The sequence below is a fragment of the Vulpes lagopus genome, chromosome 17 (assembly GCF_018345385.1).
Source record: "Vulpes lagopus strain Blue_001 chromosome 17, ASM1834538v1, whole genome shotgun sequence".
Taxonomy (NCBI): Eukaryota; Metazoa; Chordata; class Mammalia; order Carnivora; family Canidae; genus Vulpes; species Vulpes lagopus.
In genome coordinates, this window is record NC_054840.1 from 36,428,143 (window position 1) to 36,500,231 (window position 72,089).

Genomic DNA, 72,089 nt, shown 5'->3' on the forward strand with positions numbered 1-72,089 from the left:
ATTAGCATTAGTTTACAGCAATGATTCCTAACCCAGGGTAATTTGCTTCCCCGGGGGGCACTTTTCAATGTCTGAAGATATTTCTGTTTGCATTAACTGATGTGTGGAGGGAATGCCTCTAGTATCTGGTACACTGTGGCCATGGATTCTGCTGAACACTCAGGATGGCCCCCACCATGAGGAATTATCTGGTCACAAATAGCCATAGGATTGACATCAAGAAACCCTGATCAACAGGAGAAAATATTTTCCTAATGACAGGTGCAGGCAAACAGTCCAAGCCCAAGAATGTGTGCAACTTAAAGGTCACCCCACCTTGGCTTAAAATGTATATACAGCCTCACAGCCTCAAAAAAATGTCTGTTGTAAACTCTATTTTGCATTTCTGTTATTTCTATGATAAAATTTACTTTATTGGGTCATTGCTGACTTATCTTTCTCCTTTATAAAACTAAATTTACTATTGTTCCTCAAATACAAATCTATATGCATCGTTGTACCTTCATTAGTGCTCTTAAAACATCTAATAATTATTTGTTGACCATTAATCACATAATCAACACACTGGGAGGCAGTAGGGTCAACCTGGCCTCAGCCACCTCTCTAGGGGTCCAGGGTCCAGGCTGGGAAGCTCTGCCTCTCTTTCTATGGTGGGGATGGTGGGTCTCAGGACTATGTGAAATGTAAGTCTACTGTAAATTCTACCTGAAGTCAGCTTTTATCTCTGAAGATTTTGAATTTTCTCTTTTGAGTTTAAAGTTTCTTTTTCTCCTTTAAAACCTACTTAACCATTAAGCCAAGGCCTTGTAAAAGCTCTGTCTGTCTTATGGAAGCAAGATGGTCATAACTGACGCTCAGCAAAAATAAAGCCTATTTTAAGGCAGCGACTTAAGGCATCACTTCGAAATGTTTCAAGTACATACATATTTGTAATGGTACCGCACTTTATGAGATGTCTTGCCTGCCAGGACTCTCTGGAATTTGGCCTCAAAGGTGTTTCACTTCCTGCCTGGGCCTCTCCAAAGCCACAGGTGCAGTGGGAGTCCCTGGGGAACCTGCCAGCAGTGGAGGGAGAGAGACATTTGAGGATATTCTGAAAGACTTTTACACACACACACACACACACACACACACACACACCCCAGAAAGTTCTAGATGGTATTGAACCTCAGCTCTCTCAGTGGTGATCTTGATAGTGCACCTGGTATGGACTTTACCTGCTTTCTTGACTGCATCATCCCCCCAAGCACCAAATCCCTGTCTCCAAAGATGACCTCCTCAGAAGCCCCTGGGGCACATGGTCCTGCTTTGGGGGAACCCATGTGAAGATGGGATGAATGGTGCCCCTCTTCAACATCCTAACCCCTGGATCCTGAATATGTGGCCTTCTCTAGAAGAAGAGTCTTTGCAGATGTAATTAAGTTAAGGATCTGGAGGAGAGATAGTTCTGGATTACCTGGATGGGGGCCTAAATGCAATGGCAACTATTACATGGGAGAGAAAGTCCGGGGAAGACAGAGGTCGGGATTGGAGTGATGAAGCCACAAGCCAAGGAAGGCCAAGCATTGCCAGAAAACTACCAGAATTTGGAAGAGGCAGAAAGGATTCTCTCCTAGAGCCTCCAGAGGGAGTGCTGTCCCACTTGACACCTTGATTTCAGACTCTTGGCCTCCAAAACTGGGAGAGAGCAAATCTGTTATTTTGAGTCCGTCTGTCTGTGCTCATTTGTTACAGTATCTCTAGGAACCTAAGGTCAGGAAAAGACTATTTTGTGTGATCATTTTTAACCCCATTAACCCAGACTTGATTAATTCCAGGTACACTTACTGATCACCGGCAATTAAAAAAAAAAAAAAAAAGAGTGGTAGGATGCTACACAGGGTGTCTGCAGAATAGTGAGCAGCAAGTGCGGAAACAAAGATTGGCTGCCTCTGTCACCAGAGCTTAACAGTGAAGAGGCCAACGCACAGATGAAGGCATCAGAGCCATTCGTTTGGTTCCATCTAATCTACTTTGGCTGAAGAGAGGCTTTTGATAAATCCATCGATGTACAAACATTTTTACTCCGTCACCATCAGTGTCTCCTGGGGTATTGAAATTCCAATCCTGTAGATGGGATGCCACAGCTCATTGTTAGCAAATATATATTAACTGTGCACTATATGGAAAATGCTCCCTAGCTCCTTACTCTGGGCAAGTTATATATCTTCCTGAGGCCTCATTTTCACATCTGGAAAATGGTATTTTCCATCAAGGCCGCCTTCCGAATTTGGAGTGGACTGGATACAACCTATGCCAGTTAGCTGGCAGCAGGCTCATAATTGGTAACTGGCTGTCACTCAAATTGTAATTTTTGTTATTATCATTGATAGAAGGAAAATAAAAATATTGGCCTACCTGCCACAAAGTATTTACTGAAGCTTCAGTTTCCTTACTTGTGAAATTCATATAATAGCATCTCCTAAAGTAATCGTGAATTTGGAATGAGATATGTAGAAAACATACAGAATAATACTCAGCACATAGTAGGCACTCTATATCTCTTAGATACTATTACTGCTGTATTTTACCATGTGCTGGCAACTGCTCTGGGTGCTGCAGACACAGCACCCACCAAGCAAACAGAGTCTATGCCCTTATAGAGTTTACAGTCTAGCACAAGGGCTGGTCAATGCTTTGACTCTGAACCACAAGAAGAAATACACATTCTGTACATTGTAATACAAATAAACACACATGCGCACACACTTGCAAACACTCAAAGAATCATCGTTCCCTATTTTCTTATATGATGCTCTGACGTTTTTCTCTTTTGTCCATTCTAATCTAGTCTATGCCATCTGTCAAATGCTGGTTACGACCTACTAAGTGGAATTCTGACCTACTAATGAGTCCTCAACCTCAGTGTGGAAACCAGTGTCTAGCAGGCAAGATGGAATCTGTGAATCGGTTGAGTGTAAGCATTCTCACAGAGTTTTGGCACGCTACCGGCATATGACTTAGGGGACTGTGTTAGTCTGGAGAGTCGGGGGAACCCCTCAGATGAAGGCAGGAGGATGAGGCAGTGGGAGTAGGGAGATCTCCAGCCCTGGATGCTGTCTGCACACTCAATCAGGAGATGTACTCATGAATACACACTTCTGAGAAGGAAGGAGGGGAACAGGACAGGGAAGGGAATACACTGATAGAAATGAATGATCCTGCAGTTCCGCCTTGGATGGATCAGGTGGGGCAGGGGTAGGATTTATTTTACTTCTCCTGGCATACACCATATCTCATTTGGTCGCCTTCCCTCCACCAGGCAGCCCATGTTCACCAGGCAGGGCCCCAGACCTAGGATGGATTGGTGACATTCACTGGGTCCTGAGACTGGCATGGGCTCATGACTCCATTCAGGCCAAGGCTGAGTGAGAGGTGTCCTGGAAGCTCAGGAACAGAGCCACCTCATCTCTAGGAGAAAGAAAGCGAGTTGCTCTGTAAGAGGCATTTCTTCCCTAGGTGAGCCATGTCATTCTGTAGTAGGTACACACACATTCTGTCTTTCCCCAATTTTTATTTCAAGCTTCCATCTTCTCTGAATTTGGGATCTGTGAATCCTATGGGCAACTTGTGATCTCAGCTTGGATGTCTAATTGGCATTTTAAATTTAACATGTCTTTATAAAAATCTTCTGATTTCCTCGCAAAAAGCTGTTACCACTCATCTCAGTGAACATTAGCTCCAACCAGTTCTTGGGCCAAACACATTGGTTCATTATTTTTGCAACCCAAGTTTAGTCCATTAGCCAAATCTGTTGGTGACATCTTCATGATATATTTCAAATAGGACCATGTTTCATCACTTTCATTTCTGTAACTTGGACTCATTTCTCTACTTCTATTGCAAAACCCAGAATAATCTCTTAAATCAGATAACATCACTCCATGGGAAATCAACCTTCCAATGAGTTTCCATCATGTTGGAACTAAAATCTAAAGTCTCTTCCTTGGACTAAAGAATCCCTCAGGGCACCTGGGTGGCTGAGTTGGTTGGGTATCTGCTTTTGGCTCAGGTCATGATCCTAGGATCATGGCCTACATCAAGCTCCCTGCTCATCAGGGAGCCTACTTCCTCTCTCTCTGCTCCTCCCTCTGCTTGTGCTCTCTTTCTCTCTCTCTCTCAAATAAATAAAATCTTGAATAAAAAGAATGAAGAAGCCCTCAAGATCTGTCCCCTTCTTCACTGACTGAACCATGCTGGTTTCTACCTTGTTCTCCTGATGCCTCAAACATACACACATTCTTCTTTGAAAAACTTAGAACCACATATGGAGCAGGTACTATGGAGTCCTAGTCATGGACTGAAGTATGGGTGTAATCTTATAACATTAGTTATGTAAATACTGGTGGCTATGGATATTTCATTAAAATTAAAAATAGAATTCTAAAAGAAAAAATCTATCTCAGGATTAAAAAGGAAATGATAATAATAAGAAATCTTCACTCTATTAGGAAGTGGGTGCCAACTGTGTCAAGTGCATGTGGAACTCAGCTTTGTTTGCTACTTTGCTTCACTTCATGCAGCCTAAGATTTCACACTTGTTTGCCTGCCATGCTTGTCAATTAATTGATCAAGTAATAATTAATTAATAATAAATAATTAATAATTAATTCTTGCTGGGCCTCTGGCTTTTTTCTCTCTATAATACATTTTATTTGAAATGTTTCATTGTAAACGTCAAGAGTGATTGGAGTTCTCCTCACAAACAATCAATTTTTTTACCACAGGGCTCTACCTGTGATTTCAGCTGTTATAATTTGGATAAATGCCCGCCACGGTATTCCTTGTGGTTTTTAACCTCCCTAGACATTAAATATTAAGTCATGCTCTCTGCTCATATAGCAGCATAGTACGGTGTTCTTGGGTATTGTGGGTCCTCCCCTGTTGCTCTGCATACGCAGAGGAAGGATTCAAGCACACTTACACGAAGAGCATTAAGTCCATTGGAAAAGCATCAATTCCATCTGCATTAAATCCCTTCTGTTCTCTGTTTCCTTCTTTATGTTTTAATTATATGTGCTCTTTTAATGATGCTTATAACCTTTAAAAAGGTTTTGTGACATATTATAGGAAAGCAGTTATGTAGACTGGTTTCGCCTTCCCAATCAGGAGGAGCCAATGACTTGTAAATAACGAGGCAGCCGTAATGAGTTTTAAAACTGTCTCACTCTACCTCCAACTCTACCACATGATACGTAGCCATCTAGAGAAAGTGTAAGCCAAAATGTTCTGTCTCTCTCTCTGTTTCTGCTCACGTGTGTGTGTGTACACATATATATGCACAAATGTTCACATTATGTTGGGATTTTCAAAACACAGAAATGTAAAGTGGAACAGCAAAGTTGCCCATAGTTCTGCCACCAAAATACGGTTATTATTAACTTCCAGTTGTATTATTCCCTGTTTTTATGGCAAACTTATTTTGTCTTCATGTTGTATATTCAAATTTGCAACCTGCTCTTTTCATTTAGCATTGACGTAAGTTTTTCTGTAGAGAGGCCACACAGATGCTATTTTCATGGCTACAAAGGATGTAGCAATTGGGATTCAGAGCCATGCAGGAGAATCTCCCTGTGGTCGAATCCCCAGATAAGCCTTTCTCATCAAGAGGTGGAATCCATTACTTATTTCACCCCTGAATCTGAACTGAACTGGGACTTGCTTTGGCCAATAAAGTGTGGTTGAAAAGCCATATTTTTAGTTCTGAGCTGGGCCTCAAGAACATTTGCACATTTCCATTTGCACATCTGGATCCCTAAGTTAATGCACTAGAGGATGAAGATCATGTGGAAAGGAGATCCAATCACCCCAACTGAGGCATGAGACATGACATTGAAAGCAGCTTTTTTCTTCTGCAGATTGACAGTCTGGGCTGGGCTCTGTTTGGGTTCTTCTAGTGTCCTTTAGATTGCCTCTCTCTCTCCCTCTCTCTCTCTCTGTCTTTCATGAATAAATAAATAAAATCTTTAAAAAAATATATGACTTGATCTTCTCTGTAAACAAAGTCAAACCTACCTTGATAGGCAGGTTTGGCTTGTTTTCAGATGAAAGCAAGTCAATACAAACAGTTTCATCTGTAAAGGTAAACGACATCACGGTATGCTTTTCTTTGTTTTATGGTGGGTGCTAGAGAATGAAGGAACCATCCAGGCACTGATCATTTAAGAGATAAAGACCTGTGATTCTGATGACTTGACCTTCACTAGGCATTCTTATGGAAATGAACTTGAATGATGCTGGTTTCATTTCAGAGCTTTCCTTTGTCTTTAATACCCATGACTTGGTTGTTTGATTTGTTGAAGAATCATCTTTCCATCTGGTCCAACACACTGTGAACTCACAATGTACTACGTTCCCTTTTCTACTTTCTTTGCAGGTCTGACTCTCTATAAAATCTCTTCTCTTTCAATTATTTTCCTTTCATATTTATCATTGAAACAACTCCAGAATTGCAATGGCAACTTCCCAATATATGCATTTCTGAGTGATTACTTATTTTTTTGGAAATAAGCATAGGATGCCTACAAAATAGAATGTTAATTATGACCATATCTTTTGAACTTAGCCAGAACAATATTTTAAAAAATGTCACTGAGGTCATATTACTCACCTGATTTGCTTGAGTGACTTCTTGTTGTACTTAAATAAGAAGAGTGAACACGTGGTCTTAACACCCATCTTACGGCATTGCAGGAAAAGCTGCAAAAATTTTTTAAAAAGTATTTTATTTATTTATTGATGAGAGACACACACACACAGAGAGAGAGGCAGAGACATAGGCAGAGGGAGAAGCAGGCTCCATGCAGGGCGTGCAATGTGGGACTCAATCCCTGGACTCCAGGATCACATCCTGAGCCAAAGGCAGACGCTCAACTGCTGAGCCACCCAGACATCCCAAAAGCTGCAAAATTAACCAAAAGATATTAGAAGTAAAGAACTAGTAGAGATAAAAGCAGAAATTAATGAGTTAGGAAAAATATATATTATCTATGGTCAATTAAAACACAAGTTGTTTCTTTAAAAAGACTAAGAAAATTGATAAATCCATGGTAAAACAAGAGGAAAAAGAAAGGTAAACAAACAAACAAGAAAGGAGAAGAGGCATACACTACTCACAGACCAGTAACAGAAATGAAACAGATCCACACATATTATAAAAGATCACAGGAGGATATTATGAGCAGCTTGAGTAAGTTTAAAATTTGGACATAACAGACACATTCATAAGAGGTCAGATTACCAAAGCTGACAAAAGACAATCCAAGCCCAAATAGCATTGCCAGTAAGATCTATGCAATATTTACAAAGAAATAATACCAGTTTTACACAATCTTTTCCCAAAACTTGAAAAAGGAAGTATTTATCTATTGCATTTACATAAGTTTTGAAGTTTTTTGTTCTATATGTACACATACAATTGAAAGCAATCACATTTTAGGGGTGCCTTGATGGCTCAGTCAGCTAAGCTTCTGACACAGGTCTTGATCTTGGCTTTGATCTCAGAGTTGTGAGTTCAGGCACCACATTAAAAAAAAAAAGCAAAAAAAAAAAAAAAAAGCAATCCCATTTTAAAAACACAATCTTAAAAATCCTAAATATATAAAAAAAATCCTAAATATATAAGAATATGTGACATCACGGTCAGCTGGCTCTAGATTTCAGATATGCAGAGCTGTTTATCATTCAAAATCAATATTGTAATTTACTGCATGAATAGAAAGAATCAAGAAGGAAAATAGTATGATCACCTCAATAGATGCAGAAATGAGTTGTATAATAGTCAGCATTTGTTTATGATTTTTAGAAAACCACCGCATACCAGTAGCAAAAAGGAATTCCCTTAATCTTAGAAAGGTATTTTTAAAAACCACTGCAGTAAACAGTAGGTTTCTTAAATGGCAAATATCATTTAATGGCTCCTTTCTGAGACAGGGATCAAGCCAGATTGCTCACTCTTACAACTTCTAGTCAGCTTTGTATTAAGGCTCCTGGCCTTTGCAGTGAGAAAAGAGAAAAAGATGTAGAATATTTGGACAGGAAGAAATAAAAACAAACATTGGCAGATGATATAAATGTTTATATCTTGAAAATATAACAAAATCTGTGATAAATTATTAGAATTTAAAATTATTAGAATTTATAAGTGTAACATGCTATTATAAACAGAAGTCTTCATCTATGAGAAACAAACAGACCATGAAATTAAAGATATATATGTAAAATAACTCTGGGAAACGAACTAGGGGTGGTGGAAGGGGAGGAGGGCGGGGGTTGGGGGTGAATGGTGACAGGCACTGAGGGGGGCACTTGACGGGATGAGCACTGGGTGTTATTATTCTGTATGTTGGCAAATTGAACACCAATAAAAAATAAATTTATTATTAAAAAAATAATGATGCAAGAATCTAGACATCATTTTAAAAAGGTATAATAGTTATTGAGCATTGTGACCTGAATGTTTCATAAAAGAAACATGGGGGGGGGTGGAGATTAACTTTTAATAGGTGTAGAAGCTTTATTAAACTATTGCATTTGAAATTTAAAAAAATAAAAAATAAAAAATAAAATAAAATAGCATAGAAGTAGCAAGTGCTTCAGAATAATTCTGATAAAATATGCCCAGTAATTCAATCTGGAAATCTGTGGAAGAAATTAGGAAGTAAGGAAAGGGAGTTCTAACATGTTTATATAGCAGAATATTTGATATTGAACAAATATCACTTCTCCCCAGTATCATCTATGGATTCAGTGAAATATAATTAAAATCCTACTTTCAAATGGAACTTGATTGCCCTGATTCTAGGGCAGCCTGGGTGGCTCAGCAGTTTAGCGCTGCCTTCAGCCCAGAGCATGATCCTGGAGACCCGGAATCGAGTCCCATGTCAGGCTCCCTGCATGGAGACTGCTTCTCCCTCTGCCTGTGTCTCCCTCTGCCTCTCTCCCTCTCTGCGTCTCATGAATACATAAATAAAATCTTTAAAAAACAAACAAACAAGCTGATTCTAAAGTTTCTGTGGAAATGAGGAAAGCCAGTAATATGCAAGGCACTCCTGAGGAAGGGCAAACCTGGAGAAATCCGTCTACTGAACTGTTTCTGGAGCATCGGGATGATCTCATTGGCATGGTGGTGACCCAAGCCAGCCAGGTGAGCCTTTGTTCATCTTTATACTGATGAACACATGAGGCATCTATGCTGTATGGATCCTTCTACAAGGATAAACGACAGGCAAAACCCAAGGATAAACGACAGGCAAAACCTGACCATAGTAATAAGATCCCTTCTGAGGGGTTAAGAGAATATATACATATATCAAAATAAAATTGCTTACTATAAAATTCAGAAGAATTGCGGATACAGGAAGCTTCTGGGGTTTTGGAAATTCCTTTATTTCTGGGACCTGGTGGGTGAGGAGAGTGCATTTGCCTCATCACTTAGTTGTCTGTTTTTTTCTATTAAAAACATATGAACACAAATAGAAGAAAATTAGAAATTTCTGAAAATTCACTAGATTTCTGTATTAATTTCCTAGGGCTTCAGTAATGAAGTATCACAATCTAGGCAGCTTAAAACAAGAGGAATTTATTTTCTCTCAGTTCTGAAGACCAGAAGTCCAAAACCAAGGTGTGAGCGGGGCTGTGCTTCCTGCGAAGCCCCTGAGGAGCGTGCTTTTCCTGACTCTTCCAGCTTCTGGCCCTGCCAGGGTTCCCTGGTTTGTGGCAGACTCGCTGCGTGCTGTCTCTCTCTGCACGTGGCCATCTTCCCTCTGTGTCTGTGTCTTCATGTGGACTTCTCCTCCGTGGGCAGGTGTCTGTGTCCTAGTCACCTCCTCTTATGAGGACACCAATCGTATTGGATGAGGTCCTACTCTAATGACCTCAAATGGATACACCTACAAAGACTCTATTTCCAAATAGAGCCACATTCACAGGTAGTGAGATTAGAGCTCAAGTATATCTTTTTGAGGGACACAGTTCAACCTATGACAGCCCCACCCACGTACAGGTGTAGATCCTGTAATGAGCCCAAGTCCCTTCCATTTGCTAGCCAAGTGTGTCTTTGAGCAAGTCGCTTTCTCTCTTCAGTTCCTTTATGAAATGGGATATAATTGCCTGCCTCAGATTTTTTAAAAATGTAATATAAGGATCTAAGCTGCTTAGAACACTTCTGGGAACACAGTAAGTGCTACATTAGTGCCTGCAATTATTTTTATTTATACCATTATTATTGACTATCATTATCTTTGTGGTGCAGGGAAGCACCAGGGAAAACCCAAGGCCAGAGGATGCTGTGGGTCAGGGGAGGCTAGAGGAAGACCTTACTTTGCTTAACATTGTAAAGTGAAATTTCCATTCTGGGCAGGAGTATGTGAAGATCGTGCTGCATTAAGGGGAAAGTTTTTATTTCCTAATATGAAATTAGATAATACCATCTTTCAAAATTCATGTTGGTCTTCATAGAGATATATGGAAAGTATTTCACTAAATCATGACTCAGTCAAATTTGATCCAGTCTTATGTCTACACAGAATGAGATCCATGCTCGACTTTGGGGCACCTGGTACAAGCCTAGATTTGTCATTCTTTGGTCCATCCTCTGCTGGTCCTCTGAAGCTTCAGACCCTTCCACCTTTACTCCCAACTTCTGCCTTCCCCTTAATGTTAGTTTGGCCCAGACTAAATAACACAGATTGGGGGTATTTTAGTTTCCTGGTGCTGCCAAAAGAAATCACCACAAAATTGATGGCTTAGACAAAAGAAATTTATTCTATTACAGTTTTGGGGGCCAGAAGTCTGAAATCAAGGTGTCAACTGGACCATGCTCCCTCTGAAGCTTCTAGGGGAGGATCTTTCCTCTCCTCTTCCACCTTCTGGTGACTCTTAGCAATCTGTGGCATATGGCAGCACCATTCCAATTCCTGCCTCTGCTCTAGGACTTGGACATATCTTTTCTGGGTACACAATCCAACCCATGACATGGGGAAAGTTTCTGCTAGGGATTCCTTTGTCCATGGACCACCTATTGGGTGAAGGTATATATCTCTACAAAGGTCTAATGGGGGGGATCCCTGGGTGGCGCAGCGGTTTGGCGCCTGCCTTTGGCCCAGGGCGCGATCCTGGAGACCCGGGATCGAGTCCCACGTCGGGCTCCCGGTGCATGGAGCCTGCTTCTCCCTCTGCCTGTGTCTCTGCCTCTCTCTCTCTCTCTGTGACTATCATAAATAAAATAGAAAAATTAAAAAAAAAAAAAAATAAGGTCTAATGGGAAATGTCCTCTGCTGAAGGCAGATACATCAGCAGCAAGCAAAACACAAGAGTTTAAGTTTGATTTGGGCTTTTTCATTGAATTAAGGGAACACTCATTTGGAGTCTACGGTTTATAAATTTCTCTTCCCACATCCTAATTTCCTTTCTGTAATCCCTATTCTTCATTAAACCCAAAGGGTCCTTTGTAGACTTACAGTAGTGCAATAATGGCAATGAGATAAAGTCAGGTGTGCCCTTCCCAACCTTTACTTCTCTAGATTCTTTCCAGGGGGCTGTTGACTAGGGCACCTGCTGGTCTGTGTGTGGACAGGCTCCGAATAGCATGGTGCTGGGAAGCATTGGATGGAAGTATGTACCCAGTGCAGAATCATCATCCAGGTACAGCCTTGGAAGTCTACTCAAACACACCAACTAGAGGAAAATGCACCTTAAAGGTAGGAGATCTGATGTTTGGGCTGTAGACATTACTCAGGCACCCTTGAACATGAGCATGGTTGGTCAGAAGATGCAGCAGACATGGGTCAGCAGACAGGGGTCATGCACTTCCCAGAACAATGGAGGAATCCTAGATACATAACAAACATCATCAAGAGTGTCACTGGATCTATTAATGATGACAGCAACGATGAAAATTTTCAACGAGACTCAGCATAGGTATAGGTATGACTGAGGCAATTTTATACCTTTAAAACAATTTGTTTTTAATTGTCATTGAGCTGTTTACTATTGTTTAGAGTCCTTTACTGCCTTCAAGTGTGTTTTAAAAATCTGATGTTGAGGGATCCCTGGGTGGCTCAGCGGTTTAACGCCTGCCTTTGGCCCAGGGCGCTATCTTGGAGTCCTGGGATCGAGTCCCACCTCAGGCTCCCGGCATGGAGCCTGCTTCTCCCTCCTCCTGTGTCTCTGCCTCTCTCTCTCTTTCTATGTCTATCATAAATAAATAAATCTTAAAAAAAAAATCTGATGTTGATAACACTGGTCTTCCATTTATTTATTTATTTATTTATTTATTTATTTATTTATTTATTCATTCAGGAGAGACACAGAGAGAGAGGGAGAGAGAGAGGCAGAGACACAGGCAGAGGGAGAAGCAGGCTCCATGCAGGGAGCCCGATGTGGGACTCGATTCTGGGTCTCCAGGACCATGCCCCGGGCTGAAGGCAGGTGCTAAACCGCTGAGCCACCCAGGGATCCCCAACACTGGTCTTTCTAAGAGTCCAAATGCCTCCCTCTTCCTTTATCTTGATTTCTGTCCATGCCCCTACCTCGATGGGCTCTCTGCCCACTTGCATTGCTTTTCAGGGAGGCTAGCATTTCCCTTCTGTCCTCCCAGGTTCTTCTCTGCTGGCATGGCCATTCTTGCCTTTCTTGTTCAGCATGGGGAGGGCCGCGTGAGCCATGGTTCTGCTCGCTGGTAACTACATGGTGTTGGGAGGTACACTTAACCCAGACCTGAGAGTGTTTAAGTCACCCCTAACCTCTCAGCTCCACCCAAAGCCTGCATCTACTGGGGATAAATATAGAGCAGTGCCGCATAGCTTAGCTGAATTGGCCTTTTCTATGAAAGTAATGACTTTGGTCTGCTGGGGAATATTCTGAAGGTTAATATCTCAGAGTGCAAGAGAGAAAATGAACAAAGAATTGCTTCCAGTCAGCTCAAATACATAATGATTTTGTGATGTTTCCTAATTACATTTTTTATTGAAAAATGTATCTGGTTGTTCACATCTCCAAGAGCACAGCGGCAAAGAAATATGTGATCTGGAATCTTGCAGGTTGAGGATTGTGTTGCTCTTTTTTCAAATCTATTTCTTTTAAAATGTAACTCTTTTTGAGAAAACAACAGTATGATGATGCAGTTAACAATAGGCATTGATTAAATTATTTTTATTGAATTATTTTTAATGAATTACTTTTTGATGAATAACTCTGATCAGGATTCACATTAAAGGAATCCACATAGACAGTTCTACATTAATAATTAATAAGTATTTGAAAGCACATGAGTCAAAACAGAATAATGTAAAAAAGAAGGCAATAAGGACTTCTCCCCCACCTGGATTTTGTTCCAGAAAATTGAATCCAAAATACCATGTACTTTTAAAAACTGGTATTACACAGCTTTTTTTGACAGCAGTGAATTCACTTTCAACAGATTTTCTGGCTAAGATAAGTGGCTAAAAATGATTTTCTTTTTAACTGTCTTGACCTAGTTGTGCTCAGCTGCACTTTCCAGAAAAAAAAAAAAAAAGAAAAAGAAGTAAAACAAAAAAGCCCATATAAACTTTAGAAAAAGAGCAAATACAATTCCAAAGCAAAATTCAGTACCCTGGTTTGTATTTCATGACTTCCAGCTCTTTAGAATTATTATTAATATTAAATATTAAAAATTATTACATTATAAAAAGATTATTTCAATTATTAAAATAGTTGTTGCCTATGATTATCCCATTACTCAGATTGCTATTTTAATTATGAAAATTATTTCAAACTTTGGAAATGGAGATGTACAAAAGTATTTTTTCAAGGCCATCTTATTTATGGCTTAATTATGGGAGAACTTTGTGCTCAAATCGAGGAAGTGCTGCCAACTGTACTTTTATGAAGTCTTCCATCTTAAGATTTTAATGTCAGTGTTCTGTACCTAGCAAAGGCCTGGCATATAGTGAGTATTCAGCAAATGTAGGTGTTTATGGAAAGCATGGATAAAGGATACAAAATAGACCCTGGAGATCATGAGTGAGTGGTGACGACCCATTCAACAAGGCATGTATCATCAGGTGCACAGTGGGAAATACACGAGGGCTAATTGGGGGCAATAACCTTTGTAGCTCTGACAAGTGCTTAATTAGAAACGATGAGTAAGATATTTCTTACTAGTCACCTCCTTAGATGCATACTTTCCGCAAAATATTACCAGGGCCATTGTTGCTGTGGTTATTTTTGAGGTAATGCATTCATATCATGAGTAATTAAAGAAAAAAAATGCATCAACACACAGTGAAAGGTAATTTTTAAAAGGTTCTTTGTTCTTTAGACGGTCCCCTGGAATTTTACTGAATAATCATGATTTGAGGAACCAAGTGGTATTGACTCTAGGCTTTTGCACTCCAACCAAAGCTCCACTGGGTACCCGTGAGTGCATGCTTTTTGCCACAAGAGTCGTCCAAGGGAGAATCTCCTGTGAGAGAGTCGCTGAGTCAGAGTATGTGCTTCTTAAATTTTGATAATATTTTGCCATATTACTCCTCAAAGAAGTGATATTAAAGAATGCTTCCACCACAACACGTCAGAATGATTTCTCCGCACTTTTGTCAATGCTTATGAGACTTTTAAGACATTTTTATAAGTCTAACAATTGAAAATGGTGCCTCATTTAGTTCTTACTGTATTTTTTTACCTTTTTCCATTTTACCTATGACTTTTTATCTATTTGGACTGCTATATGATTGTATTTTTTAATAAGTAAGGTTGAGTTTCTTTTAATATATTTTAAAATATTTCTTCACTTCATTACTGACTTTCTATTGGGTTGAGTTTTTCTTTGTTTTTGTTGATCTGTCTTAAAGGCATTAGTCCTTTGTCTATGATAGGTATTATACACATTTTCCTAGTTCATCATTTTGTTTTACTTTGATTTTTACTTTACTGTTGTCATTTATTTTTCCATCCAGCAAACTTTAATTTTTTGTCTTGTCAAATTTAACATTTATCAGTGTAACTTGAATTTTAGAATTTTTGCATAGAAAGACTCCTGTAAGGCTTTTAGTGACATTTCTATATTCTCTGTCAGTGTTATTAAGTTTGATTTTCTGAAAACTCCATTCTCGTTTACATTTCATTCATTCGTCTGGGTTTTATTTTGATGTAGGCAATGAACTATGAATCCAGCTATGCAGTTATGCAGTTTTTCTCAGATGCTAGTTAGATACTACACACATACACACACACACACACACACACACACACACACGTTTAGAAATATGTGTATTATAAGTAGTTGTGTGGAATCATACGTTTAAAGGGTGAGGAGGAGCTACATAGTGCTGAGAGGTAGGCATTAATGATTTTCTAAATATAGAGTAAATCTTTTGAAATATTTAGAATTTCAGACTAATAAAATCCAAAAGGTAGAAAGTATTCAACAGTTTGCTATTAAGGACTAAGGGCTTGTGTCCCTCGAAATTCCCAGCCCTAACTCCCAGTTTGATGGACTTGAGTATGGGGCCTTTGGGAGGTTGGTTGGGGCCATATGGGCAGGCCCGTGGTCTAAAGGGATTAATGCCCTCATGGGAAGATATGTGGGAGAGATCCATCCCCTTCTTGCACCAAGGAGAGGCCATGGGAGCACAGTGAGAAGGTGGTCGCCTGCAAACCAGGAAGAAAGTCCTCACCAGAAACAGATCATACTGGCATCCAAGCTCCAGAACTGGGAGAAAATAAATCTCTGTTATTTAAGCCATCCAGTCCATGATGGCATGCATCATGGCATGCCTAAGGCAAATATCTTATTTATATACCATCTAAAGTAAGTCCACATCATGTTTAAGGGAAGATAGAAGAAATAGAATTATATGTAAGGAAGAACTTTCTGTCAATCAGGCTGACCAATATATCAGAATGAGCTACTGAGGTTTCCTGAAGATCATCATATCAGGCTTGAAGGGTGGAAGGCAAAACAAATCTTTCAGTCCCAGAAAGTTAAAATGAGCACCTGTTTGTAGGCAAGGGGTCTGACTACTTGATTCCTGAAGTTTATTTTCTACTCACTGACTTAACTATTACACGATGTCAAATTTAATATTTTTATTTAATATTTCTACATGAAGCCAATGACCAACTGATTTATGACTACTTTTTACTTCAGGATTTCATATTGAAGAAAAAATTTTGTAGAAATGATATCCAGTTCAGCAAAGTGGATTCTCCTTCAGGGTGTTCAAATCCATTCAATGGAACAAATCAAGGCTGAATTTTGCAAAGGGATGGACATTTTTAAAAAATTAGCTGTTTTCCACCTATGTTGTTTGAGTGTTGAGGCATCTAGTTAGATACTCTGTTAACAAAGTCTACAGGGGTGCCTGAGTGGCTCAGTCAGTTAAGCATATGCCTTCAGCTCAGGTGGTGATCTCAGGGTCCTGGGATGCAGCCCCACATCAGGCTCCCTGCTCAGTGGGGAGCCTGCTTCTCCCTCTCCCCCTGCTCATGCTCTCCCTCTCAAGTAAATAAAAAAATCTTAAAAAAAAAAAAAACCAATTCTAAAAAGAAGAAACAAAAACAAAGTCTACATATATAACATACATACCTACAGCCTAGATTGCTCATCTTTGATCATACAACTCACTGATGGCCTGGTATTGAACCCACAGCCTCTCTAAGCCTGGCTCATATGCACCAAGCTCTTCCTCTCATAGGAAAACTGATATTCAAAAGGAACAACATTCTGTTGAAAGAAAGAATTTGGGGATGCACTGATGCCATATTTAAATGGATGTCTTTTTCAGCATAAGCTCCTTGGTTGCCTTTGCAGATTTGGGGTCCAGGGAAGCTACTGGGGATTCAGTGCATTCTCATTCTGCTGAGGGCTGAAGGATGTTCTTTCAGAGGTGAAAAATCTTTCATTCCTCAAAAGTACCTGTGCACTTTCAGGTAGAGAATAGAGAGAAACTTCAATATAGCTTGTGAACATCGACAATTGTTTGGAGGCAGCCAGAAAAAGAAAGAAAATAAAAATTCAGAAGATGCACAGTATGAGAAGCTCCAGCTAAGAAAATAAACTTTGTGCAGAAGTTGTTGTGAGATGTGGCTCCTTCTGTTTCCCATCTGGAAGAACAAACTTACAACCAGCACCAAGAGAGAGAAAGCTGCATGCAACCCCAAACCAGTGCTCTTGTATGACAAGCCAGTGAATATGTGGGTTGAACTGTCAAATACCAACACACTAATGAATATCACACAGCTTTAAAATCATTGATGCATATCGATGAGTGACTGCAGTCAACAAAGGTCAATGGCTGTTGATGTCCTAAGGACAGTGAATTGCCAAAGGAAACCTGTCAAAACAACTCAATTATGGCCACACAGTCACCCACCAGTGTCACCCAGAAGCATCAATGCCAGTTGGTGTCCCTCTTGTGTCCAGTCTGGTAAAACTCCATGGTGAGCCACTGATGACTTGGAATCTACTTCAATTATTGGTAAGATTAGGTCTGTCTGCTGCCACCAGCAAGTCAATGATGTTAACTGAGGCTGAGGACCAGGGTCCATGGGAGAAGAAAAATGGGAATGGAATGTTAGCTACTTCACCAAGGGACACCATAGAGAATGCAGAAATGATTGATGAGACCAACACAAATATCTTCCCTTGTGGCACATGCTCTGTTCAACTTCCCAGTTCTTACTGTGATTGTCTCTGCTCTTCTGTGGCACCTCAGCCAGGTTCCAGAGCACAAAAGTTCCAACCCATCGTGTTTTAAAATGAAGGCACTTTCCCTCAAAACCAATGCTAATTTCCTTCACTGGAAAAATACTGTTCTCTAGCTCTCTGAATCGTGCACTGGTAAGTCGTGGTTGTTTATCTCAGAGTAGTTGGGTATTGTGAATAGCTGAATGATGTACTGGGTATTTTATTGATGTGATGCTGTCTCTCAACAAGGCAGATACAGCTGAACCACTGGTGTACCCAAAGCTCAGGAAGCATGGGCCCTGGAACATGGGGCTGGAATGCTGTTCAGCATCTAAGCAGCTCCAGTGATCTCGGAAGTCATGGCTCACCCATCTTTGATCTAATTCTCTGTCCATCTCTCTGTTCTCATTCCTCTGTGTTTGTCTCGTAAGAGAAGAATTGCACTGGCTCAGTTAAAAAGGCAAGAAAGATTTTATTCAAGGCTACTGCAGTGGGGGAGAAACTGTCTTCCAATAGAGGAGATTGAAGGCAATTGTACTGTTTTGAAGCCCTGGGAGAGCCGGTGGAAAAGCACTGCAGAAGGTTATGGGCAGGCAAGCTAATGAGATTAGGCCATCTGAATTCGCTAACTGGTGTTTATCAAAGTTAGGCTCCCATCCTCTTACAGAGCCTGGGAGTCAGGGATGCTGTCTTCCTTGATGACCACAGTTCACAGGCATGGCTTCCAGGTCCTTGGGAATGATATTTCCTGGATTTTCAAACTAGCAAGAGTCTGAGAGAAGATCCACGACTCAAAGGGCAGAGAAAGGTTCTCTAATGACAAGTTTTCTACAGTGAATGCTCTCAGTAATGGAAAGTCAGGGGCTTGGAGTCAGGAAGATATGTGCCCATATTCAACAGTTCCCTTACTGCCTGTCTTTTTCCCCGGCCCCTGAGAGTTCACAGTTCAAGTACTATCCGTACCTTTCTGAATCCTTGGGGTCTGGCCTGGATTGAACACATCTTAGGAATTTATTCAATGCTTACTGATTGGTGAACTAGTGGGTAAATGCTAGTTTTATTCTACTGTTTTAAGAAAACATTTCAATATGGCAAGTTTTCCAGAACTAGAAATTTATGCACGTGTAAGTATTTGCAGGCAATGCTGTTCCAATTCTCTACCTTGCACTCCCATAAAGGAGACAATGTTAACACCATATGGTGATCATATGGGATTCCTCCTGAGTTTAGAAACCCTTCCTAAAATATGCTATATTTGTCCATCACATTACAGTTTATATAAACATTCCACATTACTTCATTTGATTTTTACAACTAGCCTGTGTAATAAAAGACACAAGACCTTTTATCCTCATTTAGGGCTGTAATAACAAATTACAAATCCAGATGCTTGGGATCCCTGGGTGGCTCAGCGGTTTAGCACCTGCCTTCAGCCCGGGGCATGGTCCTGGAGACCCAGAATCGAGTCCCACATCGGGCTCCCTGCATGGAGCCTGCTTCTCCCTCTGCCTGTGTCTCTGTCTCTGTCTCTGTCTCTGTCTCTCTGTCTCTCATGAATAAATAAATAAAATCTTTAAAAAAAATAACAAATCCGGATGCTCACTCCAGACCCAGAGTGCTTTGGTTACCAGCTCTCCTCCCACCCATCCTATGCCCCACAGTCCACCCCTAACTCCCACCATTCACCTCTACCCTCACCCACTTTTACACCAGAGACCCAACCCACCACTTCTTCCAACAAAGTCTCCTTCCTTCCCACCCACTATTGAACACATCAATTCTCAGAAAATATTATATAAACTCTGTCTTGTTCTGAGTTTCCTCAGACATAGTAACATTTGTTTTTTAACATTTCAAAGATTGAAGGACTTGGAAAAAATTTATATCAACTATTGCTGAGGGTAGAATAAATTTTAAATTATTCTTCCCAATTTCTAAACTGTGATAGGACATGTGGTAATAATGTCTTCATGCTTCATCTGGCTAAATTAGACACCTGGTGTCTTTTTTGATACATAAGGATACATCTTTGAATACGTCATTCACTTCTAAAGGCATATTGATGTTCAATCTCCTAACCAACCTCACCTGGTTGCACCTCTCTGGAGTCTTTCCATTTTTCTCTTATTTTACTTTGTCAAGGAAGCAGAGAATTTCTGCCAAAGAAAGGAAGTGTGAACAGCAGAAATATCTGCTCCTTATCAAAAAATAATACGAATATTATAATAACAAAGATAATAAAATGCCTTCCTTACATACAAATGAGATAAATGATCTTAACAATAGATAGTAATGTGGGCTGATAAGGCATTTCTAAAATCATATCCCCAAATGTTTATGGGCATTAGTTAAAGCTGCAAGTAGCGTTCCTTGAAGAAATCATTAAGATATTTAGGATTGGAGTGCCTGGGTGGCTCAGTTGGCTGTTTGACTTAGACTCAGATCATGATCTCAGGGTCCTGGAATCGAGTCCCACATTAGCCTCCCCACTCAAAGGGGTGGCTGCTTCTCCCTCTTTCTTTGCCCCTCCCCCCACTTGTGCCCTCTCTGTCTCTCAAATAAATAAAATCTTTAAAAACATATATTTAGGCTTATATCAATGAAATAATTGGTATTTTTTTCTTTGGTATGAGAAGCTGGGCTGGTACTTGCCATCTTAATTGCACATAGTATCCATGTGCAAATGTTTCAGGATGGAAGGAAGAAGTGAGTGAGTGAATGAATGAATGAATGAATGTTCTGGGCACTATTATGGTCATGGTAGTTTTGGTGAGGCTCTGAATCACTGCCAGTCTCCGTCTCTTCCCTTGCACAGCCCCAATGCTGCTCTTCTGACACTTGGTCCAGAGGTGATTACTGTCCTCACTGTGCATGTCAGCGAACTAAGATTTAGGGCTGTCTAATAACACCCTCAGGCCTATGTGGCCCATCTGGGTCTGGAACTCTGGTCTATCTGTCTCAGAGCCTGAAACACAGAGTAATCAGCTCCTGGCATTGACAATATTTTCCCTCCATTAGAATAAAAATGTGATTGTTTATGGATGGCACTCATGGAGGATCTGTTTGCTGCAGGGTGTGTACTGTTCTCCAGTACACACCCTGCTGTGAACTGTGACTTTAAGCCACGCCGGAGTACACTATGTACTTCATGGAATCAAGAGAGCCTACACCATCCTCCAAGTAGCAGGGACCCAAAGGCTAAAGGAGGAGCCAAGGGGAGGGTTTCTCTCATTCTGAGCATTCAATGGAAACTGTATGGCTTTCAAGTGTGTATTGAAAGCTCTTGTACAGTGATAGTCATAAAAGAAACCAAAATAACCTGCTTTTTAAGAAGTATCTGGTAATTGAGGAGTTAGGAATGCATCTGTCCTACTCATTTTTATATCCCTAACATCTGCTTCCTTGCAAATAATTTCAACAGGTGCAGAAGTATCACTGCATTTTAGCGCCATTATGCAAATTTCCATGAGTACCTTAGGATTTGGCCCATCAATGGACTTCAAGGATCCACCAAAATCCGAACAATTTATGCACTTTGGCAGGTGTCTGTGAGTATGTGCTTTTTTTTCCTAGGGAAATAGTGCTTTGGTGTCATTATCTCAATGTCTGGGTCAAAAAAAGTGTTTCAACCACAAGTCCATAGCGACAAAACACAGACAACAAGCAGCTTAACTAAATGGAGCAGAATGAACCCCATCCTATGGCAGAAAGCCAATATGTAAATGCAGAAGGAAGGATAGGAAATCACATTTTGCAACCATCAAGGTGGTGAGTGTTTCAGGCATGATTCATCAAAGAAAGCAAAACTCCTTGATGAAAGCTTGATGAAGAAAGAAGATGTGCTCAGCCTTACAGAATCTTCACAGAGATTCCTTCTTATTTATACAAAGGGAAAAGTGATCACTTGCAATGGAGGAATCCAGAGGACATCTCTTCAACGGAGTCATCAAAGTGAGTGTCACTGACAAGACAAGTTGGCTTCACAGCGTTTGAGCTAATACACAAAGACACAACTTATTTCTTAGGTATCCCTACCCAAAACGCACAACCCAAATCTGAATAGGAGGGAGCATTGTGTTGACACAAAACCTCCACTCTGCAATTCAAAAAGATCAATGTCACAAAAGACATAGAAGGTAGGAAAAATGTTTCAGATCAAAGGAGATGAAGGAGGTCTCTTGAGTTCCACCGAAGTGTGATCCTGGATTAGGAAAAATTGCTACAATGTACATTATTAGGCCAGTTGATGGAATTAAAATATGGATTGTGGATTATATAGTACCTTCATATCAGTGTGAATTTTCTCACTGATAATTGCATTGTGGTTTTGGAAGAGGTGATCCACAGAAATAATTAAACCAGGGCAGCCCAGGGGCGGCGGCGGGGGGGTGGGGTGTCAGTGGTTTAGTGCCGCCTTCAGCCCAGGGCCTTATCCTGGAGACCCCGGATCAAGTCCCACATCGGGCTCCCTGCATGGAGCCTGCTTCTCCCTCTGCCTGTGTCTCCACCTCTCTCTCTGTGTGTCTCTCATGAATAAATAAATAAAATCTTAAAAAAAAAAAAAGAAGTAATTAAACCTAAAAAGGCTCCAGTCTCCAATTTACTCTGAAATACTGCATCAAATACTATTAATTACATCATAATTATCATCATCATCACAGAAAAGAGAGAAACCAACATGGTAGCGTCAGCAGATTTAGGTGAACAGGACACTGAAGCTCACAGTGCTATTGTTGCATCTATCCTTGGAAGATGAAATTTTTCAAATAAAAACACTTTAAAGAAAGTTAAGTGGGGGCATCTGAGTGGCTCAATGGTTGAGCATCTGCCTTCAGCTCAGGGCGTGATCCCGCGGTCCTGGGATGGAGTCCCACATCAGGCTCCTGCAGGGAGCCTGCTACTCCCTCTGCCTCTGTCTCTGCCTCTCTTTCTGTGTCTCTCATGAAAAAATAAATAAAATCTTAAAAAAAAAGAAAGTTAAGCATCTTTGACCTGGGCCTTCTCCCCCATTTTGTGGGTAAGAACCAGTCTCAGAGTAATGAAGTAAGATGTGTCACATGTCAGGGGAAGAAGCTGTATTAAAACCTGGATTTCCTAAGTCTTACAAATTTGCTCTTTCTACCTTCCGAGACAGGTGGAAAACTCATGTATGTCTATTTTTAAAATTCATTTTGTGCAACCTAAGTCACACTGTCCGCAGGCTGGCGCTGGTCTTTAATTCTCTTAATAAAGTAGAACACTGTTCCCTTCATAAGTAGGGAAGATGGGGTAAAGCTATGCTTACCTTCTTGCCCCAGTAATTGGGAAACATCAAGCACATGTTAGTGTACCAGCTTTCGACTTCCGCCAAATATATGTAAAGCAGGCAGATTTTGCAGAAAGGGAGCCCTGCTGAAAATGGTCCCTCTTCCTCACAGATCCTGTGACAATACAAATAATTTTGCTCAAACTCTACACATGACATCCCCTCAGCCCTCCCTGAGGGTTTTGGAGACTTGGTACATTTGATTCAACAAGCTGTGCCTCCCATCTCCTGCCCTCTCTGGGAGCTACAACAAGGGCCATGTGTTTCCAGAGAGAACGTGCATAGATTCAGTTATGTCTGCAGTAGAGTTTACAATGGTGAAAATAGGAGTTGAGCTAAACCTGCACTTTTCGGGCACCTAAGCTAGTTTGAGGTATGCGACAGGACCACATTCCACATCAAAGCCTGCCAAACTGGGTCAGGCACATCATCAAGGAAGTGGCCGACATGCCCATTTGTTAGTCCTTTAAAATGTACTTATAGTGTTCTGAGCACAGACTCCAGAACCAGAAAGTGTCCATATTTTTCAATGTCAGTCAACCAGTTCCATGACCCTGAGCAACTCAGACTAACTCTACTTCCAGTTCTCCACCTGTAAAATGGAAACAATAATACATAATTCCTCATTTATGCTTTATAAAGTCAGTGACTGATATTTTGTCATACACAGTGGTAGTATTTATAAGCTTATTTAAATCCTACCTTGTTTTAACATGAGATCATGATAGAACAGATGGAAGGCAATTAAATGAAGAAATTGGACTGCAGAAAAAACAAGGCAAAGAGAAAAATTCAGCCTTCAGTAATGTGTGCCCTCTGGGCCCTACACCATGCTTTTGGGTGAGCTGCAGTGTCTCCCTGCTTATGATGGAAAAAATTGTACATTTGTAACATAATTTAATATAGGAAATATAATCTTGCTGTCCTGAATTTTGGCTAACGTCTTGAAGCTGAAAATAGTGAGTGATGTTGTCCCCCATTCTAAAGAGTAGCACGAAAACATTCCCAGAGGAATAGCCCAGGGATGGCCAAACTGTTCTCATGACTTCCATCTTCAGTAACCACCTAAGAGAGGATCAAGGCTTTATGGGAAGTTCTCCTAAAGCTGTAGAGGAGCGGCCTCATTTTCCTCCTCTTCCAGTACTTCTACCCTTCAGACTCTGAAGCCAAGAGAGTAATGGTGGAGAGTTGTTTACTAAAAGAGAGGATGGCATCTCAACCTGGCTGGATGCTTGCTGAGCCATCGCAAAAGCCCACCATAGTGAGCTTCCATGGTGTGAAGAACCTACTGGAACACCTGGACTGGTGCCCGCCTATCCTCTAAGTTTGGAGGGGCATAGAGACAGGTGCCTGGACAAGTCTGAAGGTGGGAAGATGGCTGGTGCAGCCATGAAAGGAAGCAGATGAGAGGGCTGGTACAAGAGTCACTTTCTCCTCCTCTATGCCTTGGGAAGGTAGGCAGCTGGGGACCATAAAGGAACCCTGCCCAGCAGCCTGCGTGGTGGCATCCTCAGCAGACAGGCATGCTGGGGGGGACATTGCCTGAGTAGGAGCCTGTGCAGCAGCCATGATTCCTGGGACGGGGGATGTCTCCATAGGACCAAGTGCCCCAGAGAGGCAAAGTCAGTTTTGGACCCAAGACAAAAAGTTAAAAACAGCACCAGCTGAATCAAAACATTTTTTCTCTAGTTCTTCCTCTCTTTATCCCAGACTCTGAAGGTGGAAGGAAAAATAGGAAAGGAGATGGAGCAGGGAAAGTTCTAGAAAGTCTAAACACCTCCCCTCCTGGTCTAGAGAAACCCTAATCCCATCCCACCTCTCATGCTGAAAGGGGGAATGGGAATTTTAGACTTCAATAAATCAGATTTTATTTAGACTTCATCAACTTCATAATATCTAAGAAGACTGTCGTAACATCTGAATGAAGCTAGAAATCTCTGGAAGCCATCCAAGGTATTTTTGAGAAAGCTCAGGAGAGCTGACCTGGTGTATTTGGAGACTCTGTTAGGAAAAATATATTTGTTTCCAGGATTATAGCCAGTGGAGTTCCATAAAACAGTGGCATAGATTTGTCAAGTTCACCTGACACTAAGGACCCAGTTTCTCAGAGCTGAGTTATCCTGTTTTAACTCCAAGAGAAATGTTCCCATTTCAAGCCAAGGGGAGTGGCAACAATCCTTCTTCATAGCTTTATGTCCCATCCAAGTGTAAGAAAGGAATCGCTAAGAAATTGCTGTGACCACACTTGAATATTTTTAGTTAATTATGCATCAAGAACCAGCTATTATTTTATAATACATTTGGAAAACCCTCAAACTTTCTTGATTTCCTTTTCCCCTATACTAAACCACCACATAAAAATCCTCATCCTTATGGAATAAAGCCTTCCATCTTTTAAGAATTTATAGTGGAGTCATTGCTTCTGGTACAAGCTTTAAATCTTTGTCACTAATTATCCCAACAAATCAGGCAGAAAGGCCCAGAGACGTTGTGTGGGTTATCCTAAATCACACAGTGAGAAGATGGTGGGTTGGAACCCGATTTCCATTATTCTAAAGCCTAAGTTCTCAGTTGCTTTGTTGCCCTGGCTCTTCCTTTCATTCATTCTCCCATTCACTCGTTCCTTCACCCACTTGCACCACTCTGCACAAACCCAGCTTATCCTCATTGCTCAGGGAGATTGGGGGGAAGTGAAGTAGGACCCCCAGTTTTTGTCTCAAGTATTCTTACCTCCCTGGTGCAGCTGGTGGGCGGGGGGGGGGGGGGGGAGGGAGCCTTCCAAAGAAGTTGAGGGATGAAAGAAAATATAGTCCAAACTTAATATAACTCTTTAGAAATGAAAAACAGGGGGCAAGAGGTTTGAAAATGAGGTGCTCATAGACATCAGTGTTTGAACAGCTGTTAACTTTGCAGCTCTGTCAGCCTTCCTCCATCCTCAGGGAACACCTAGCACTTGTCAGGGTAGGTGCTGGCTCACATACCCTGGCAGAAGCGTGGAGAAGTACTGGCAGGCACTGGGGGGTGGGGTGGGGAATTGCTGGAAAAAAGTCATTAATTTGGAATTTTAAGAAGGCAGTGAAAGAATTTGTTAAAAGTGACCTTAAATCCAAAAAAAAAAAAAAAAAGTGACCTTAATCCCACTGATGAGCACTTCAAATCAAACTCTTGAATGGTACCTGTGGTGTGCAGTGTAATCCCCCTGCCAAAGACATCCGGGTCCTCAAGCTGTTTGTTAGCTCAAAGGTTAAAACAAAACAAAACAAAACAAAAAAAATCAACTCAAGTTCCAGATTCCAGATTATAGCCCTCCTAACATGTAATTTCTCTCTTGCTATATATATTTTTTTCAAAAACAGATTTTATTTATTTATTCATGACAGACAGAGAGAGAGAGAGAGAGAGAGAAAGGCAGAGGGAGAAGCATGCTTCTTGCGGGGAGCCTGACGTGGGACTCGATCCTGGGGCTCCAGGATCACACCCTGGCCTGAAGGCAGTGCTAAACCGCTGAGCCACCAGGGCTGCCCTCTCTTGCTGTATCTTATGTCATAATTTATAGTCTTTTATCCTGCATTCCTTCCCAAATAAAGCCTGAGCTCTATAAGGAAAAGATGACTTTATTCATACTCGTGCATTGCATAAAGCTCAAGACAAATACTAAATTAATAAAGACGTGGATTAATTGTAAAAGAACAGTAGATTATAAGAATTTATAAGACAGCAGGGAACTAGCTTTTTGGAAAGAATGGTCTTTGAACAAATCTAGACCTCCCTAGACCTTCAATGAAATAAACGAAGCTCCTTGAAAATATTGTTCTGCAAACTATCAGAGAAACAATGTGGACCACTGTTTTTATTTGCTGTTTTTTTCTTGTTGACCATCCTTATAAAAATTGAGGAACTATTCTGTTGATGTCATTCTAAGAGTCCAGAAAAAATGCTTTCATAGTCCTTTTTTAAAGAAAAAGATTCTATTTATTCATTCTCATTCATGAGAGACACACAGAAAGGCAGAGACACAGGCAGAGGGAGAAGCAGGCTTCCTGCAGGGAGCCTGATGCAGTACTCGATCCCGGGACTCTGGAATCATGACCTGAGCCGCAGGCAGACAACCACTGAGCCACACCGGTGTCCCTGTGTAGATCTTTAAAGTTACGCTAAGTGTAAATAGTTGAGAAAATCCAAGTTTTAACTGAAAGACTCCTGCAGAATCCCAGGAGTCTTTTGCTGCCACTTATAAAAACCTTTTTACCCCACATTAAATCTATTCTCTGTGTCTCTATCTACTGAATTGAGGTTTTGGTTTTGGAATGTGGCTTCTGTGATGGTCAGCAGGGTGTGGTGGATTTGAGGGCCGTGAGCTCGCAGCCCTGCCATCCTCTGTTCATTCTGGCTCAGCTCCGATCCCATCACCACAGGCTGCCACCCTGGGCTGCATTTCCCCAGTCATCTGGCTCCTGACCTTGGTCAGGGCATAGCAGACAGCAAGGAGATGGGAAGGAGAGTACAGCTGGGGTGCTTTTCCCCCAATGTCTGGGCCAGCGCCCACCAGACAGGCCCGGGCGCATCCCTCCTGTCCTGAGCCTCATGTACCATCGCCTCCTCCGTGCTGCCCTTGCCAATCACTGCTTTCCCCCAATACCCCATCTCCTCCAGCTGGCTTCCCGACCTCCTCCGTCATCGACCTACCAATCTCCTGAATGAAATTCCTTCTGTGTACATATTTAGAGCAGTTTCTAGTTTCCTGGGTGGACCATGACAAATACAGCAACCATAATTCCCTAAGAGAAAGAAGGAAGAAGGAGGTTGACAATGGGCTCTCGTGAATGCATTTCATTACAGGTTGTATCATTTCTCCCATTTTCAAAATGAGGAAAGGGGGCACCTGGGGGGCTCAGTCAGTTAAATATCCATTTTTTCTTTTTTCTTTTTTTAAGATTTTATTTGTTTATTCATGAGAGACTGAGAAAGAGAGAGAGGCAGAGACAGAGACAGAGGCAGAGGGAGAGGCACGCTCCATGCAGGGAGCCTGATGTGTGACTTGATCCCGGGACTCCAGGATCACGCCCTGGGCCAAAGGCGGGCACTCAACCACTGAGCCACCCAGGTGTCCCCTTTCCTCATTTCCTCTTGATTCCAGCGCGAGTCTTAATCTCAGGGTCATGAGTTCAAGTCTTGTAATTGGGCTCCACACTTGGCATGGAGTCTACTTTAAAAAATTCTTTTAAATAAATAAAATTTTTAAAACAGAGAAAAGATCCTAAAGAATTTAAATAACGTGTCAAAAGTCACATGACAGATGAGCAGTGGGGCAGGCAATTGGACACGTGGTGTAATTTTCTCAGTCATGATGTGCATGTCTCATGATCCGTGCATGGAGAGGGAGACATGGAAGTGTTGCAAGAAAAAACAGGTAGTGGGAATGGTAGAAGAAGAAATGAGTGCAGAGTTTGCTCATGGGCTGGCCCATGAGTAAAAAAAGAACTCACTTTTGCTGTTAATACAGCCTCCCTTGAGGTAAGCACACTTGGACTGTAGAGATAAATACAGACTTGGAGACATTGGGTCTCCTGCCCAATCACCCCGCTACTGTGGGACTGAGCTAACAGGGAGGTTGGCTCTGCTCTGATTTCCACTGAGGCACAGATTTTTCACTTTCTACAGATTCATCTCCTCAATTTGTAGAAATACAACTTAAGTGTAAGGACGTTTTCCTGCATGAGCTTTCACTTCTCATCTGTCTGGTCACTCTTGTGGGCTTCTGTGAGACCCTTCCATGGGCTATCTGCATTATTCAACTCATTCATTCACTAAATCTATCTTGAGTGTGCTATATGCGGTCTTGGATTGCAGCAGTGAACAAGGCAGCTCAGGACAGAGGTCTCCGTGGGTTAAACAATCCTAGATTAATGTCAGTTCCTGGATAACAATGGTCAACCAGAGTTTTTAATACCATTATACCTATTTTTTGGCACCACATTTAGCAAAAACAAAACACTACTTTACTGGCTTGATAAAATTTGATCAAGAATGTTATTATTTATTCCTTTGTTGTGCATGATGCAGAAAGCAGTTACCTTCGTGGTGTGTGTGTGTGTGTGTGTGTGTTTAAAGCACTTTATTGAGGTATAATTGACATGTGCAAAGCTGTAGATGTTTAATGCATGCAACCTGATGAGTTTGGGGATGGGTATCAACCTGTGAAATCATCACCACCATCAAGGCCATAGACATATCCATCACCTCCCCAAGTTTCTCTCCACCCTCCTTATTATATTTTTTAGTGTGTGATAAGAAGCATAAGCTCTACCTTTTTAGAAAACACAATAGTGTTATCTGAAGGCACTATGCTGTTTGATAGATGGTCATCGAACACAGTTTTAGTTATGCGACCTAAAGAACTTCTAGAGATTTGCTGTACAGCATGATGCGATTTCCAACATGATAATAAAGTCTCCCCCAACAACATTCTCTCTCCATCTCATTTCCTCATCTAAGAAGTATAGTGTCAGAGATATAGCCCTTAGGAACTAGCTCCACTAAATTATGTAATTCCCCATTCTATGCTCTTAAAATACAAATCCTGGGGTGAGTAGCCCATGGGATTACCAATTCCCCAGGGTGGTTCTTTTCTACATCCTTCAGCTTATGGCAGCAAGTGTCAAAAGAGCCTGAACATACTTGGCTGCTCAAAGAACAAAATGGGATATGGATGGGAGGGAAAAGAAAAAGAGAAAGAAATACAGTAAAAAAAAAAAAAAAAGTAGGATTCAGAGGCACCTCAGCAGCATAGTCAGTTAAGCTCCAACTTTTGATTTTGGCTCAGGTCTGATCTCAAGATCATGCGATCAAGCATTGGGCTCTGTGTGCTGAGGCGAGTCTGCTTGAGCTTCTCTCTCTCTCCCTCTGCCCCTCCCCACTGCTCTCTCTCTCTCTCTCTCTATCTCAGAATAAAAAACAATTTAGGATTCATTTGCTTCTCCGCTGTGGCAAATAGAAAGAAATTGGGACTGAGAGGCTGTAAACATATCCATCTGTCATTTACCTCCACACCACACTCTGTATGGACCAGGAGAGCCAAGTGAAGACACTTCAGTGTGACTTCTTTTCCCAATTTTCCAGCACAGCCTTATCAACAGTCCTCCCATCTCCCACAGCCTTATCAACAGTCCTCCCATCTGAAAAGTAAGATCTGATCATCACATCCACCTTCCATTACAGACAAGACAGCACGAGGCAACACGTGGAGGCTGCATCATTGAATGACAAGTTCAGTGGAAAACCCTGGCCCCAAACACACTGTTTCATTTTGTGATTTCGATAAGAAGCCAATTTTAGTGATTTTCTTTTATACTTTTATTGCACATAAAGTAAAAAAAGAAACAATGTTTGGGCATCCAGTGAGGCAGAAAACACAGATGAGATGATGACTGATCCAGGCAGTGGATAAGGGTATAACCATCATCCCAGATCAAACAGATCAGCAAGGACACAAACCCATGGAGAGGTTAATCAATAAGATTGATGCAGAACTCTGCAGGTACAAGAAACAATAAACTATGGAGAGCATTGCAGGTGCATTGCCACAGACTTTTCTTTTGAAACAGCCACTCAATTTATTGCAGGAACATAATTCATCGGCCTTTCTACATGCTGTGATAGAGAGAGACGACATTGGAGGAAGTCTAGAGATATTAGCTCAAATGGTATGTCCTGGGGAGACTCTTGGTCCATGGAAGTCATGCAGACTTTTGTATCTTAAGATTTTTAACTAGAAATGGCAAATCAGGAAGAATGACTTCTATTCCTTGGATGGGTAGGCTCCACAGCTGGGTACATATGAATATGTAATTATGACACTCTATGTGTGTGCAGAAGGAATATTATTTGTAATTGTTACCATAATTATTCATTTCGATACCTTCTGTTAACTTATCTAAGATGACAGATGTGAAACTACCTGAACTGTACAATGTCACCTAAATTCATGAGACTCATTGGTCATTTTCAGATGAGCCACACAGTGGTGGTAAGCAAAGAAAACGTCCAGAACTCCAATTAGGACTGCCTTGCTTTAGAACAAGGCCCGGGACAGAAGTCACTCTTGGTTGTCCATAGGTCAGATCTGGCTTCTGAGCATGCTTTGTTTATCCCATCTGGTTGTTTTAGAACATTTGTGCTAATTTTTAAACATCAGTAGTATTGCCACAAAAATCTGGGTACTTACCTCCTTTTGAAAAGTAAGATCTGACCACAGGTGGTCTCACATTGCTATGTGGTTGTTACTGGCTCAAGCCAAGCAGCCTCATTTTGCAGTGTTCCCCAACATGCCCCTGTTGTTCACATAACTACCTGCTCCCATAGGAATGACCCCTCATGTAGAGATTGGACTTCAGCTCTGCAAGTTCAAAAACTTTTTAACAAAATTCATAAAAGGTTGAACCAAGCATAAAACATCTACATCTCAGGATCCAAAGAACCTACCTGGTAAATATGCCTATTGGTTAACTTATCATGAGAAGTATTGACCAACTTGTTTTTACCAGGGGATCTGTGTGTTCTCTCCCAAGCACACATGGTGATAAGGGAATCAAGCTGACAATGCTTGGTGAGCCCAAAATTGAGGCAAACAAGTGGTTAGATCATCCTAAAGATAAAATGTCATATAGTGATGTACTGTGATGTACCACCTCCTTGTAAAATACAAGCAATGACCTCTGCCTCTGTGTGATATGCTCAGGAAGAGGATTTCAAGATGCCTGAGCACTACCAAGGTCTATGAAGATAGCTCTTAAAAAAGGTAGGTGGGTCGCAGCCCTTCTGTTCCCAGCCCCCACTTCATCAACATACACCCCAACTTGAATCAGAGGACCTCTCTGCACATAACACTTGAACAGGGTTTCTGTGTGTGGGGAGGGGGCCCACTTGAACATGAATTTATAAGGAATTTGGGAGGCCACATGTTCAAAAGCTCTTTTTCCTTTCAGCTTTATTAAAATGTAATTCACATCTAGCATTGTATTAGGTTTAAGGTGTACAACATATTGATTTGATACAATTGTGTATTGCAAAATGACTACTACCATAGCCTTAGCTAACACCTACATCGTGTCACATAGTTACCACGTCTTTCTTATGGTGAGAACATTTAAGTTCTACTTGTTTAGCAACCTTTCAGGATATCATACAGTATTATGATCACCATAATCACTATAATAACCATGCTGTACATTAGATCCCCAGAACATATTCATCGTGTAACAGGAAGTTTATACTTTTTGATCAACATCTCTGTTCTCCCCGCATACCCTTGTCCCTGGTAATCACTGTTCCATTTTATGTTTCCATGAGTTTGGCTCTTTAAATCTGCTTATGACTGACATCATTCAACATTTGTCTTTCTCCACTCTTCTTGACATTGCTGAAGACATATCATCAATTGAGAACTGGTGTTTGGTGCCATAAGATGGATCACAACATTACATTCCAGCTGTGTTTCCCAAGAACACTCCCTCAGACTCCCGATGGAGATGTGATAAACCCCTAAGTCCCATCAATTATATGTAGATATGTTCCCTTAGAGCAGGATGCTCTGCAGATAACTGGACCACATCTCAATACTGCTTTCTGTAATGTTTCAGAGAGTGGTCATTTCTTAAATTTATTAAATTAAATTTACTGCATCTTAAGGATTACATACACACATTATAGAATATTTATTTGCAGAATGTGCAGAGTTAAGTAGCATCTTCTTTAAGAGGAGAGAAGTTGCTTTCCACTAGGTGGAAGGGGGTTAACTTGGTATCTTTTCCACAATTTGGCATGTGTCTTGCGCCAAAATAGAAAATAGAAGGTTGTATAATTATGAAACTAGTGGCTGCTTCTAATACATTCAGAGGAGAAATCCTAAATTTAAATGTAAATATGTTTATGTGTGTATGTTTACATGTGTATTTATATGCACATATATACATATACTTATTTCTTTCTTTTTTAAGATTTATTTATTTATTTGAGGGAGAGAGTGTGTGAAAGCAGGAGGATGGGCAGAGGGAGAGGGAGAAAGAATCCTCGAGCAGACTCCGCACTGACTGTGGAGCCCAATACAGGGCTCCATCCCACGACTCTGAGATCATGACCTGAGGAAATCAGTCTCGGACACCCAACCAACTGGGCCACACAAGCACCCCAGACATATTTCTTAATGAGAAAATGATGCGTCTTATTCAAGGTGGTGGTTTGGTGCTGGCAGTACTAGTGGTGATAAAGGTATGACATTTCCCAGAGTTTTCAAGGCTTTGGAGAGCAAAAGCATGACCGTTAGAAGGGAAGCTGATACCAGAGTAGGCGTAAGTAAGACTCACATTGTCATCTCTGAGATTCCACCACATTTGACTTTTCCTCTGGAAGGATTTTCAGCTTGTAATTCTTCTAACCCGCTTACATATTATTCTCTCCCAAATTGTGCATTTGGCTCTATTGCTGTGTCAATAAAGGGGATTGTTGGCAAGAGAAGTACTTGGGGTATCCAAAAGATGCTCATAGAGCTTCTTTTAAAATCCAAACAATTATTCACAACATTTTGCCTACAACGAATAGAATGACAGTCAACCCTGCTTCAGTATGAGTTCCTGTAAACTAAATATTAAATAACTTAAATATCTTAATACCTCTTATTCTATTTTGTGCCATAAGTTAATTTAACGTTTTACATAAAAGTTAATGGCATTCAAATGAATTTTTAAAACTAATATTAATTTGTTATTTTTTAAAGATTTTTATTTTATTTATCAGAGAGGGAGAGAGAGCACAAGCCCAAGCGGGTGGAGGCAGAGGGAGAAGCAGACTCCCAACCGAACAGGGAGCCTGACGTAGAGCTTGATCCCAGGACCTTGGGATCATGACCTGAGCTGAAGGGAGACGCTCAACCCACTGAGCCACCCAGGTGCCCCCAAATTAATGTTAATAATATAAGTACACTTTGAAAAGGTTTTTGCTTCAAAAACATCAATGTTTACATCAATATATCTATTCTCATCAACATCAAATTCAGTGGAATGAACTATAGCATAAAGTATTACACTCAAATCTTCTAAGATTTCTTTTCTAATGAAAGCATCTTTTTCTCATCTACTTTTTAGCAAGGGAAAACAAATTACTTTTGGAGGTCAAAATGAGAGTTTTTATCCTAAACATATGTAGTATCCAAAATATTAATAAAATATAAGTGGCTGAAAAGAAGACATTCCTTTCAGTTTCGCTGAAGAATGTCAGGTAAGAGCCAATGCGAGTATTGTTGAAATAATACCAGGAACAGTAGGGCTTCCAACAGCTACATGTTGCTTCACCAGTGGGACTTGGAAACTGGAAAAAAATTCAACGAGTATCTCCAACTGCCTTCTTTGGTTTCTTCCTGGCTATTCTTTTGGTTTATTTAACATTGTTTTTTAAAAAAATAAAAACTTCCAACTTTCTGTTCTAAAAGCCATCCTGCTTCCTTTCAGCTGCTATGCTCCAGACATGTATTTTCCTTGAAGGAATCAAGGTCATTTTTGCTAAAATTCCAAGGGATTCAGAGAAAAGCATCATATATTTTTTTCATAATCATGCTGAAAATTGTTTGTTCAGCTAAGAGTCAGAGTTTAAGTGAATAATCCATGTTACTATTACAAAATCCATTCTAGCCTGCCACTCTGTGTATTTGCACATACAGATTCTTCTCAATGTGTTTCAAGTGAAATAAGTCTTGTGGAAACCCTTTGTGAAGCTGGTATTTAACTCAGGGATGTTAATAAATCAACACCCTGATGGACCTAGTGCTTTAGCTTTTTAGAAAAAGACTTACTATGACCCACATTAACTTTTCTTTCTTTCTTTTTTTTTTTTTTTTTTAAACCCACATTAACTTTTCTATCATGCTGTGTCAACACAGCATGTTATGGACTTGGGAGAGCCTTACACTGGGAGTAAGTTTCAAACTTTGTGCTCTTGTTCAATAAGATTTAGGAATGTCTGAATTATCTGGTGCATTGGGAAAAATTAAGTATGTTAAATATGTCAGATAGTGCTGGGATTGAGAAAGATAATTCTCTCTCGGTATTGGATCCAAACGGATACATGCTAGACATAGATGTAGATAAGATGAGGAGTTTAATTTGGGTTCATATCCATCCATTTCTAAATTGTCTACCAACTGCTGTGTCACTTCTAAAGGGAGAGAAAAAAAAAGAAAACAGAGAATTTGAACAGAAAAATAAAAAAAATAAAGGGAGAGAAAATGGGAATGTGTTGAGAATGTTGGAATACAGTAGGTCTATTGAGTGAAAGGAGGAGAAGTGGTCTGTTTTCTCTTTGAGGGTACAAACAACCAGGTGACCTGAGCTACAGAGGAAGGTCCTTTGGCAGGGACAGACTCACAATCTCCCTTGTCCATTCTGTTAGCCTTGCATATCACCATTAGACTAAAGGGACACAGATGTTATGGTCACCTAAGAGATCAATCATGTGCCTAGATCCCTGAAATATTCATAGATTCATACGCTATGATCACAGCATCCAGAGAGCGGTTGGGAGTGTTCTTTGGTATCCCTGTAGCCAGGACATGTTACTGGGTTGGGTGGGAGAGCATTGTGCAGTGCCCAGCAGGTGGGCTGTGTCAGAAGGGATGTTCAAAGTAGAGAACAAAGGACTGTGTCACTGGTTTTTAGAATGTCTAACACCCCCTGGAAAGTGCAATGTATCAACAATGGGTGGGTAGTCAGTTATTCTGCCATTGTCTTGGGTGACATTCATGGGTCAAGTGTTGAGGGGAGACCATGATTTACCCAAGAGGGAAGTGGGCATATAATGATTCAGGCAGCAGCATCAGCAAGACCTGGGAGAGCAGGCATCTGACCTGCTACCATTGTATGCACTCCTTCCATCAGTGTCTGTCCTCAATCTCCCTCTCCTTTTGATGTCTTATATTCCCTCTACTAACAACAACAACAAAAGGTAACAACTGTATCCATATAGAATTCAAGTTTTTTTTTAAATAGATCATTAGAATCATTGATTTTTGTCACCAAGAGAACCATTGATAATTATCTGGAAGCTGCTGATGTTACCATAGTTAAGAGACTGGGTTCTGGGGTCAGAAAGATCTCAGTATGATTCTTAACTTTGCCATTTATAGGCTAGGACCACAGAAAAATCACTCCTCCTCCTCCTTCTCCTGGTGAGAATACTTTATATTTTAGCAAATTTCAATTATACAATACAGTGTTATCAGTTATAGTCATTGTTAATGGAAATACATTGTTAGTGAAAATGTAAATCTGTGTAGCCCTTTGAAAAATAGTCTAGTTGTATCTTAAGAAGTTGAATATGAATTTAACATATGACCTAGTACTTTCACTCCTACTTACCTATCCAAAAGTAATGAAAACATGTTTTCATGCAGACTTCCATGCTAATTTTTATAGTAACATCATTTTTAACAATCAAAATGCAGAAAAACCCAAAAGTCCATTAACTGTTGAGTGTATAAATAAAATTTATCCATGCAATGGAGTAATATTCAATGATAAAGGGAAACAAAATACTTATACATGTTATGATATGAATGAACCTGAAAGACATGACAGCAAATAAAAGAAGCCAGACACAAAAGACCACATATCGTATGATCATTTTTAAATGAAATGTCCAGAAAAGGCAAATCTGTAGAAACAGAAATGCTTTGTTGATTGCTAAACGAAGCAGAAAGTTAACTACCAATAGGCTTGAGAGATCTAGTTAGAGTGATGAGAAATCTAAAACTGGTTTATGCTATCAGTTGTCCACTTTGGAAAATTTACTAAAAGTGATCAATTGTATAATTTAAATTATACAATTTAAAGCAGATGAATTTTATGGTCTGAAAACTATACTTCAATGAAACTATTTTAAAAGTCAATGCAATCTGGATGCCTGGGTGCCTCAGTGGGTTGAGCTTCCAACTCTTCAATTTGGCTCAAGTCCTAAACTCAGGGTCATGAGATCAAGTCCTGAATCTGACTCTGCGTTCAGCTGGAAATCTGTTTGAGACATTCCCTCTCCCCTGCCCCTTGCCCCCTCTTGCACATGCACACGCATGCTCTCTCTCAAAATAGATGGATAATTTTTTTTTAAAAAGTCAATGCAATCACTTAAAACTATTAAATCCTATGAGTGAAGTCAAGGTAAAGATTAGTTAAAAGATTGATATATAAAAATCAATAATATTTTAATAAACCAGTTAATAACCAATGAAAACTCTTGGTGGGAAAAATAGTCCCAATCTCAAGAGCAAGTAATACTCCCTGCTTCAGTTTCATTACCTATAAATGAGAATGATAGTATCGGCCTCTTAAAGCTGTGAGGGTTACATGAAGTAAAATTTACCAAGTGTGAGAACAACATCTGCCATATTAGTAAGTGCCTGTAAGGTTATGAAATGTTCATATTCACATACAAGATATATGTGTGAATATTTATTATAACATTCTTTGCAGATGTGAAAAATTAGAAATAACATTTATTAATTTAAGAATGATTATATAAATAATACTGTTCCCATGAATACTATACAGTTTTTTTTAAAGAATGACATAGATCCATGTGTTTTACCCTAAAAAAAATCTCCAAGATACACTACTAATTGAAAGCAACAAATTACAGAACAACAAAAATAGGACGGTTCTATTTAAGTTAAACACATGTTTATGTGAAACAAAGAAAAAAAGAAACAGACGTAAAAGCAGACTCTTAACTACAGAGAACACACTGATGTCAACAGAGGGGAGGTGAATGGGGTGATGGGGATGAAGGACTGCACCTGTCATGATGGGCTCTGAGTAACGTATAGAAGTGTTAAATCCCCTCTATTGTATGCCTGAAGCTAATAAAGCATTTTTTGCTTTATTTACAGTTAACTGTACATTAACTTCACTGGAATTAAAAAAAAACATGCTACATATGTACACATGTGCCTAAATTAGTAAAACAATAAATTCTGAACTGATACAAACTAATCTGGATTGTTGAGGAAGGGTGGGAGAGGGGCTTTAACTTTTTATCATGCGTGTTTGTGTTGCTTATCTCTTTAAGCCTAAGAATATGTCCAATAACTGGCATATGATCAAACTGGAGAGTGAAACAGACAGGTCACCCCACCCACCTCAATGAAGAGGGTGCCAGGACCCAATGGGCCTTTGTGTATGAAGAACCACACAGAAAGCATAAGGGCCTCACATCAGATGTGGTCAGTGGATGACAGCTTTTCCAAAATTTTTTGAATGATTATCTGAACACTTCCAGGAGCTGACAAGAAGGAATCTTGCCTTTCAAGTCAACTTCAGAGCCACAAAGAACAGATGTCAAATATGTAAAGGAAAACCTGAAGCTACAGAGATATTCGTCTGTTTTGTATTTTCCCAAATAGAGTAAAACCATTCCTTTCAAGTTGTGTTGCAAAGATGACTTTTGTTCAGAAATTGGAAAGTGTGGTTCATATTGGAAGGACATTGCTGTCAATAACTTGCTTATTATACAGAGTTGTCCAAAACTAAATTAGAATATTCTCATTCCTGTATTGGATGGTCTGGATAAGGAAAATCTGAGAGATGTGCAGATAGAAACAAAAGCCCAGATTCCATTTCTGTGGCTTTGATCTAATTTGAAATGTTCTGATGGTAGAACTTTTATCCATCCTCCTAAGAGCCTTTCCATTAATCAAATATTTCCTATAATCAGGAAGCATTTCCTGAAATTCAGTCTAAATTTTTATCTTTCCTATGGCATTACGTAATTTAGTTAATTATATTACCTTATTAGCAGATCAGAAACGATATTTATCTGGTTACCCATTTTGTTGTTGTTGTACTGTGTCCATGTGGACCAATGGCAAATGGGAAATAAAACGACCACCACTTTCTTTTTTTCTTTTCTTCTGTCCCACAGATGTAGAGAATCAGATCAATAGAAAATGGAGTGCAATGTGATTGTGTGCCATTGTACAACTGTCACTACCCAGATCTATGCACGAAGAGGACACATATCTGCTGGGAAAGTTTCCACCTCAACAAGCAAACTCTTTGGCTATTTACTTGTTTGCTTGAATTTGTCCTTCTGGCTGTTAGTAACTGCTATAGGGGAAGAACAAAGAGAGAAAATTATGAGAATCAGTCTCAAGACTCTGAAACTGATAGCAAAAAAAAATTATTTCCTATTGATTGCATGCAATTCTAATTTGAAGTTTGCTTGGACATGAGTCAAAAGTTAGCCTCTGAAAAGGCAGAGAGAAGCTACAATTCTCTTTTGTTATGCTGAATGAGAAGGAAAAAGCCCCATGATTATGAGTCACATGGGCTGTGTCATTGGCAGGTGCCTGCAGCAACTATTTTCTAATGGATGGATGATAAAAACAGGAGATGGGAAAATCGGGACTTAGGGCCAATACTAGTCACGGTTCATTAAGACAGCAAGCTTGGGACAAGGGAAGGAAAGATATGCCTTACCTCGGAAGCATCTGAATCAAGATCCCCCAGGCTCCTACCTTCTCTCCCGAGTCACTGAGTCTCCACAGTCTTTGACACCACAATAACTGGAGAGGTAGCATCACTTAATGTGCTTCTGGCCATCTTTCACTTGCTGAAACAATAGAAAGTCATACTGAGAAATCTTAAAAACTCAAGGTGCCCCATGAGGCCAGAACTCCAGTGCTATGTCACCCCACCCACACTCCACCTTATTCCTCCACAACTAAACATGCTCCTCTTTTTTGAAAATAGGAATCGCTAAAGTACAAAAACATATTTTAAAATATTCATAGTAGTATTCAGTGGGAATACATTGATTTAAATCTACCCATATCTTGAATTTTAAGGGCTAGGTGAATTTCATTAAAAATCATGGTGAGTACAGGGGCACCTGGGTGGCTCAGTCGGTTAAGCATCTGACTCCTGATTTCAGCTCAGGTCATGATCTCAGGGTCATGAGATAGAGCCCCACAGCAGGCTCTGTGTTGGGTGTGGTGCCTGCCTGAGATTCTCTCTCTCTCTCTGCCCTTCCCCCACTCTCTCTCTCTAAAAAAAAAAAAAAAATCACAGTGATGTGCATTTTAAAAACTACCTGAATACAGGTTCTTTTTGTCTTATTAATTCATGAATTCAGAGAAAATGACTTACCTCATGGTGTGCGATGAGTCAAAAAAAAAAAAAAAAGGGGGGGGGGATAACTCTGGGGTGGGGAGAACTCTACCAGAATCTATTTCTGAGTGCAGGAAATAGAGAATCTGTGATCACAGTGTCATTAATAGGTTTGGCATAGGAAACAAAGGTCAGTGAACACAGTGGATGACGGCAGTCGGAGCGCTTCGTTGACATGTTATAGGAGTGTCAAGAACTGCATCAAAGATTTTGTATACTAAGGACTAAATCTTAAAAGGAAAGCCCAGGGCAATTTTGTATTTCCCTTTATAATCAGCATTAAAGACATTTAAAAAGGATTAAGTTGAGGGAACTTCATTTAATGTTCAAGTCCCTCTAATCTCTTACCCACCCACTTCCCACTGCCGTCTTCCAGCACAGCCAATAGTAAGGATAATTCCTTTTAAATTAATTTATCTCTGGGCACCATTTCCTTCCCTGATAACAATGCATCCTGCTCAGTGAGCTCTTAGACTTCAGAACATTGTAATCTAACAAAGGTAGAATCAGCTCCACCCAATGCAGAAAACTGATTATGTAGTGGAGGGGTAAGACTCAGCTCCCCGGAGATGTGCTCTACAGCCACCAATGGGGACTCTTCTTCCACATCCAGCCAGGGTATTTCTGAAACTCTGAGAAGTGGGACCCCAATCTGAGGGATTCTGGGGGTCGGCTCCAGTAGAACATCCCTGGGAGAGTCACCTGGCACCAGGTGGCATATAGATCCTACAGCCACCAAGGGGTTCTCCAGAGTGGCTGGGGTGTCTATGGGAACAGAACACCCTTAGAGGGATCCCAGCCCTGGGTTTGGAGGAATCAGCATTCTAGAGTTCTCTTCAGGATGCTCTAGTGCCCAGCTTCTATCTCCCATTGCCTAATTCCGTGTCCCCCACCTCGGGGGACACTGTTCTTGGGGTCCTGTAATCTTAAGTGAAGGACAGTCAGTAAAGCATACATGCAGTATCTTTTCAGAGCTAATATTTCTAGATTCTTTCTCCGTGGCATACAACCTTGCATCTTCTGGGGATTATTCCAGGGGTTTCTGGGTCTCTGATCTCTTGGAGACACCATCACCCATGAAGCATTTTCTAAAGTCATCTTGCCCTACCCAATATTTATTTTTTCTTAGAGAAGAAATCAGTATTACATGATTAGATGAACAGAACTTTCCTCCACATCTTATGAGAGAATGGTCTCACCCTTTTAAAAGGAGTCATCTAAAAAGCTCCCAACAAAGCCCAACACCATGCCTTACAAAAGTGGGCCAGAATTACTGTCTCTAGAGGAGAACATCTCTGTGTTTCGTTAGAGACTGTCTTTTTCTTCTGATCATTCTCCCCTGGCTCTTGTCCCTGCTGCCCATCCACCAACCTTTCATCCCTTTCCCCATTCCACCTCTCAGGTGGTGGCAAGAGCCAGCTGCGTCCATAAAAATACAATACATATCTCAAACAAAATGTTTTCTAGCTTAGCCCTCAGAGCTACCAGGACACTCCAAAAATGCTAAAGGCCAGGCCAATCTGATGATTGTGGAAAACCCAATTAAAAAATAAACTGTGTTCTGGAGAAATATGAAATGTATCCAATGAAAACAAATTCAGCTCTTTCACTGGTAAAAATAAAAGGATTCATGGCAAATCAAAATACCACTTGTTACAGAGGTTGTTATGTCTGCTTGGCCGAACATTGGACTGACACCTTCTCCAAAGTTTAATTGCCTCCATGGCTTGCTCTTTGGTATTGGGTTTGCTGTTTGTCTTATCACAGCGGTAAAGTACACCGTGTCTTCTCCTCGCAGGGCATATCTCGTTTCACCAGCTAATTGTCAAGATTGGGAAAAAGGTCAGCTAAGCTTATCTAAACACTGACTACAAATACAAAATTTTCGAATGATTTCTTTCTTAAGAGACAGCATAAATCAAAATGCGTACTAATTTTAAAATATCTTAGTCTGCTCAATAATCTCACCCGGAGAATTCACATTTTAACAATATTATTCATGCACTCATGACATTTTTATTAGTGCTTTACAGATTAGAAACTGTATGTGTCTGTATATATATGTAATCTTACTCACTTTTAAACAGCATTTAGGAAAAAAAAAACCCAGCATTTACAGATAGGTAATATTATTTTTCTTATTTTATTATAGATGACAAAATTGCAGTTCAGAAACAGATGGGCCCTTGATATTGTATCTGAAGCTTGACCCCTCTCTCTTCTCTCCAGGCTGGGACAGCATTACATCATGCCCTGTGCATCAGGAACCCATAAGCAGCACTAAACAATGACTCCAGATTACTCAGAAAGGCCAAAGGTGCCATCTCTACTCTGTATGGCTTCATGGAATACAAGACCAAGGAACAAACCAATGGTATAGGCAATCCCTAGCATCATGGTAGAGGAGGAAATGAGGGAGATTCTTAAATTTGCCGTCTCTGTTTTTTTGCTCAAAGTTTAACAGGTATTGGATTTGAAGGCATTCAATGCTGAGATTAGAGAGTCATCTTTATATATTGTCTGAACAATATCATTCTTCTGCCCATGAAGCTGCCTGTGTCAGAGGGCAAGATATTCTGATTGGCCCTGGGATTGCTAAGCCAAGGCACGGTGCTTCCACTCCTCAGTTCAATCACAAAAGGATATAGCTTGTTCATCCTTTGTCCCACTTTCTGGTTAAAGGTTGGCTTGACTGGGACACCTGGGTGGCTCAGTGGATTAAGCACCTGCCTTAATCCTGGATCAGGATCCTGGATCAGGATCCTGGGGTCCTGTGATCGAGCCCTGCATCAGGCTCCCTGCTCAGTTGGGAGTCTGCTTCTCCTCCTCCTCTCGCCCTTCCCCTCTGTTTGTGTTCTCTCTCTCTTTCTCCTTTTCTCCCTCTCAAATAAATAAATAAAATCCTTAAAAACAATGTTGGCCTGATCCCAAGGGTAAAAACAACTATCTCTTGTTAGAATTTAAGCACTGTGAGGACAGGGGTTTTTTTTTTTTTTCTGTTTTGTCCACTGCTGTTTCCTTATATGGCCTCTAGAAGTACCTGGTATAGATAGGGGCTGAGTATATAAGATTTGGCTGCAGTAAGTATAAGTATACACCTAAAAATCAATACTTGCTCAAATCTGACCATTATAATTCTAAGGGGCATGTATGGTAGACATTCACCATCATCCTTTGTACTCATTCTCCCCATTTCTCCCTGATCATAAAACATTTCATTTTTATCTGAGTACATGGGTATTTAGAGGAAGAACTACGTTTCTCCCTCTCTCTGGCAGCTAGGTTCTGAACAGTGGGTGGATGGGGAATGTCCTGTCCAAGTTCAGGCAGGTCCCCCTGCCTTCTTCCTGTTGATGGGGATATGTGTGAGATGGCTGGAATGCCAGGGCCCACATTGGAGAGCCACATGCTGAGAACAGTGGGTCAGCTCCCCAGATGGGTCTGGGATCCTGACAGCCACGGTGCTAGTACCAGCCTCAGAATGCTTCTTGTACACCAGAAATAAATAAGCCAGACTTGAATAAGCCACTGCTATTTTGATTTTTATCACTCACAGTCCAAATGAATCCTGATGGCTACAAATGAACTATCATACATATTAGCAATGGAGAAATAAACATGTGCTTCTAAAATATATTTATGAAGCTATCTAAGAGTTGGGTTAACACAGCATTTTATTTTATTGATATGTTGTTAGTTTTGTGTTTCCTGAAAATAAGCTGTATGACATGTTGCTCGTGCTTGTAGTCAATGCCCATGGTCCCTAAGAAACCCAGTCACCCAACTTCATTGCATACTGGAAAGCATTAGCAGAACACTTCTGCACATCTTCTTGTTGTCCTTCTCAATCTGATTTCTGAGTCAGTGCTTTAGTCTCGGGTTTGAAAGAAATTCAGAAGACCAGTTCTATGCATTTTCAGAGGCATGGCAAAGTGTTGGGGCAAGGATATAGGGTCAGTATTTTTCCACTAACCTGATGTGCTTCTGTGAGCAAACTAAATCCTACCCACAACTGCAAGTACCACCTCTACCCTAGAGATCCCACATGCTTCTGTTTCTCACCCTTTTTGTAAACAATGCTTTCTCTATCTACCTTGTGATAATTCTTAAAGCCAATATTGGATTGAAGTTAATTTCATTTAATTTAAGAAAAAATTCCATAATAAATAATTTTTTCCCTATCAGCACTTGTCAGGATTTTTCCCCTCCAATCCCAATGGGGTTGTTTACCATCACTACCTTTTCCTTGTCAAGAATTATTGTTTTCTTCTTGATATGTTCAGTTGTATCTTGGGCAGCCATAGGAACCCATAGGTTCCTCGAGCTCAGCATTTTCCTATTTGAAGTAATCAACCTCATCCTCCCCATCCTCTTCATCCCTCTGCGCCACACCATGTCCTCCTCCTCCTCTGTTCCTCAAGTTGATGAGTTCACTATAAGAGTCTCAGTGACCTGAGCCAGAAACCTGGGTGTTATTCAAGACTATGTTCCACATGTACTTGGTCACTAACTCACCATTGCCAACTCACCTGACTTGCTTTTCATTCTCTCAGCTACTCCCTTATTTAATTTCTCTATACTTCTTGCCTGAACACTGCTTCCGATCTCAGACCACTTTAGTTTATACTCCAGGCTGCAGCCTAGAGTTCAAGATGGATCACTCACCTATTAACTCCCGAGCTGAGCAAGTCTGAGCAGAGGACCCAGCCACTTCCTTGCTCTTTTACCTTAACAATCTGCCTCCCTTTTATATCCTATACTTCTGTCTTCATGGAAGTGTGCAGTCGTGACCGTCTAGGTCATGGACTTTTAGCTTAGGCCTGCAGTCACCTCCATATGCTCATTTATAGGTGAATAGCCTTCAGGACTCAGCAGGGTGGCACACTCTGGTACATTCTCTTGACCCCTAGCCCTGGCTAAGAGTCAAATAGTAACCCATGGAATCTATCGTGAGCAATATCATAGCTGTGACTACCCTTGCCTCCATTTCCAGTGTTAAGTGCACAAAATCACATCTAGCGAGTTCTTAAAAGTTAGTTGATTGAGTGAGTAAGTAAACCTCCACTCAAATCACCCATGTCCCTTAAAAGAGAGCCATGTATCATAGGAATAGGCTTGTTTCTCTCTTCTCCACTTATTTTTCCCTACTGCAGAAAAAGAAATGGTCAAAGTAAGTAGACTATTTCTAGAGAGTATCTTCTTTTCTTAAACATACAGTTCCTTCAAGTTCTACCTGATATTTTTTCCATGTTTTTTCAAAGTATGGAACAAAGGCAACATCTAAACTATGTTCTTTTACATCTTTATTTTGTTTTATTCATAAAGCTTCTAGCTTTGTGTGCAGACAACTCACAGATAGTTAAAAATTGAGCATTAGAGAATTTATCTCTTATGGGGCAACCACACTTGGCATGGCCAAAATTATTTTGACAGTTGATCAAATACTTAAAATCTGGAGAAAAGATAGAGCATGACTAATCCTGTATTGAAAATAAAGTTAAAAGGAATAAGAAAGGCGTTTATACTAACTACTTACTATGTGTCAGACACTGTGTTCACAAATGTTGAATTAAATCCTCACAGACAACTTGTGAAGTAATCATTATTATTGTGGTAGCAGTTATTATTAGTAGTTAAACTACAGTTTAACAACCAAACACAAGGAGATTCAGAGAGATAAACAACCATGAAAGCAAACTCTCTCTTTCCAGTAAGTGCCCCGACCACAAATGCCATTATGACTCGTGGGAATCCCTCACCGTAAAGTTGTAGTGGTTGCTTGAGATCATAAATATTGGTGAACATATTTTCTTTAATTCCACAAGCTAGGGGGTGGGACAGTCACCAGCCTTTTCCTTTCATATACATTAAGGCAACCATACATGCCCGACAATAAACATGACAATTCCTTACATTTGCTATCAATCCAAACACACATTCGGGCTTCTAAGACATTTCTTTTCCCCTTTTTTATTACTTGCCCATAACGCTATTGAACTTCAATGGATGAGTAAGAACGCTCTTTTAATGTTCCACTGCTCTCAGTTTTCAACAATTCATAATTTTTGAGTACTGATGATTGCCTTTGGGCTTGGAATCTCCAGAGATGAGTGTTGGTAAGGACGAGCTGAAGGAAATGCAGAGACTGTGATGGTGAGCCTAGGATACCCTGCCTATCCTGAGGGTCTGTGGGACTTTGTGGATTAATGACCAGAACCCAAGGAAGTTAGGTGGACCAGGGTCACATGTGCCAGCGAAACTAAAGCTGGCCTGCTAAATGATACAGAGCTGGCTTTCAATACACGTTTACTGCATTGACTTGGACTAAAGGAACAAGACACAATTGCAGGTATAATATCATAACATCAATGGTAAATAATAAGTATCAGGCAAACACTAATTGAAAATGTGCTATGATTCTGACTCTGTGCCAAGTGCTTTCCAAGCATGCTTTTTTAAAAGAGATTTTGTTTGTTTATTTATTTATTTATTTATTTATTTATTTATTTGAGAGAGAGACAGATAGTGCATGAGAGAGAACAAGCATGAGCAAGGGGAAGGGCAGAGGGAGAGAGGGAAGCAAACTCCCTGCCAAGTGAAGAGCCTGATGCAGGGCTCAATCCCAGGGCCCCGGGATCATGACCTGAACCGAAGGCAGATGCTCAACCACTGAGCCACCCAAGCGCCCCTCCAAGCATGCTTTTATTTAACCTTTGTGAAAATGAAGTGTGGCAGGCACTGTAAGTATTCCCATTTTAAGGTGAGGAAGTGTAGGCTCATGGAAGTGACTTGCCTGGGGTCACACAGCCAATAATGAGTGAAGCTTCTGAGAGTTGCTTTCCTTCCCAGAGCAACATTGCTTACTTTCCTAAGAGTGGGACACTGGATTAGATAACACAAGTGAAGGGCCAGGGAAGCTCCTTGGGAAACCTTACAGCACAGAAACAAACACCTCCTTCCAGCTCTGAATCTAGGGAGGCATACAGTAGCCAAAGTGGTTCCAGAATTTTACTCAGCTTCCAACTTCACATCCGAAGACCCAGTTGACCTGCCTTCCACAGAACATGTGTGCCCCACCCCAAGTCCTGGATAATTCTCTGTATACAGAGTTTTGGAATTTAAGTTTTCTCAATTTTTGTGAAAGACAAACAAAATTTCTTGTAGCATTCCATCATTAGCCAAGTGTCTGTTCTCTGACCCATTTTAAAATCTAAGATAAGATGATCAGTTGCCTGGTAGGTCAGCCCAAGGCTTTGAAGAATCAAAATCCTTCCTGTCTGAGACTACAATCCAACCCATATTTGCTTGTCACACAGAAAATTGTATTTGCCATTTCCTGCTTGCTTAGCATAAACTGTTGGCCAGATTCCACATCCCGCTAGGGTTGATGATATTATTAATCTTGCTGCTCAGTTTTATATGGAATGCGAATGGTGGTAATTCTTACTGCTATCAAAATTGATGGGCTTTGAATCTAGGCTAGTTGAGTAAAGGCAGCCCTTACCCACATAACTCAGATAGTTGTTTTCCACACTGTGACGATTGAGCTGTGACGAGTGAGTTTCCACACTTGGAAGCATTATGCAAATTTTAATAGCCAGTGTAATCATTTGTAATAAATTTGGCAAAACAAGATGCTTTTTGTTTAATATTTGAGTGCATTTAAAAACCTGGCATCAACACAAGAGGAAAGTTTGCTCTCTTGAGATTCGGTGAAGAGATTCAGTGTCACATAATCATTCTAGAAATTTCAAAATGGTTTTTTCGTATACAATGCCAAGAAGTACCATCCTTTAAAACCTTCTTATAAAGCTTCATCCTGATACTCCTATACATTGTTTTAAATATTACAGACATCTATATTGTCTGGATGATAGTTGGAGTTCAAAATTATGTTCCTCTTGAAGCATTACTGATCACCTACGTTGTTCTTTAGATTTCCTATACGTGCACATTTTTGCCAAATTGACTATCCTTGAGAGAAAGATATAAGGATGTGCCTAGTTTTACAATTCTGGGTTCATAAAGATTGAACCAGGGATTCCTTTCTTGGAGCATAGACCAGCTAATTTTGTTTTGTTCCTTCTGTCCTTGGCCACCCTCCATAATGCCTTGTCCTCTACAGGAGCCCCATGGTGGACATGGGACGATGTGCCATAGTCAAGTACGTGGTACACACTTTCCTCCTGCTGTAGCTGCACACACACACACACACACACACACACACACGAATCAATTTGCATTAAATGATTTGATCTTTTTAAAAAAGACTATTTATTTGAAAGAGAGCAGACAAGAGTGTGTGAGAGCACACATGCAAAGGGAGGGGGAAGAGCAGAGGGAGAAGCAGACTACCCACTGACCAGGGAACCTGACGCCTGGGCTCCATCCCAGGATCTTGGGATCGTGACCCGAGCTGAAGACAGACACTTAACAGACTGAGCCACCCAGATGCCCCTGCATTAAACGATTTAAAATCCAAGAGAAAAAAAAAGGAAAAAAAAATTTAAGAAAAAATAAATAAAAAAATAAAATAAAATCCAAAAGAGTGTTGGATTTAACTACACATATTGTTATTTTTCTGTGCTTCTGAGTATAATCAGATACAGTGATCTGTTAAAGATGGAAACACTTAACAAAGAGGGAGAAAAGCAGAGAATAGGAAAAACAGTGATCTAAAGTCAGCAGAATTGGATGGGATCCAGTGAGCAAGTGGAAAGTAGTCCTACGTAGAAGCAGGAGGGAAAGAAGAACACCTGCTCATTGCAGGCAGTTGGGCTTACTGGTGATGGGAGATGGAGAACTCTCCTCTTTCCTGTTTTCTCAGTGAGATAAGAAACAGGACCATCAGCTGAGAGTAAGCAGAGAAATTTTGGTGCTGAGGTTTAAGAAGCACGGGTCTGAACCAGTTTTTCTAGGAGTGTGAAAAACAATTTGCAAAGGAAATATAGTGTGACTTCTGGGCAGCGCTAAGGATCTATTTACAATTTATGGTCATAAATTCAAAAGCAAGAGCAGTCAGCAAAATAACATATTTTTCTCAGTCCACATCAGGCTTTTCAGGTACAGACACAAAATACATGGAGAATTGGATTTAGCCAGTGTTGGGGCTGTGCCAGGTAAATATGGAAGAAATGACAAGGAGGTACATGGAACCCAAGTCCTGGGAGGAGTACATAGAAATGTGGACCCCAGAAAAAGTCAGACCACAGCCTCGAAGACCCCAGTGCTGTCACAGACCGTTAGAATGGGGGTCCAACACAGGGTTTCTAGGTTTAGCAAATAAAAATACAGGATGTAAGTTAATATGAATTTCAGAATAAAGTAAATCATATTTTAGTACGATTGTTCCCCAAATATTGTATAGATATGTTTATTTTCAAAAATGATCTGAAATTGTGTGCTTAAAATTCAAATTTAACTGCGAATCCTGTATTTGATCTGAAGACTCTGGCCCAAGAGAAATAGAGCTGGGAGATCATTGTCTGAGAACCAAAGGCCTTAGGGAAAGGACAGGCAGTGATGTGAGGGCTGACTCTCAAGGGGAAGGTACAGGGATGGCCTGGCCATGGGGGAGAGCTCAAAAGGGTGCTGGGAGCAGCTAATAAAGGCAAGTCCAAGGCTGAGAATTTAATGGAGAGGAAGAGTGTGAGATGAACCAGAAGACAGCCACTGCTCATCATTGATTCTTTAAAAGCAGAGGTTACGGATTATGGACCTGGGTGGCTCAGTGGGCTAAGCGTGGGACTCTTGGTTTGGCTTAGGTGGTGATCTCAGGGTCATGAAATCCAGTCCCTGAGTCCTCCCTCCCTCCTGAGCTGGAGTCCCCTTGCCATTCCCCTTCTCCCTCTGCCTCCCCGCTCTCTTCCTCTCTGACGCCCTCTCTAAACAAACAAACAAACAAACAAACAACTAAAAGCACAGGTTGTGATTGAGCAGATTTGACAACATATTTTTGCTCTAGATCGTTTTGCTCTTTGCTGACCTTAGAAGGTCACAGACAGATGAGGGTTTGTGTTCTCAGCAGGCAGCACCTCCCCGTGTTGTACACCAGGCAGTCTGCTCAGGGGAAACTCAGGTCTCAATATCTATTCCTGGCTCCGTGGCTTTAATTAAACAAAAGCATTTAAGATGTAACCACTATAATCGGTACAGGGCTCGGATGCAGCATGGAAAGCACGTGTTCCAGGCCCCTGCAGCCCCTGACTGGCCTGGGCGCCCAGCTCCGGGGTGTGCCCAGCCGCAGCTAGCCTCGGTGCGGTCAGGGCCGCCCCATCCCCCATCCGGGGCCCTGCTGCGCCCCCTTTGCCAGGCTGATGGACCGGGAGGGGCCGGCCTGGGACTGGGTTGGACTTGATCCCTTGGCGGCGCGTGGGGGTGGGAGGCTCGTGTGCACCCCTCCCCGGACCCATGTGCAACCTCAGCACGGCCCACGGATCCCTGACCCCGGGGTGAGCAGGATCCCAGCGGATTTATTTGCTCAGAGCCCCACTCCACCCGGTGATGCGCATCGGAGCGCAGAGGATGCATGCTTTTTAGGGAAAAACAGTGGGATTTACATGAAGAAATGCCTGAAAGACAGTAGGGAGAGAAAGACTGAAAAACGCAGCAGCCAAAGCCAGGCCCCTCTCCCCAGCCCTAGTCTAGACTGCAGTTCCTGATTAAGGAGCCGTGTTCCTGGGAGCAGGGCTTGGGCCTGCCGGTGGTGGTGCGCGCTCGGCCCGACCTCACCGGGGTCTGACCCCGCGGACAAAACTCCCCGGAGCCGGCCTGGCTTCTTTGTTCCAGATGCGGTTTCTGGGACGAAGTGTCCTCTTCCTGGCAAATGTGAAGTTATTTGATCTTCACTCGCTGCATGGAACTGCCATTCCTTAGACAAAATAAATCACTTAAGATTGGCTTTGACCAGTAAGCTGGAACCAAGCTGGGCTGCCTTCTCCTCGCCCCACCATTTGGAGCCTAAATGTACTATAATTAAGGCCATTAGGGGCCACTGGGGTTCGGGGGCGGGAGCGCACCGAGCAAGGGGTGAGTGAAGTGGCTGAGATTCCAGAATGGCTCCACCAGCAGGCAAAGCTGAGGCCATAATTGCCCCATTAAAGGCTGTGTTAGTAACACTTCCCTCTTGAACATTCAAGGCAAATTTTGCCTCACAGGCGACCCAAACCTGCTTTTCATGGATTTTAGGAGTGATGAATACATTCACTTTCCAAGATCAGCACTTAGGCTTTGCTCGATTTTATAGTGCAGTCACCTGGAAATCCAGTACAAAGTTGGCATTTTTTAACAGAAGTTAGTTATGGTGAGAGAGCACGATTTGGCCGTTGGGCCCCAGGGCCTGTGTCCATCTACAGATGCTGTGCCTTCCCATCCTCCCCATCCAGCTTCAGTTCATGTTTTCAGTGAGGTTGAGTGAGCACGATTAGTTAATACTGCTCAGGCCAGGGTGGCAAAGATTCTGAAACCTGATCCCTGGTGTTCGGAAATCACAAGAAACCAACGGAGAAGCGAGAGCCATGGTAACAAAAGGGACCTCAGGCCCCACCAGCTCTGAGATGGTTGAGGAACCGCTGACCTCCGCAGAGCTGCCTCCTACTGCTAAACATCACCAAGACCATAAAATTCCTCTTTCCTTTTCCATAATGGGCCCAAGATTTAAAATTTGGAAAGATAATAAATTTTTTAAAAGATTTTATTTACTCATTCACGGGAGACTCAGAGACAGAGAGAGGCAGAGACATGGGCAGAGGGAGAAGCAGGCCCCTCTCCGGGAGCCTGATATGGGACTCGATCTGGGACCATACCCTGAGCCAAAGGCAGACGCTCAATCACTGAGCCACCCAGGCATCCCAAGATAATCATGTCTAATCCCAGTGTCCTAATACTCTGATTTCATTAGGCAATCAAATGGGAAATGTGTTCAGTGTTTAGCTATGCATTTCGCCCGCAGATTCCTGAGTGGCTCTCTGTTTTATAAAGTGAAATGTGCATTAAAAAGGGCAGCTCGGGACCACACACAGAATGGTTTGACACCCAGGCGTGGATTTCCAGTAAACCCAGAAAACACACGATGGAGTCCCAGAACTGGTACATTTGAAATCAGAGGGTGAAGTTACACCCCTGTAATTTCCTGCATGATGGAGAAGGCAAGAGTCAATGAACTGTGTGTGTGTGTGTGTGTGTGTGTGTGTGTGTGTATCACTTCTCCTCCACATCACACTACAAAGTTGAAAGGAAATTCTGTTCATCCTTGTCCTCCCATCAGCGCCAGGTCATTGGAGCAGCGATACCATGAAGCCCCCTGCAGATCGAAATCGGCACCTTCCAGGGTACACAGAACTGCTCGGCCTCTGTGACAGGTCAGTGTGGGTCATGTTTCCTGCATGCCCACTGCGCACAGACTGACCATCCCACAGAGACAATGTTGGGAATTTCCTTGCAGAGAGCAGGACTCAGGCAGCCATCCCATTGTCCCCCTGCAATCCTAACTCTAAGGTGACAAGCCTCAGATACCCACTGAGGAGGTGATGGGGCTGCTTTTGTGAGGCGCCACCCCCTGCCTAGAATCACCACTATGTCCATCGCCTCCTCCCTAGAATATTCTTATTTTTCCCTCTGGGTGACTGAAGCTGGTGGCCTCACTCCACCAGCCTTCACTTTAGATACTGCACCAAGGCCTCTGCTCCCGTTAGTGGCAGTAGTAGGAAAAATGCAAGCTGTTTCTTGGTGGGATTTCAAACCTCATCTACCACTTGCTAGCTGTATGATCCTGCACACATCCGTTTACTTCCCTGGAGCTCAGGTCTTCCTTTTGTAAAATGGAGACAATAGTTGCCTCCTAGGTGATGTGATTGTAAGAATTCAATGGGATCAAATATGTAAAGTGCACAGTCATGGCAGGACTCCGGTGTATGGAGCACCCCCTTCCTGGTTCCCCAGGCCAGTTTAACACAGGGATTAACTCCCCAGTGGCTGCGGTAACATTGCCACAATCTTGGGGGCTTGAAACAACACAAATTTATTCTCTCACAGTTTTAAAGCTGAGAGGCCAAAGCCAAGGTATTGGCAGAGCCCTGCTCTCTCTGAAGACCCCAGGGAAGAATCCTTTCTTGTTCTTTGAGTTTCTGGGGTTGAAGGCAATCCGGGGCATTCCTTGGCTTGGGCTGCCTCACGCCATCCATCTCAGCCTGCACATTTACTGACCTTCTTCCCTGTGCCTCTGTTGTCTTCTCCTCTTTTTTTTTTTTTTTTTTTTTTAGAGATTTTATTTATTTATTCATGAGAGACACACAGAGAGAGAGGCAGGGACATAGGCAGAAGGAGAGGCAGGCTCCCTGCAGGTAGCCCAATGTGGAACTCGATCCCTGGACCCCAGGGTCAAGCCCTGAGTGAAAGGCAGACGCTCAACCACTGAGCCACCCTGGTGCCCCAAGTCCTCCCTCCCCTCTTTTTGGAAAGGCATCAGTCATTCGATTTGGGACCCAAACTAATGCAGTGCAACTTCATCTGGACTTCATTAATTACACCTTCAAAGACCTCATTTCCAAATAAGATTATATTCTGAGGTTCCAGATGGATGTGAATTTTTTTGGGGGGGACACTATTTAATGCACAATAGCACTATAAATTTTGACAATTTTTTAAAGGAGAGGACTTTAATTGTCCTTAAAATTTCCAAAACATGTGTTCTTTATAAACACCTACTAAAATGCTTATTGATTTTTTTCCATGAAATACTCAATTTGACATTTTCGTTATTACTAAGGTACAGTGGCCTACTGTTGTTTTGATGATACAGAACATGTTTTCACGCTTCCGTGCAGTCCAGCTGGCTCACTGGACAGGTTTCCACTGAGTGTGGATGTCATTATCAGGTTACAAATCTGCAGGGAGGTTTTGAGACAATTCAAATCCTGTGATCTGCTATATGCTACCATCACTTTCAAAAGATACTGTGTGTTCACACTGTGTTCTAGGAACAAAATATCTACAGTTTGTCATTCCTGGTTTTTACTATAAGACATACACCTTAAAAATAAAATTTTGAAAAAATCTAGCTGCTAAGCCACTGTTCCAATAACTAGGGAAGCTTAGTATTTATTGCTATCTTTATAAAATTTTGTAAACTCTTAATAAGGAGAGTCATAGCATCGAAATCATATCAGAGTCATAGCATCTCAAGAGTCAAAGGATCCCAGAGATAGTTGACTCCCATGCTCTCAATTTACAGTTGGGAAAACTAAAGTGCTGGAGGGTCAAGTGGTGACTCTCACAAGGATATACAGCTAGTTACTTGCAGAAACCACATTACTATTCAACCTCCATGAGTGAACTCCTCTCCCCATACCAATATCAGGTATATAGGTTGGATTTTTAGAGAATCTTTCTAGATGGTATCACTGTCTCAAAAGGCTCCCCCAGCTGCAGGCCTGGAATATTGGCCATATTTTTTGCTTACTTATTTGTGACTTGGTAGCACCAATTTTTAGCAGATACATTTGGATAAAAAAGATTTTCAGAAACCATTTGGCTTACTTAACAATGATTCTTGTGTAGTCATAATACAAATCAATGCAGTGACATAAAAGAGAGACTTGGTACCATGATAAAATATTTCTTGAGCAACTCTCTAGGATGGGAATTCTGATATTTGACTTCTAGATGAACAGGATCTAGAATAATCCCTCCAAGATACATAGTCAGGGCTTATAAACTAGTCATTAAACCAGTTTAATGGAATTTAATAAAATAAGCAAGAACTTTTATAATGTTACGAGAGAGAGGAAATGTCAAGAAAGGAGTTTCAGCTATCTGAGGCAAACATAATTGTTGGAAGGATGGAAAGAAATGTTAGATTATGAGAGCAGTAGGAAGATGAGTGCCCAGAAGGCATAGCTCATTTGTCCACTGCTCATTGAACTGATTCATTCAGAAGGCTCTTTGGGGGTCTCCCTCTGGTTGAGGCACTGTTAGGCACAAGGCATAAAGCAAATAAGACGTCATGTCTGAGTGGATCATTCTATCCTAAAATTTAGAATTTGATTGGCTTCAAAGAATTTGTAATCTAACTCCACCCAACAGCCAACCAGAATGAGGAAACTGCCACCTGAGTTTCCATTTGAGGGATATCCACAGGATAGAGTATTCACAGGAAATGTCTGCGCTATGGGCGAGTCAGCATGAGAAAGGAGTCGCTGGCACTTGACTGAGGAGAGCAGGACCCTCACCATATTTGCAGGCTGAGGACTTTGGCAATGCTGATTTTTCTTAAATTCACTCCAGGGCTAACTGAGAGATACTGAGACCCAAATCTCAAGGATTTATTTAAGAGCAGAAATTAAAATGAGATGGCATAAAGAAACCATGATCCAGTTCACCCATGTATGGGTTTTCTATGGCTGTATAAGCATAAACTTAGTAGCTCAGAACAGCACACATTTATTAACTTTTTTCCTTTGGCAGAAACAGTAGGAAAGTTACTCAATGACTTGCTCTAGGGGACAGATGACTCCCAAACTTGTGCCAGCATCAACACAATTCTATTAACCACATCGGTGATATTAAATATACACAGAGCGATTCACCTATCTCATTAAGTTACTCAAATGTTCTAGAGATCTACTGAACAATACAGTGTCTATGCTTAACAATGCTTCTGTTGTACACTTACAAAGTTTTAAGAGGGTAGATCCTGTGTTAAGTGTTCTTAACACACACACACACACAAGGCAAGTTTTGGAAATGATGCATATTTATTGCCTTGGTCATGGCGGTGATATTGCAGGTGTGTGCACTAGCCCAAACTCACAAAATTGTATATATTAAAAATGTGCAATTTTTTGTACATAAATCATAACTCAATAAAGCTTTTTTTAAAAAGAGATTTGTCATTCTCATAATTCTAGGATCATTTAACTTCTGCCATCAAATGATCTTAAGTTTAGATCTTCTCTTCACACCATCCTCTTTGGTTTATGCTATCATCTGTTTTGCTCCAGTAACACCTCAATACGCCTTCCACATCTTTCTCCCCGCAAAAGTTAGAAATCTCACTCATTTCCATGTGTTTTGCACATGAACATTTCTTCTGAGAAAAGCACCGACTTGAGATTGAATGAGAAGAAACTATTTGAGGCATTCACTGGGGTCCACTAATGAATGCCTTTTTCATACCTCTCAGTCACTTTGATGATTTCTGATGGGATACAGAAACTGGTTTTCATGAGACAAAGCTGTGGGATAAAGCTGCTTATTGGATCTGACCTCAGAGTCCCTGTGTTCAAATTCTGCCCCAGCACAGACCCACTGTGTGACTTCAAGTTACCCATAATCCCAGGCTGAGCACATAACAGACCCTGGCTGTTGCTATTATTTCTTCCATAGCTAGAAAGGTAAAGAATATGTGAGTCAATAAGATAAATGTAGTTACCTTTCTGGAAGCAAAACCTTCTTCTAACTGTATTGTTGGAGGTAGTCTCAGCTTCAAAAATATATCACATCTAGGATTCCTGGATTATCAGATCTGTGTTCTTTAGTACCTTGAGGGAAAACATAACTTTTATCTTTCTTTAGATCATGGCTTCAAAGGCTTGAGTAGCTCAGCAGGCTGTTTATAGACGCATTCAGAGGATGATCACAAGTTACCACTGAAGAGTACTGAGATCAGAAAAGACAAAAGTTCTTCATAAAGCAGTTCTTGTACAACATAGGTGTGGAATTCATGTCAATCTTCTTCTATGTATAATAAGATGAGAAAACAGTACCTGTCTCACAGAGCATTCATGAGGGTCAGGGAGTCAAGAAACATGAAGCTCATACCTTGACTCAGAGTACCTCTTCTTTAAACATTAGCTGCTGCTATTACCAATATCCTCATCCTCAATGTTATTTTCATCCTCACCGTCATCCTTACCATTGCCACCATGACTATCACCATCAACATCATCATCATCATCATCACCATCACCATCACCAACATCCCCATCACCATCATTATCTCATCATCTAGCCTTTGTCAGACTTTCTTTGCAACTCCAAAGGTGTTCTCCTTTTTTTCAGGGAGCCTCACCTTTACCCTCCTTCTCTATAGCACCACACAAATTCCTGCCCCTCTGACTGCTACTCAAAGCCCCTCCACAAGCACCTCTCGCATCACCTCTGCATGGTGATCACCCAACAAAGTCATTTTGGCCTTTTATTCTCATATTTTCACTCTTTCTCCAACAATTTTATTCATCATATATTTCTGTGAGCTTATTTGTTAAAAGTATATATTTTCAGTCTATTCTCTTTTTCACTTGCCAATAGGATATTCACTTGGGATATCCTACATGTAGAAAAACATATTTCAGGCAGATTTTGATACTATTTCCCCAAACTAAAATTTTCAACCTGAGTTCATTGATTTCTCTTCATTAAAAAATATGAGACATAATGTAAGCAGTCACAGCGGAGAGGAACCAGACAATTTTGTGAAGCCTCATTAGGAAGACATAGGGCCATCCCTATCACCCAGGACCATAGAGAAGGTGCTGCAATGGTGAGCAGTGAGAACCACTGAGTCAAACAAGACTCATGGGACCAGTAGAGCAGGCTAGGGCTTTGTTCCTATCCTCTGGCAGTGCCCCTCAAGCCTGGTAACCAAGGTATCAACAGACTTACTTTGTAAAGATTGGGAGTGGGTCCAGGAAGGGGAGGCTGATCCCTCATTTCCTCTCAGTCTACAGTTAGTGATAATGGAGCAGATGTACTCCCACTCTTTGCTAACATAGGGATGATTGACTTTCCCTTGGGTCAAGTGGTCTTGGTGGGAAATGGACTGACTTAGACTATTTTTCCAGGACTCCAGTAAGAGGGCCATTTGCAAGAGGCCAGTGGAACCAGAGCTAGGGGTCACTGGAAGAAGGCACATCAAGTGCAAGATCTCATATCAGGGAAATGTGCAGCAGGGCCCCTTATAGAGTCTCTGGAAACAAATCACACCATGTCACAACAGTAAGCAAGCAGATGCTGGTGTAAAGATGGCCTCAGTGCCAATCTGGGCTACGGAGACAAGCAGGGAACATGAGAGAACACCACTTCCCTGTCTTCCCTCCCTCTTTTTAGTCTCGGCCTGGGAAAGGAGGAGTAGAGTCATCTCATATTTTATCCTTTCACCCTAAGCTAATAGCATGGGTATTAGTCTGCTCGGGCTGCTGTAACAAAATACCACAGACTGAAACTTATGTCTCATAGGCTGGAAGCTGGAAGTGCAGCAGGATCAGGTTTCTAGCGGGGTGTTTCTTCAGAGACATCGCCCCTTGTTTTGCAGATGCTTCCTCACTATGTCCTCACATAGACTATTCTTTGTGAAGGAGCATCCCTGGTGGCTCTTCCTCCTCTTACAAAGATACCGGTCCTACTGGATTAAGACTCCACCTTTATGACCTCATTTAACCTTAATTATCTCTTTAAAGACCCTCTCTCGAAAAAAGTCATATTGAGGGTTAGGATGTCAATATATGAAATTAGGGTAGGACACAATTCATTCCATATCATCACATAGATTTATGGATAGTCTTTATAGTAATCTTGACTCTAACACTGAGTGATTGCAGGGTGTCAGGAGGGAGATTTCATCCCAATTCACAGACCCAGGTCACAACACTAGTGTTGTGTTCCCCTTACTCTATTTCATCCAAAAATATTCTGAACTTCCTTCTATTTATTCTTTTGATTTTTAAAAAGATTTACTTATTTATTTATTTATTTATTTACTTACTTACTTACTTACTTATTCATGAGAAACACAGAGAGAGGCAGAGACACAGGCAGAGGGAGAAGTAGGCTCCATGCAAGGTGCCCGATGTGGAACTCCTTCCCAGGACCTTGGGATCACGCCCTGAGCCAAAGGCAGATGCTCAACCACTGCCACCCAGGTGGCATGAACTTCATTCTTTTTATTTTATTTGCATGATGATTTCCATGAGCTTCATTCTTTTTATTTTATTTGCATGATGATGGGACTGTGCCCATTGGTTTTAGTTCAATCAGGAGCAAGCTCTGGTGGATGGATGGCCACAAGCAATGGCAGGGGGGGTGGAATAAGTGCTGGGGATGTCACTGGCAGTGACCACATGATTTGCTTAAATGTTGAATACTGTCTATGCCCTGTTTCATTCTCAAGCTTATCTATGCATGTTTGACTGATTAGATAAGCTAGGGCGTTGTGATACTCTTTCCTTTAACTAAGCAGCTCTTAAATCTATCTGTAAAGTCAACTAGTTTACTGTTTTTAATTTGTTCACTTTTGTTCAAAGGCAAGAAGTCATCTAAAGCTCTTCGGAAAGAACCCCACTGTATTTACGGACTCAAATATTCTCTCTTCAAATAAAACCCCTGCAAGAGAATGTGATGCTAGTAAAACAATAAACCTTTCAAGTTGTAATGCCCACAAGAAAGGACCAAAGCAAGGCCTCTTGACTCTGTTATAAACGTGAATTGTCATAGAGTCTTTGAAAGACCCTGAGTGAGTGTTAGCCCCAGAGCCCACAAATCAGCAAAATCTGTTCCCCACTGTGTCCCATACTCTGTGGATGACACATCTCAGGGAGAGGAGTGTGACATTGCAATGTAAGACTGACGAGCCCAAAAAGATCAAGGCAGCTTACTATGAAAGAAACTGGCAGTACCTACTACCGCAACTTGGAATCCAACGCTCTCCAACACAATGACTCCCATGTGCTGGGGGATATCATGCTGCCTGTGGGCCCTCATGCAGGCCTCTTCTGCAGCCCAGATCCAACATTCTGTGTCCTGAAGAGCTGTGAGCACAGGTCCTGCCCCATCACTTCGGTGCTTTGGCCATTTCCTTAGCCTGAAGCGGTTTATCCCCTTCCCGGCCATGTCTAGTCTCCTTCATAACCTCAGAGATCTGTTCTGGGCTGTGTGTCCCCCACATGGCTTCCCCATACCTGCTGACTGAGGTAGAAACCCTCTCTCTGCTCCAATGCCCCTCTTCTCTCCCTGATTCTGAAATCTTCTGGCTGACTTGTCTGTGACTTCTAGTGAGCTGGGAACTCTGACAGGCAGGGCATTGCATACTGTGCATCCTCAGCAACTGGATGAATCTCGGGCACATGGTGAGCACTCAATTAGTGGCCAAGTGATGATGCCTCAGAAAGGCATCCTTGGAATTTAATGACTAAGCTCATCCCTTGCTGTGGTGGCTCTATGGAGGAAGTAAGGCCTATACCCAGTTCACGTTTAGCTAGACAATGAGAACATTTGTGACCTAATCTGTTCTATAACACACTGAAACCCGTTCCAGGGAGTCACTTGGCTCATTCACCACAACAGGAGCAGACATCAAATGAGAGCCAGTGTGTCAAAGATGCACAGGAGAGCAAAGTGCCTCCTTGCCCGGCATGTGGGCAATGCAGTGGTAGGACCACTGATGAACAATTAGGAGAGCTCCCTGAAGTGTAATACTCTGCAGGAGTGAGCTTTACTTCCATGAACACATCCCAGCTTCTTCTATTTTACAGCTGCACATGCTACTAAGACTCGGTGTCATTGTTTCCTCTAATTATAGAATTTTTATATAAATAGAGCTCAGCTGGTAGTTCAATTTGAGTTATAATGCTGGAATTTTTAACATGACTGTAGGAGTCTGGTATTAAAAAAAAGCAGTTTAAGATATTTCAGTGGAAATTCAGTTATCAAAGGAATAAGTTCATATTAAACTATTGACAAGTGGTTTTCTTGTCTAAGTGCAATCTTCTTAGGGAAAGGGAGGACAAAAGATGTCCTGGGGTATCATCTTGTCTTACTTAAGGCTTGAGGACATTCTAATGCATCACTGAGAAGGATGGCAACTGGCCATGTCTCCTCCACTGTAATTGACCATTTAAATACACACAGCCTGGAGAAGCAAAAAAAAAAAAAAAAAAAGACCAATACCAGGAGTTAGAAGACACAGTCTCTCCACTGTTAACTTCCCACAAGGTAACTGGCCCTATCCTTTATCTAAAAAGTGGGATAATTTAATTAGAAACAATCTTTTGTAACTCTCCGATTTGAGTTCTCTCTTTTTATTTGGCTGTGGCCAGAAATTTCCTTCCCATGCGTATGCTGGTGTTCTTCAAGTCTCCTGTATCTTCACCAATTTTCTGCCTATTTGTTCTTTTAGGTACAGAGAGAGGAGTATTGCAGACCTCAGTTCTAACTTAGATTTGTCTATTTCTCTAGTTCTATCAGTTTTGTTTCATATATTTTCAAGTGCTTTTGTAAGGTGCATACACGTTTATTACTATCATTAACTGCTTAGGGAACTGATCACTTTACACTTGTGTAATTTCTCTCTTTAACTCTGATAGCATTCCTTGTTTTAAAGTCTACTTTGTATGAAATAAATAGAGTTACTCCAGCTTTCTTTTGATTACCGTTTGTATGGCACATTTTTTCCCATCCTGTTACCTCTCACGTATCTTTACATTCTTGTGCACAGCACATGGATGGGTCTTATTTTTAGCCAATCTCACAGTATTTTCACGTGGTGTGTTTATTTTTTTTATTTTTTTTTATTTTTATTTTTTTAAATTTTTTTTTTTTTTAATTTTTATTTACTTATGATAGTCACACAGAGAGAGAGAGAGAGAGAGAGGCAGAGACACAGGCAGAGGGAGAAGCAGGCTCCATGCACCGGGAGCCCGACATGGGATTTGATCCCGGGTCTCCAGGATCATGCCCTGGGCCAAAGGCAGGCGCCAAACCGCTGCGCCACCCAGGGATCCCACGTGGTGTGTTTAGACCACGCACATTGGATATAGGTATTGATATTTTAGATTTAAACACCCCACCATGTTAGTGGTTTTCTACTTGGTTCTTCTTTTCTTTGTGTCTTTCTTTGTCAATTACAGTGGAGGAGACATGGCCAGTTGCCATCCTTCTCAGTGATGCATTAGAATGTCCTCAAGCCTTAAGTAAGACAAGATGATACCCCAGGACATCTTTTGTCCTTCCTTTCCCTAAGAAGATTGCACTTAGACAAGAAAACCACTTGTCAATAGTTTAATATGAACTTATTCCTTCGATAACTGAATTTATTCAGTAGATCTTGGGATGCCTGATGGCTCAGCAGTTGAGCATCTGCCTTTGGCTCAGGTCATAATCCCGGGGTCCTGGGATTGAGTCCCGCATCGGGCTCCCCTCAGGGAGCCTGCTTCTCCCTCTGCTTTGTCTCTGCCTCTCTCTGTGTGTTTCATGAATAAATATATAAATAAATCTTTTTTAAAAACAGAAACCAAAATGTAGATCTTTACTTAATCAGAATCCATATTCAATTAATATTATACCTCTTCACATACTTTCAGAATCTTACAACTGTATATTCTAGAGGTTGTTGCCTGTTTAATTTTACATAAACTGTAAACATACTATAAAACATTATAGTGTTTGTTTTACACAGTTAATTACCACTTAAAGCAATATAAAAGAGCAATAAAATGAGTTTTAGCTTACTTTTATTTATTACATTTTCCATACTCTTTTCATTTCGTAGTTTCAAGTTTCTATCTGGTCAATTTTCTATCTTTCTGTTTACTCCTTCTGGCTTGAAGAGAATGCTTTAACATTTCTCTTCTTTTCTTTTCTTTTAAGGTTTTATGTTTAAGTAGCCTCTATACCTAATGTAGGGCTTAATCTCACAACCCCAAGATCAAGAGTCGCATCCTCCACTGACTGAGCCAGTCGGACACCCCAACTTTAACATTTCTTGTAGAATAGGTCTGCTGGCACTGAATCCCCTCAGTTATCGTTGGTCTGAGACAATCTTTATTTATCTTATATTTTTGAAGGTTATTTTCAGTGTATTATATGCTGAATTGACAGATTTTCTTTTCTTTTGAGACTTTAAAGTTGTCAATGCATTATGTCTTGGAGTCCGATAAGAATTCTACTAAATTTCTTACCTTTGTTCCTCTTTATTAAATGTATATATTTTTTAATCTGGCTAACCTCATGAATTTTTTTGTCTTTTGTTTTCAAAAGTTAGAATAAAATATGCTTCTGTTTTGTGTTCATTTTTGTTTTTAAAATATTTTCATATACTTTTAATATACTTTGCTTAATATTTTTGAGCTTCATGGAGCTGGGGGTTGGGGCTGGCAAATCATTTTGGAAAATTCTGTCATTATTTCATAGAATTTTTCTTATGCACTGTTTTCTCTTCTTCTGGGATTCCTACACTACATCTACATAACTATTTGATATTTTTTCACAGGTATTGGGTGCCTTTTTATTTTGCAGTCTTTCCTTCTGTATGTTTCAGCTGGGTGACTGCATGATATGGTCTCAAGCACCCTGCTTCTTTCCTCAGCTGCAGGATGAGAGCATGGAAAGCATTCTGCATCTGTACTACTGATCTTTTTATTTCTAATGTGTCTGGTTTGTTTTCTACAGTTTCCATTTCTCTGCTGATACTATTTATCTGCTTTTTCACGTTATCCACCTTTTCCATCAGAGACGTCAACATCAGCTTTCTAGCAATTGTTATTCTGAGTTACCAGTTAGATGGTCACATCTGCGTCAGAGCTGAATTTAGTTTTGTTTACTGTTTTGTTTCTTGGGAGCTTGTTGCTCTTTTCTCTCTCTATGTTGTTGTTTATGCTTTGTAGGTTTTGCTGGAAGATTCCCGCAGTAGAAACTGGGAAATGATTTTGTGCTCAGAAATGGGAGCATCTTTCCTTTTCCTCTCATTGTTTCCTGTGGAGTTTTGGGTGAGTCTAGTCAAAACACCAGGAAATATTCCATGAAAGGGCCAAGTAACAAGTATTTTAAAACTCATTAACTATAAGTTGTCTATAACTCTGCCGTTATAGCTTGAACACAGCCTTGGACTGATAAGGAAAACAAGTGAATGTGACTGTGTCTCCAGATGTTTTCTTCATGGACACCTGGATGGCTCAGTCAGAGTGTCTGCCGTTGGCTCAGGTCATTATCTCAGGGTCCTAGGATCTAGTCCTGCAAAGGGGTGGGGGTAGGGGGGGGTCCCTGCTCAGCAGGAAGTCTGCTTCTCCCTCTGCCCCCAGCTCATGCTTTCTCTGTCTCTGTCTCTGTCTCTCTCTCTCTCTGCTGTTCCCCCTGCTTATGCTCTCTCAAACTCCCTGTCACATAAATAAATAAATAAATCTTTTTTAAAATTGGAGGTTGTTTGCTCTGTGACCTTCCCTCTCTAATGGGTGCATCTCAACGCAGTTTATGTCGTTGTAAAAATATGAGTGACATTTTTTCCAGCTCTTTACATCCCCAGGTAGAAATCAGAACTCTCAAAATCTTAGTTTCATAGTTACAAGTAGAGATTTTTCCATCTAGACATTGTTTCGATCTTGTGTAAGGTAGATAGCTAATTTTATTTTTTGTCTCCCTATAGTTAACTTTTTTCTTAGCACAATTTTTTTCTTTTTTAAAAAATTAGGTCTTTTTAATGGTTTTTAGAACTTACCTTCATCTTCTTAATGATTTGAAACCTATTTATTTAAACATTGTTCGATTTGGTATTTTACAATTTCAGGACCCCTGAAACAAACAAACAAAATCAGCACCTGGTGTTGGTGCTCATGTAAGCTCTATTTTCTATAGGATTTTCATAGAGGAGTTCGCCATGTGTGTTTTTAAATTTTGAAATGGTAATTGTTTTGATTGTCGATCCACAAATCCTCAATGGATAAAGCATCCCTCCATTTAGTTTTGGTGTTCCATTTGATTCTTCCAGATGGCTCCACAGGATCCTTGGCCAAGGACCAATTTTTATATTAATCCCTCTAATTAGATTTTACCTCACCTCATGTGTACAGTGAATTTGGACTCCTCACTCAGGCAAAATTTTGGTCGGCAGTTTTCATTTCTCCCAGAGACAGCACCCAGAGGCAATTCCCCATCTGGATGGGCAGGATGTACCATCCCTCCTTCTCAGGGTTTGCAGGCCTCTTCACATCACTGATTTGTGGACTATAAGCCTGCTTTCCCTCCTCTACCCAGGCACCAGATACCAGGACAGCTGCTGAGTCAGCTCTGGATGCTCCTCTGCTTCTTGGTCTCAATTAGTTTCAGTGCCTTCATGTCGGCAGTTCCTTCCTAGAAACAGCCTCTTTTACAGAACAGAAATACAGAGGCACCTGGGTGGCTCAGCCAATTGGGCATCCGACTCTTGGTTTGGGCTTAGGTGGTGATCTTGGGGTCCTGGATGGAACCACACAGCTCTGCCCTCAGCAGGGAGTCTGCTTGAGGATGTTCTCTCCCTCTCCCTCTGCCCCTTCTCTCACCCACCCTCTCTCTGTCTCTCTTTAAAAAGAAATAAATATATCTTTAAAAAATAGAAATACAACATGCATTACTTTGATAAAACTTAAAAAAAAAAAAAAGACGATTTCTACAATGTTTTTGCCCATCTCAGTGATGCAAGGAACACCCCGTGGGAGACTGCTCAGGGAGCTTTCTCTTCCCCGTGTCCTCAGCTCTGCACTCTGCCTCTGTCTTCCCATCAATCCACCACAGGCACTCTGACACCCAAGAATCTTCTCTGGCCCATGCGCAACATGCTGCAGCTTCAGCAGCTGCTCCCCTGCTGTTTCTGTCTGGGCGTGTGTGAAGCTTAAAGTGCTAATCTGAAGTTATGTTTACCACCTGCTGCACACTCAGTGCCCTCCCTGCTGCCTTAGCCACCACCACCCTCCCAAAGTAGGACTTACACGTCCCCACATAGGTACAAAGATAGGTTTCCAAGGCAACTCTCTGCCAGGCAGAGTTTTCTGGGGGATCACTCTCTTACCTCATTTTCCCCCCCTCCCCATGTCCCAGCTGCACTGAAGCACATCCTGCCTGAGGCTGGCTGGACTCAGAGAGGGTGCAGGCATTACTGCACAAAGCCTGAAAACCCAGACTGAGAATTAGAAGATGCAGGCTCCATGTAACTCTCAGTAGAACCTTCTGCAGCCTCTGGGTAGCCCTGGGCTCCTGTTTTCTTCTGGGCAAAAGGCAACATGAGATGTTCGCCTTGTCTTATGAAAGGCACGGTAAAAACAGTTAATAAGAGAAGAAGTACTACCTGATACAGATCATTTACCTACAAAATCAAGTCTTCTTACCTTTTTCCCAAAGTGTCAGATTATTTTGAAGTCATCATGCCATCTGCCTATATTTCTTAAACCATGGTTTGCATAAGAAAGTCTCATTCTTTCTTGTCTGGTTTTTCCATTTAGACATTGGGTGGAGGGGGTGAAACATTGCATGTTTCGCCAGCTATGATAGGAGCAGTCTCTCTACACCTTCCATAAAGGCCCTCCCCAAAGTCACCAGGGCTGGTCGCCACACCTCCCAGGGTGTAGAACATGTGCATGACGCTACAGGGGCTATAGACTGTCACACCACAGCCTCCTCACTGTGTGTCATTCTTGCACACAGGAAGAGCACAACCAAATGGAGGTACTGTCCCAGAGTACCTCAGACCCGTCAGATCCCTCCTCCACAAACCCACACTGCTGTCCTCTGTTTATGAGCCATCCTTGTGCTTTGGAGAAAGAATCTGGCATTGTACCAGGGTGGCATCAGCATCCAGGGCAGGCCCAGGCAGGTCTCAGCAAGTGCTTCCAGACAGCCTGGGTCCAGTGAGTGTGGGACTAAACAGAGGTGACTTTCATGGGGGAGGAGGGGCCATCCCTGAGATGTCTGGGGGCCTTTGGGACAAGCTCTGTTGGCCTCCAGGATGATACGCATCCATTCCAGAGGGAAAGCCTTGGAGAGGAGGCACTCATGTAGGGTCTTGATGGGCAGTACATCCATGGAGCTGAGGTATAAACCAGGATGGAGCAATGGAGGGAACACTCATCCCAAATCTACCTATGACAGAATTTTCCTGCTGGGATTTTTGCATTAAACATGTAGATCAGTTTTGAGGGAATTTAAATCTTTCTTATGTTGAGTCTCTCAATCCATGAACACAATATAGGTCTATTTCTTTAAGGCTCCTTGATTTTTTTTTCACCAGGATTTGCAGTTTTAAACATAAAGATCTTGTATGCATTTAAGTCTAATTAATTACTTTTTAGTGAAACAAAATCAGCTATCTGAAATAATCATCAGACTTCTATCAACTCTAAAATTATTAAATCAAAACTGTCACAAGATTTCAAAGCATCAATTTTCTGGCCTGGCTGCTCACAGTGATTAATATTTGTTCTAGGTGCTAGGGCTTGGCTGTACAATTAGATGCGTTTGAGCTATGAGTCTTGTATCTGTGTGTCTGTCTATCTATACACCTGCTATCATCTATCATCTACCCATCAATCTATCCTCTATTTACACACCTATCGCCATCCTTCTACCATACATCTACCTATCCTTTAATAGATCTGTCTATCTATCCATTTCCCTATCATCTATCCTTAACTTTAATCTTTAAAGCACTTTAATCAGCAGTTCTAGATAAATGAAAGTATGATTTGCATTCATTCACTTGCTTTCTGTCACTGTTATTATTCTGTTTTCCCCACTCTTTATGCCTCATCTGAATTATTAGTATGTAAATTCTTCAAAAACATGCACTTAATTGGAAAGTAAAGGTCATTCACCTCCACATTTTGACAGCAGGGACCTTAGCTAAGTCAATGTTTATGCTCTTGAGTTCATAGGAAGACGTGTCCAGGGATGAATGCTTCTCTCATGTTCAAGGTAATAAACACAGCAGAAATGACATTTTAATTCAAATATTTAGACCTTCACAGAGCTTTCATTTAATAGGTGACCCCTCAGATGAGACATCGTATCTTAAACAACATAAGATTAATTAGAAATAATAGAGACTGACTTTCTTATGTTATACAGTGTATTCCTGATGGTCATGATGTCTTGAATCTTGTGGGGATGTTATTTGTTCCATCACTGAGGATCTACAACACATGAAACAATTGGAGACTTACTACAGAGAAACAGGAAAGAGGCAAAAATAGATTCATTAATATCCAATGGAATCTAGAAGAGGAAAAAGCATAATAGGCAACCTGAAACATTTTTTGTTGACTTAATTCCCTATCATCCAGTATAAAATAATATTCTTATTCACATTATTCTAATGCTTTCTTTTATAATTCATGCAATGCAAATTGCAGTAGGCATGTATCTATAACACTTGTTGTGACCAATACTGAATAGGAGGTGATCTTTAAGGTCTAAAGTAAATTTAAATTGAAAATGAATTAACTTTCTATTATCACAGCCACCTCTCCTAAACTTCCTGATACTTTAGAAAAGGGACTGAATCCTGAAAAAAAGCAGTTGCTCAAGGTACACTGTATGTGTATATGTGTGTTTTCAGGTTAAAAGCTAAACTACCTTAAACTGAGAGATATATAGAGATTTGTTTTCCTGGAGAACTCATATATATATATATTTTTTTAAATTTATTTTCTATTGGTGTTCAATTTGCCAACATATAGAATAACACCCAGTGCTCATCCCATCAAGGGCCCACCTCAGTGCCCGTCACCCAGTCACCCCCACCCCCCGCCCACCTCCCCTTCCACCACCCCTAGTTCTTTTCCCAGAGTTAGGAGTCTTTCATGTAACTCAGATATATTTTGATGCCTTCTAGTTTGAAAATAGGATGTTATAATATATTATAAATTAGTAACTTTATGATTCAGATGTTGCATACACTCTTCCAGATTTCTTAATTACAAACTAATGACCACATATTAAATAAGCACTTCAAATATAAGATGACTCTTTTTAGTAAAGAAACTTACCCTAGAACTGTATCTACACTTCAGCACACTTATTGCAGTGGAGTCAAGAGACAGGTAGGTAGGATGGACTATTTCTGTCTGCTGGCATTGTGATTCTCTCAGGGTGAGCATGGTGTCATTAATTTTGATTAGCCAACCCCCAGCATCATCAGCTGTACAACTGATGGAAGGTGCTAAATTCATATCTGTTGAGCAAAGTGGGCCCAGATGGGTGGAAACAGTCATTGGAGTCAAGTAGACATATACAAATGTCTGTACAAACAAAACAGAAGTCACCAAGTACCAAAAGACAAAAACAAAATGGTAGAGTATTCACAGAAGGTAGAGACCATGAATGATCGATGAAGATTAGGAAGGGATTGATGAAGGAAGTGGCATTATTACCCGATTTTGAATGTGTTACAAAAGATAAAACAATAGGCCTTGGCAACCCTGGATGGAAGGAGTAAGAAAATGAAAGCTTTATTGATGACTCTAGCTGAGATGAAGTCATCCAAGGGCTGGGAGCCAGGAGAACCAAGCCATGAAGAGGGACAGTAAGAAAAGGCAATTGGATTCAACAATGTTGAGATGCAATCTCTAAAGAAAAGTGATGGACAAAATTAATTTTACAGCAGAAATTTTCTGTATTTCTTTTGACATGTGTTTCTTGAGCACCCTGTGCAAGTCTGGAGACAGGATGGAAGAAGGAAGCATTCAATTCTGCCTACTGGATCACACAATTTGGTGGGTAAGATAGATGATAGCAACTGCCGAGAGTATGACTGAGAAATAGCCAGAAGCCACAGAAGGTGGTAACAGTGGCTTTCAGTTGAGTCACATAAAGCCGCTGAATGCATTGAAGCTGGGATTGGTGAGAGGCAGTTTACATTCTTAAACATTCACTGCAATGGATCATGGAGGGGCAAGAATGGAAGAGGGACCCAAGACACCCATGACGGTCCAGGCAAGATGGGAAAGAGGGATACAGAAGAAGCATCTTGGTATAGAAGGTACATTCTGGAGATAATCAGCAGGTCTTAGTAAAGTAGCTGAGAAGATAGGGGTGGTTTCTGTGTGTGGGGCCCGAGAAGCTGGGGGTGCCATTTGATGAGGAAAAGTCTGGAAGAAGAGCAATTTGGGGCAAGAGAAAAGAATAACAATGATACTGGAAGCAACCAGCGTCTCAGTTAAGACCTGCAAGTCTGGACTGTTCTGAGTAGTTGATGTGTTTTCTTCCTACAACTCCACTGCCATCTCCGTTTTATAAAAGAGAAAACTGAGGTAAAATGAGGATAAACAATTTGCCTAAGATCACACATGCAGCCAATGAGCAGCAGAGCCCGATGCCAACCCAGAAAGTCTGAGTTTGTTTTAGGAAATGATGACTTTGAGGTGCATGTGGGACATGGAAGTGGAGAGGTCAACTCGGCACATAGATGTGGGTCAGGAGCTCAGAAATCATCTTCAGGGCAGGCAGGCAATTGGAAACCTCTGGAATGAGTGAGAGCTAACTACATAAGACAAGTATCGTTGAGTCTTCTTTCAATAAGTAAAAGAGATGAGACATAAAGTGTCTCTCCAGAGTGGAAAGGAAGGTGTTTAAGAACAGGGCAATTAGAAGCAAAGGATCCCTTCCAGGGACAGAGTTGATGACGCAGGGTATTATGGAGCTGGGGCCCACAGGCTGTGGAACATAGGGGTGTGGGAAGCATCCTGCCACAGAGGCTTGATGGAGCATCTCAGATAAAGCAACCACTACAAACAGAAGCACAGGCAAGACCAGTAGCAAATAAAAATAAGGAACATCTCACCTCATATCTTAAGAGACATGAGGGCAAGCTTTTTACACATTGTATCAAAGCTGCTTCCTGTTTTCTAAGGATGGATCCAACATTTTCCCTCTCCCCCTATCTGTCCCTCCTCCTCTCCCTCTTTCTTTTCCTGGGTCCCTCTCTCTCCCTCCCTCTCTCTGTGTCTCTCCATTGCACACACTGTTATTACTGGCAGTAAGAAGCAGGACCTCAGAATATATAAGTCACACCAATCTCATTTTTTCAGACATTTCACTTCATCCAACTACTGATTTCATAATAGAAATTTATGCCAAGAAAAGATTCTTTGGCAGATTGCTTAGAAGTGTCTGCCCACAGGTCAGAAAACAAACAAACAAAGAATAAAGTAAGAGACTGGAGACCCTCTGGTTCATCTCAAGGGTGTTTCTTCTTTATTTAGATTCCTTTTGAGAATCTGGTAAAACTCTATGAACAGTCTCCACTGAAAAGTGCACACATACACAGAAGCACACACACCACCACTCTGGAGTCACAAACCCATTGGAAGCCGACTCACAGACTTCCTAGGGGCCCATGTACTTAGAGAAGGCTACAGAAGATTACATAGTATCATTAGAAAATTATTCAGATAAATTATATTTAGCATTTGTATTGGGTTATATCTATAATACGTTTAAAAATATACTCAAGAGAGAAATATATTTTATGGAGGTTCAATGAAAAAATCCAGTTATTCACCTCCCAACTGAAAGAAACTGAAGAAACCGAAACATGTTACTGAAGAAACATGAAAACTTAATTTTGCAATTTGTTGTATTTTAAGCATCAATTTAGATGCAACATCTGATAAAATGATAAAATACACCGAATATCTCTTATTTTATATAAAACTAGGTGTAGCTCAGTCATTCTACAATGGAATTCCTGTCAGGATCCGTCAGTTCAAGTACAACTTGTTTTCTGACATATTTCGGATTGCACATCTATGATTCTTATTTGTTTTTTATTCTCATCAAGCAAGATTATTTAAGTTAAATCACTCAGTAGTCATTTGTTCTTTTGATTACAAGGAATAGCAACCCAGTTTACTCTGATGAGAGTAAAGAACAAAACAAAACAAAACAAATGAAGTCAAGGAGCTGAATCGTGAGGCACCAGCCTAGTTGGATCCAGGCCTGCCACACCATCCTCAGAGTCTGGCCATTTCTTGGTGCCCGAGCCCTAGGTTATCAGCCCCACATGTGGGCTCCTAGGAGCTGCAAGTTTGTGACTTGGCATCCTTTTTTCGTGCAATTCCGGCAGAAAAATAGAACCTAT